A 60,948-nucleotide genomic window follows, 5' to 3' on the forward strand; every position below is an offset into this window, starting at 1 on the left:
GCACAGGGCTCTTTTTTCAGTTATACAAGATGAAACCACAGGGATATAAATGTCGCTGCCTCTTTGAGAGCATTAATGAAAATAAACCCATTTAATAGTTTGCAGATGCCGTTTCTGTAAACCTAAAAAAAGCAGGGAATAAATATTTCTTCACTAAATATCTATATGTATATATATATTTGAAAACATTCGCTCCTAATCTTAGGGCCCCTCCTTCACCGTGCTCTTGGCAGCTTACACAGCTTGTCAGTCAACGCTGAAGCCTCACCAAGATGAGATACAAATTGCACCCACAGAGGGGTAGCAGGACGAAGGGATTATTGTAATCTAAGCTCCCTCTCGCCCTTTCTATTTGTACATTTCAATTACTTGTAACAAGATCCACGATGGATTTTTTTTTTTCTTCTGCATGTCTGTGTTTCGGAAATTTTTGTAAGGTTTTTGTAAAAACAACTCTTGTGAAATAATGGAGGAATAAATATTTTACTGAGTAGAGACGTGTCCGCGCACATGATGGGGACGTGGCTTTTTCCTCGCTGGCCACTGTAGTTTCCCCACCTGCCCTGGACAGGCAGCACGGGCAGGGGACTGACTGCCCTGTGCAAAGGGACGAGAGCCATGATCTGGCCACCTTCGCCTTGCATGATGGTGGCATCTCACAGCTTCTCCCTGAGACCTGGATTTCATTGCAGGCTCCCAAACAGCAAATGGTCGATGTGCCCCGGGAGAGGGGCAGGAACAAGGGGGGAGCCCATCAAGGCCCCATGGAGCTGGGACAGGGCAGAGGGACCACACTCCTGCAGCAGAGCTGCTGGGCTTCCCTCTGGCTTGGGGACCCTCGAGCTGATGCCTGGAGATAGTGGAAAGTCAAGGGACACAGAAAACAGCCTAACAAAGGTCCCTGCATAGCAGCTAATTGCAGGGTCTTGCCAGATCCATCTTATTTCATTTTGGGATAATGAGTGTGGGCTATTGAGGAAGGGGTGTCAGGGAAGAGGGCACAGTTTGCTTTTCCCCTTCAAAGTCCCACTGGGAGCAGCAGAGCTTACAGGGTTCACACCAGTCAGCTTGTGAATTCCCCACAAAGCAGCAGCTCACATTAACGCTGGCCACAGTTCACACCCATGACCTTGGGAGCAGTGCCCCCATTTCCCCCCAGCAGCAAGGGAATGGGCTGAGATGGGATGCAGCCAGGAGCAGGCAGCAGAGCCCCTTGCTGCTAGGTTATCAGGTCAAATCCGGTGTTGTAAATGGGGGTGGAAACCTGTAAACACTAATTGATGCTCCACAGACATTAGGGATGAGCATCTGTTACAGATGTCCTGTCCTCCTGGGACGAGAGCTCATCAATGGTCCCAGCAGAGACCACCAGAAAGTTACCGCACAGTCCTGGGAGCTGGAAACAGGCAATGTGGAGGTCTGGACCTGCTCAGAGAATTGGAGGCACTGGGGAAATAAATGGATTGTGTCTTACACCATACACCATCACTGCGGGCACATCCAGGCACGCAGACAGATGCTGCTCTGTCAAGCACAAAGACTTGGTAATGGCTGGGCAGCACAAGCACTGGGACCCCAAATCAGCACCAAATCCAGCTCTTCCAGGCTCCATCCTGTGCACCAAGGAGGGCATTAACCTGGTAAGCTGCAGGCTGGGCACTGATGGGGCACACAGGCAGAGAGCCAGGCTGAGGGGGGTGAGAAAGTATGGGACCTGAAGGGCAGCCCAGCCTCGCTGGGGCTTGGCAGAGCCTCGCAGTTGAGTGGATTTGCAAGAAGCCGGGATCAGTACAGGATGCTGTGAGCAGGATGGCTCCCGGGGAGAGCCCCAGACCAGCCCGCTGCAGGGGAGCGTGCACACAGGGACCAGAGCAGCACATGGCTCCCTGGGGGTTTTCTCCTCCAGGTCTACAGAAATTGAGCGGAGATGCAGCAAGGAGAATAGTCAGATTCTGCACAGACAACTAGCTAAAAGATAAGAAACAAATGGGTAGGAATAAACCATCAGCTCTTAGATTGCAGAGTGCTTCCCAGGGAGCAAAGGCCCACAGGTGCAGAGTAGGCACAGCACACCCAAAAGCATGGGGAAGCAGTGGTCAGGCAAAGGTGGTACCAAATAGTCCGGGGCAGCCACAGCCAAAAAGAGCTCCAGGAGCTCACTGTGCTGAGCTATAAAGCAGCAGAGATAATGCAATGCCAAGAGGTGTGAAGATGTGCCGAGGGGAAACTGCCCAGCACACACTCGGACTGAAAAGCAGTGAGTCAAGCGGTAGGAATTGGTAGGAAAGGATTAGAAAACAAGGCAGAAAGTGTCCTCATGGCTGTCGTAGAAACCCACAGCACAAAAAGCATGAAATCCATCACCCCAAGGTACTGTGGAGATCAAAGGTATAAAGCATATTCAGAGAGGGTTAGAAAGTTGATGGTAGGTGGGTCTGTGTCGATGCAACGTGGCAGAGACTCAACTGCCTGTGCAGCAAACTGCTGCCCTGCTGACTTCCAGGAGTGGGGAGGGCTGCGTGGAGAAGGGGCACCCTGGGTTTGCCTTGTTTCTTTTACCTGCCCTAATCTGCTGAATTGCAGCAGATTCCCCTCAAGCCAGCTCCCATGGTATTGCTGACGGGATGCCTGTGTCACCTCCGCCCCCCCAAGCCACCCCCAATCCCTCCCGTGCAGCCGGGAAACCGCAGCGCTCTCCCACACACCCAGAGGAGCTCAGCTCCACAAGAGCCCACAGGACCAGCTCCCTCCCAGCAGCAACCCCTGTGTCCCCCATCACCAGTGGCCTTTGTGACCCATGGACCCCATGGGACTGCAAGGTTGAGGAAGGAGCCCTACAGCAACGCATCCCAGCTTTCCTCAGAGGGGAACAAGGCTCATCCCATTTCATCCCAGCACTTCAGTGCAGCACCCAGTAGAAGGGGAGCAAGTCCCCGTGTTGGACATCACCCCAAGCCCACTAACTGCCTGAGCTTTCTTGTCTTCCCACCCTGCTTCCAATTCTAGGAGAGGAAAACCAAGGGGTGGCCACACAATGAAAGGCTTGAAAGGAGCATGAATCCTCCACAGGGCAGCCACAGAGCTCCTTGTGCCATCCCGGGGGCAGCGGGCAACTCCATGGACAGACACAGAGATCTTATCCCAGCACCTGCAGCCGTGCTGGTGCCCAGAACCCCGCCTGGCTGCTGGGACTCAGGGCACCCCACACACAACTTACAGGCCTGATCTGTGGGATGGGCAGCACACAAAGCCATACCAGCCCACTCCAGCAGTCACAGTCCCACACACCAGCAGCTTAACCATCCCTGTCATACCGCCCCACTACTGCTTTGTAACCACTTATTTATTCATTCAATAAATGACTTGTAGATCAGTAAGGTCATTTGTTCAACCTCCTGCCTAGCCCCAGGCAGAGAATATCACCCAAGCAGCATCCTCATGTCCTGAGCATGTGGCCAACGCAGAGCATCCCTTTGGGGCAGGGCATCCAGCCCCAAGTCAAAAGACCCTTGGAAGCAAAGACCTTGCAGATCGCAGGGCAGATTCTTCCAGTGACTCATTACTGTTAACTGTTGGAAATATGTCACTTATTTCCTGCCTGAACTGTCCCAGCTTCAGTTCAGCTCCCGCTAGAGCAGAAGGTCTCAACCCATGGTCTGTTGGCTCCCAGGAGCTGATGGACTACTTCTGAGGGGTCTGCAAAGCAGGAGACAGACATGCATGGAGAGCTGCAGCTCACCTGGCAGGGTCTGCACTCCACAGGGGAGGAATATGCCGGAGGAAAGGCTGCCAATGAAGAGGAGCTCAAAGGCATTGTGCTACCTCCCCTCCCCTTCCAGCACAGGGGGAATTTTTCCTCCTAGGAAGCAGTCTGTCATGGACACATCCATCACCAGAACTGATTTCTGCAGGAGAGCTGGTCTGTCTCCATACACCACAACTTCAGGCCAGGGCGGCGGAGGAAGGTTGCAAAAACGTTATTTGCAAATTGTGTTTCCTTCCTCAAAGCAGTTGGGTTTTGACCAGCTGACTCCCAAAAGGCAAGTCTCAGCTGATGGGAGGACCACCCTGTACCCCCTTTCCTTGTTTCTGACCCCACAGCCTGACACTCATGCATGGCTTTCGAACCGACGAAAAGTTGAAGTTTGCCCCTGCAATATTTTAATGAGAATAATTTTGTATTGTCATCAGCACTGGCTGCCACGGCAGCGAGACAAAACAGAGCTCACATTTTCCAGCTCGCAGGGATGCCAGCCTGGTTATCCATATCCAGAACGAATTGTACAGACATCTAGTGGTTACAGCATCCTCCTCTCCCGCTACCCTTGCGCCGAACCCTTCTCCCTCTGGTGGCAACGGGAAGGTCCGGGGACCCTCCAGGTCCTGCTGACACCACCTGCAAGCTGCAGAAATGTGCGTACGTACGACCGCAACATCTCATCTCCCGGCAGAGGAGCCCCTCCCATCCTGGGGGATGCGATGGTCACCCCAAACTCTGCGCTTCACTTGGAGGATCTCCTCCCTGCAGCTGATGTTTTGCTCACTGCTGCTTCTTTCCAAACTCCAAAAGGAGGTCACCTAAGGCAGCAGAGAAGCTTTCCAGAAGCTGGAGGGTAGCTCTCCGCTGGGGGTGTAACACTCTGTAACAATTTGGGAAGGAGGGAGGAAGCAAAGGTTCCCTTTGTAGTGGGCGTTACAGAGTCAAGGAAGAGTTATTGCATGCAAGGAAAAATTACTGCATGCAGACGCCCAGCGTGGCCGGGAGCGAGGCAGAGCATCGCATCCGCCTGCTCCGGAGAGGCTGATGGGCACAGGAGCCACCATGAGCCTCCTCCTCCTCAACCCAATCCCCAAGAAATGGCACTCAGCATCCCTCCCTCCACCCCAAACACCTCAAGCCCGCCCCGGGGCTTCTCCACAGCTCCCTGGCCAGCCAGCACCCGGGTTGGGGTCTCCGTGGGCGAGGGCCGGGCCCGGGGAGCGGGGTCCCCCCGCCGTGGGTGCTCGCAGCCACACGAGGGTGCTGCAGCCCCACGCAGCGCAGCCCGCGGGAGCCCAGCGGGGTCAGGGGTGCGGAGCGAAGCCCCCCACGGTGCTGCTCTGCTCCACACCCCTCCCCACACCGGGCCAGGGACCCCCCCGCTCCCTCTTCCCTGCTTGGAGCTGGGGCTGGCACCTGCATGGCACCCACGTCGCAAACAAGGGACATCTCGCAGCTCGGCTCCAGAGCCAGGTAGGAAAAAAACCAGTGGATAAAGTTTTCTTGTGCCAGCTTCACTCTTGTGTATGCCAGAGAGGAGCAGGGAAACACCATTATCTTTTCCAGGGGACCAACTTCTGGGGTGTCCATACCAGTAGAGCTGCCTCTTCTCGCTCTCCCTTCAAGCCAAGGGAATCCCAATTCCTCAAGAGGAATAATGGGGTTTGCACGGCAAAACCCTACAGCACAAGATGGAAGAGCCCCATATCTGCTAGAGGAAATGGGAGATTTGGGGAGGGCAGAGTAGGCAGTGACCTGTGGCACAGGAGAGATGCTCAAGGGGGGATCTTTGTCCCAGACCCCACAAGGAGGAGGAAGGCCTGGATGAACAGGAGAGAGCCAGGAAGTGGCACAGGCAGCTAAGGAAGGGGGAAGCCCAAAGCTCAGGGGTAGGAGGGATCCTGAGGCTGAACTGGCTGGAAGTGTGTGGGAGTGGAAGTGGCTTGTGCTGGGTGCCTGCTTGCTTTTCCCCCACCTCCAGACACCTTGGGCTCAGCAGGGCGGAGGGAAGACACATACTGGCAGTGTAGATCACATTCAAATATTTAAGCACCAAACTCCGTTGTTCTGCAGGTGGGCTTCACAGTGTTACCATTTCAGCTTTAAGCCAGGCGTGAAAACCAAATTGTTGGCACATACAATGCACACACCAAAACCCAGAGACTGGTAGATGCAGCCACCGTTCCTGCTCTCCTGGAGCTGGAGGAGACCCTAGGCATATCCTTCCCCCTGCACCAATGCTGGAGTGGGAATCTGGGAGCCCTGGCTTTAGCATATTATCTGGCAAAAGGCAGGGGATGCTTTAGCTCATCAGTGGTCCCACATGCAGCAAACACCACTGGCTGTGCGAGGGGAGAGCCAGCAGCTCCGATTGCCTCGGTCCTGGGAGAGCCCGGATGGGGCTCGGGCTGACCAGGCAGCCAAGAGCCGGCCTCTGTCCTGCCTCCCACAAACCTCCGCAGCATTTCAAAATAAGCGCAATGGTTGGGCCTCTCTGAAGTTTGCCTTGTGGGCTTTTTCTGTTTGTTTTTTTGGAGCCAGGAGAGTTCACATTCCCAAGCTTTTCCCTGCAGCCAATACAGCAGGATTTATTTTTTTTTAATAAAAAAGAAGAAAGCAGAGCTCTGCACGTAACCTCAGCTTCCCTGAGCAGGGCATCAGCCCCAGGCACCGAACAAGCAGTTTAGAAGAGGCTGAAGGATCTGGCAGATCTGGGGGCTGGGAGGGTTCTGTGGGCCCATTTCTTCCTTTCCATGCCAAAATCTCAGTCCCAGCTACATCTCTAACCACAGCAGCATGTATTGGAGAGAGTCCATTTTATAAAGCTGCTGCCTTTCTTATTTGAAAGCAGAGAGCATGAGGGAAAGAAAAAACTACCAAGTGGAGCCATTTTGTCCATCTCAACCAGTAACACAGACACCAGTGGTGCAGCACCTCCTAAACACCAACAGTTTAAGAAAATAGGGGAAAACAGGGGAAATGAGGCATTTGCTTCCCAGCAACTTACCAGGAAAAAGAGGGGGGGCTGTTGAGCTTGAAAAATACAGGCAGCTCCTTTGCAATTCATAAGCACAGAAATGACAGCAACCACATCTTACCTGAACTTCTCCAGCCCTCCAGGATTTAAGCACCAGCTTGGCTCCACAGGCAAGAAGCACCTGGCAGAGCACAGGCAGGGCATGATGAAAGCTTGCTGGGACAAAGCATCTCATACCAGTAGCCTGCTTTGGGGGAGCTGGGATGGAGGAGGTTTGGGTGAACACCCAGCTTTGCAGCAACCTGCTACTCTGTGAAGGAAAACTAAACAGAGCTGCTTTGCAGGCTGCAGCTCTGCTGAATTTAAAGGATCAGCACAAATAGTGCACACCTGGCAAAGAGCTTCCTCTGCAGGGCAGGTGAGTCCAGAGGAAAGGGACATCTGTTTAGGAGTCCCAGGGCACTCCAGGCTCACAGTGGGGTTTAGCAAAGCGCTTTGCAGCTGGGGAGCCATCCTGCTCAGGCTGGACCCAGCTGCTACCCAGCTGCATCTGGTGCTCCCGAAGGAAGGATGTATCAGAGCACAATGATTTGTTTTTATTGGGAATATTTGCTTCCTGCCGCCAGGATGCATGTGCAGCAGCAGCGAAATGTACAGGGGTTCGAGACCTTGTGCACCATGTGAGGCAGAAAAGGCTTGTTAAGAGGGGTATGTATTACCCAGACATCTGCTGAGGCTGTGTAAATGAGAAGTGGCCAAAAGCAAACAGCCGAACCTGCAGTCCTGCCCACCTTCCACACGCGGTGGGCCCTGCGTCTCCCCGCGGGAGAGCAGAGCCCTCCGCTCCAAGCCGCACCGAACTGCTCAGCCTAAGGCCACGTCTGCACTGGGGTCAGGAGTTACTGGTATGGAAGCTGCTACCCAAGCTGGGCAAGAGCTCTGAGCACCAGTCTGAGCTGGTGTTTCACCCCGTGCTTTGTGCACGCAGGCGCTCAGTGAGGTCTCAGTAAGAGCCTCCAAGAACAGCGGCGTTAAGGGAACAGCTGTAGTGCTTAGGACAGGGGGAAGGGGAATTTATTTGCTTCTCATTCGGGTTTCCCCCTGTGATCTTAGCAAAACTCTGTGTTACCCTCAGAGGAGGGAGGAGGCACTGAACAGCAGAGGCTTCCTCCTGCCTCATCCTCCATAGGGGTGCTCCATTGCGTGCTGCTGTTGTGTAGACCGGCCCATGGCACTTCGGGACAGCTGCATGGCAGAGGAGCTGACGAGGGTTTCTCATCCTGCAATACCCTGGTCCCAGCCTCTCCTCTCCAACACGACAGCTTTCAGGCGATACCGCAGAGCAGCTTTATTCTCCCACAAGGCAGTTCAAAGCCACTCTGCTCATTTCCAGAGCTTTCTGCAAACACCAGCTAATCCAGGCTGCGCACGGCTCCACAGCAGTGGACAGCAGGAAACAGCTGAAAGAAAACACCCCCAAAGCGGTCACGGCACATTCCCCAAATAGCAACGGCCATTCTGCGGCCAGAGAAAGGCTACAAACAGAGGGGGAGAAATGCAGTCCGCTGCCCTGGGAGCGTTTTCAGGCATCAGTGGCACGTGAACACAGATACCGCCCTTGGGAGAAAGCTCTGTCTGCGAACTGCAAACCCCCTGTTTTGTGTGAGCATCTCAGTCTTTTCAGAAGGCCCAGAGCTTTGTGTCTGGCTCTCTATGGGATAAGCGATTTCTGCCGGCTGCACCAGGCATGTCCCTCTGCATCTTGCCATGGCAAGACCGAGATGGAAAAGCCACGGCTGCTGCTGGCCCGGAGCTGCCGAATGCTGGCCGCGGGGCGTCCTTGCTGGGACAGGCAGGCTCCTGCCTGCAGCGAGGTTCCCCAGCTGCATCCCATGGCGTGAGACGAGGTCGTGCTGGGAGCACTGAACACTTCAGTGGCTTCACAATGTCACCCCAGATTTCGACTTCCACATTACGCTGCCTGGCAGGCACCTGCCTCCTGTCCTCCTCCTCAGGGGAGAGGGAATCTAAGGGACACCCCCCCCCCCAGACCCGCATGGCTGGGCAGGAGGACGGTGGCTGTTTGATAACCCCCCCTCTGCTACCACCCACGTCTGCTGACCAAGCGACTTCATGGGACCCTCATGATTTTCCCTTCCTGATTCATGGGGTATTCGTGACCAAGGGGAAAGGGCACATCTTCCCCTTCACAGTTCCAAATGCAGTTGGGTCAGAAAACCTTCTTTCCTTCAGTGAACCCCTTCCTTGAGGGGTAGTCCGTGTGCTTTCCCCCTCCCGCCTTTAGCAGGCGTGGGAGAAACCTGCCTCTGCATCCCCTTCCTGCTCCACGGGCAGATGTGCCCCTTCTTTCTGGTGACTTCCCTGCCCAATTTCAATAGCACGGGGACTTTATCAAGGCTGCACTGAGCATCCTTGGGGCGCAGGTGGCCTCCACGTGCCCACACACACACGCGCACACTCACACTCACACACGCACCACCTGGCCCAGGCGGGGAAACCAGCAGAGCGCAGGACGAGGGGGTTTGGACGATCGGTCTCACTGGGCATTACCAGTACGGGGTGGTGGCAAGGAGGATCTGCAGAGCCATGGAGAAGCAGGGCAGCTGTGCCACGCTGTAGGCCACGGAGCGCGTGGGCGCCTTCAGCTTCAGGAGGTAAGCGATGGTGTGGACAATGCGCCCCACGCAGAAGATGAAGAAGTGGATCCTGGCCACTGCGGGACTGGGATCCAGCAGAGAGTAGATGGCTCCAAGGAAGAGGAAGGGAAAGATGTTCTCCATGTCGTTGCGGTGGGCCCTGAAAAGGGAGATAAGGTTGCTCCTTCGCACCAGGCTTCCCTGCTGTCTCCCATCCCTTCTAGCCAGGGAGCCCATCCCTGGATGCTGCTGGCCCTCTCCTCCATTGGATGGGGCAGACGCAGCCCCCAAAAGAATCAGATTCCCCCCCTACACACAAAGGCAGCAGGATTTCACAGCCGGTGTCTCTCCCTTGGGATGCTGCGCTCTCGAAGCTTGCCCTCCGTGACTGGGACGCCTTTGCCATGACAGATGACAGCTCAAGAGTTCGAGCTTTTAAATAAACAACGCAAAACAGAGACCTCGTGTAGCTGCAAAAAGCTCAAAGCTGATGCGGCGCCAGCACGGCACAGCCCCAGATGTGGCCACGTTACACAATAATGAGGTGGTTTCCAGAGGAGAAATCCCAGGATGGGAGGGTTCCTGGCTTCACCCCTCTCTGTAAGTGCATCCAAAGGGGTCTGGGGAGGAATGCCCCAAGCACCCCCTGCACCCCTGCGCCATGCCAGCATCACCTGCTTAATCGCACCATAGTCAGGCTGGAGGGACCGCTGTGGCCATGTGATGACACATTGACACTGATGGTGCCAAACCCTGTGCTCCATCTGAACACGCTCCTGCCTGGGTGTCACAGCATCACCTGCCACCACCCCCCCCACACCGCTACCAAAACAGGAGTGGATCGTGCCATGAGCATAGGCTGGGTCCCTCCTCCCCGAGGTACCATCCTTCAAGGGAGCAAAACCAGTCCCCAAGCAGCGAGGCTGTACTCGCCCTCCCACCGACTCCGCCTCTCCTTCTTTTGTTCCCTCGGGATGAAAAAGCTGCTTTCTGCAGCACAGAGCCCCATCCGCATGCTTCAATGGGGGGACTCTCAGGTTGTGCCCTGGTCGGTGGGGACAGATCTGGGCTGGAGAGTGACCCAGGCATGAGGCTCAGTTGCTTTTTCACCATATGTCTGGAGGTTTGAGAGGCAGAGATGAAGCCTTGATGAGAGCTGTCCTTCATTCCCCATTCCTGTGCCCTGGGATGTTTGAATGTTCACAAAGCCAAGAGAAAATTTTAAAGCAATTTCTTCCCTGAAGCAAAGGCCAAGATGCCTGTGCTGCTCTTCTGTGCAAGCTGAGAAGTGGCCGTGAAGTTTTAGGACGGTCAGTCACAGCCCATTAGTCCAGACACAGGCTGGGATAGACCTGGCTGAAAACTGACTTTGGAAAAGAAAGAGGTGTGTTTTAAGCTCTGTCTCCTGCCCCTGGGGTCAGGTCTATGGAGCAGGAGACATACCTGCATCCGCCTTGGCAACAGCCCCACCAAACACACCAATTTCCTCAAGCCAAGGTTTGCCAAAAGCTTCTCCACCAGAAATTTTCAACACCAAGTGCCCAGGTTTTTTGGAGGGTGACTGCTCCCAGGCAGGATCGGCCTCTGAGCAGGGAGATGGAGCAGGAGCTGCAGGGAAGGGCTCTGGTCACCCGGCTTGCCCCGACATCCTCCCCCTTGCTGTGAAGCCTGTGGACGGGGACGTGAGCAGAGGCCCTGGGTTCAGTAGCTGGTTCCCCTCACGTCACACAAAATGACCTGTGTACTGAATGCCGGCCACTGCCAGCACCCCTCGCTGCGCCCTTCCCACACCAGAGCCCAGGCCGGGCACCGGCTCAGCAGGGCCAGGGCACCTGCGGGTAAATGTTGCACCTGAGCTGTTCCCAGCCCTGGCTTTGCTGAAGCATGAAGGGGATGCACAGGCTGTTGTACCCAGAAAAGAGCTACCCTGAGGGCTTTCAGCAGCCCATTATCCCCATAACAGGCACTAGGGCAAGGAGCTTTCTCCCGCCTGCTCTTTCCACCTCCACAGGGAGCAGTCCATAGCTTAAGGGCCATGTCCCCAAGCAAGGCGGGGATGAACATGGCAAGGAGCCTGCTGGAAACCCTATTTCAGCTGCTCTCGGGGTGCGATTTTGGGACAGCATGGAGGAATTGGCTTAGAAAAGACACTAAAACAAGTCCTGCTGTTGTGGCAGTAATGCCAGGAGGACTCAGTGGGGATGAGCTGATCGGAGCCCGGACATGAAGGAGACATATTCCCTGCCAAACCCGGGAGCGAGGTGGGGAGCTGTGGGAAGCCCTCTGCTCCTGGCCAGATGGTCCCTGGGCAGAGCCAGCCCCTTCCCAGACACGAGGACGAGCTGCCGCCCATCTGCTCACAGCCCCTTCCCTTCCCAGCCCAGGGCCCTGCTTGCCTTCCCGAGCCAGCATCACCCCTGCGGGTGCCACCACAAAACCCTCCCGCAGCCCAGCCAGGACCGCAGCGATGAGCACAGTTTGCTTCTGGTGTCAGCCATGCCGGGAGAGGCCAGCTGCCGGGCACCCGCTGCCTCTCCCCTGTGAGAGGCTGAAAGAGTTAACGTCTCAAACATTGTGGTGGGACAAGTTATGGTCTGCATAGAGACAAGTTACGGTCTGCACAGAGACAAGTTAAGGTCTGCATGGTGACAAAATGGGGTCTGCATAGCACCACAGGTGAGAAGGCGAAGCCAGAGGCGAGTGGGAGGATGCACAGTTCCTCCTTCTGATGGCCGAAGGCCATGCGGAGTTCATTTGAGGAAGGGGCTCACGACCACCCAAAAGACCCCTCACGACCATCCCTGCCCCCAGTGGCGCCTGCACGGAAGATGAAGAATGTTCTGGAACAAGCCTCAAGGGGGGTGATACTAGTGGCGGGGACTGGCCTATGAAAGACACAACTCCGAGGAGCCACGTGCGCACCCACCATCGAAGGGCTCCACGCTGCTGCTGCTCCAGACCAGCCTCTCCCACCCAGGGCCGGCGCTGCCCACTGCCGGAGGATTGCCACGTTTACCATCGACATCGCGGGATCTGAGGGTGGTGATATCTCTCTCTCTCTCCCGCCCTTTTTCTTTTCTTCTGTTTCCTTTCCTAAGTATTTCAATTAGAACCCATGTTGACTATCGTTGCACTTTCCTGGTTCGGGTTGCCTACTGTTACGCTTCCCAAGTTCAGGTGGTTGTTTTGCCATCAGTAAAGTGTGTAATCGATCGTTGGGTGTCATTTCACCTTAATTTAGCCCAAGGGAATTGCAGAACCTCCACGATCCTCTCTGGCCAGCCCAGTTTGGATCGTGACAGCCCCATGGTGGCCCTGTCTGAACAAGCCCCCAAGGACTCGGAAGTTCAGCAGGACAAACAGAAGGCAAAGTTCAGAAGGACGAACAGAAGAACGGGGAGGAGAAAGGAATGAAAAGAGCTGAGACGCAGCCAGGGGCCTCTCTAGGAGGCAAGGGGGAAACCTCCCTCCCGCCTGCCGCTTGCCCTGCCCAGACCTCAGCAGCCCAGCCGTGGTTGTGCTCCCATCCCGACAACACCTGAGAAGAAAATCTGGTATCACCCTTGTTCAGGGGAAACACCTTGGGTTTAATTTGTCTTCCCCAGAGCTATGAACAGATCAGCCAGGACTGACCCTGAGTGCTTTAACTGCACAAGTCACGCCCCGGACTTCCCCAGGTCTTTGCTGCAGCTCCGGTTATTTATTTTTATGGAAGTTTGTCTTTTCTGACTAATCAAAAGAGGATTATTATTATTATTACTACTATTATTTTCTTTTTCCTAGCAAGGGAACAGCTTGTTTCCCCTCCTCCTCCCTCTGGAAGCCTGGGGATTAAATGGCACTGGGTATTTTTTAAAGGAAATCTTCAGGCGGCAAGAGGTGAGCCGCGCAGTCCCCCACCCACAGCAGAGCTGGCGGCCAAGGGCTCAGTGACAGCAGGGCACAGCTCCAGCCCCTTTTCCTGCATGTCACTAGCCCGTGCAGCGATCCAGCCCAACACTTGGGGCACCTCCTGGGTCAGCGGGACGGCAAAGCAAGCCCGGGGCTGAATACGTGATACAGGGTTTGCCCAGTTAGGGAGACAAAAGTTATTGCTGTTGTGTCCAGCCTCTTCTCAGATCCCCAAATGGGGCAGCATACAGCACTGGGACCAGTCACGCAGCTCCCAGTCATGGACCAGTTGTACTGTCCAAGCTGTCCGGGGATCTGGGGTGGTTCAGGGTCCCTTTGGACCTTGGGTATGGTGTGGGTACGGGACAAGTCCTTGGGGGCTTACAGGACTTTGAACATCTAGGAAGGAGTTCAGTTGTGTCAGGGTCAGACCCCAAACCCGGGTCCTTGCACATGTCCTTGCTTCAGTGCACACCATGCTGCCATTAAATATTAAGCTGTCCCAGAGTACAGGGTCCTGCAGCCAGGACATTCAACCCACCTGCTCCAGGCATTCAACCCACCTAGGTAATTACGTAATTAATGAGCCCTTTAGCTTCCCACTGCCTCTTTGCTAGCAGCTACCAGGGATCGCCCTGCGGCACAGGAGGATTGCCAGCACCGCTGAGTACTCGCCTGCGGCACCGCTCCACGTCGGGGTCCTCACGGTAGTACTGCAGCCCCCCGTTGCGCAGCGCGTCCTCCGGGTTTGCAAACGCCTGCAAGACAGAGTCCCCATGACTTATGTGCTCATAATGTTTTCAGGAACTTTACAGGTGGAAGCTTTGCCCCCAGTCTTTATGACCGGTGGGGATTTCTTCCCGCCCGCGGAGACCTTTCAGCCCCAGTTTCTCACCACCTTTCACAAACACCAGAGTAACTGCACTTCCATGTGCACAGTCCTGGGGGTTAAACCCTGCACCTCCTGACGGCTTTTTCTTACCCTCTGAAAAACCCAACTCTTCCCACCGAGCAGGTCCCAAACTGGGGACTTCAAGGGAGCTCCGGCCTGATCACAGTCCACTTCTCCCAGTGAAACCCATTTAAAGGAGACTTTGCCAACCACCAAATGAGATCACTCTGGCACAGAGCTTGCAGACACTTAATGCAGCATCCAAAAGATAACCAGGACTGACAGATTAGTTGATTAGTTGACCTACCGAGAAAGAATATTCCCTGGCTGGCTTTTTGGCAGTGATACCATGTGACTGAAACCAGCCCTGGGGAAATTGGATCCTACACTAATGAACTTACAAATAAAAATGATTTATACGAGCTCCCCACCTATGCTCAGAAGCTGTTCCTCAGGGACCTGGTTACACGCGACAGCTTCACTTTGCAGCCTGGAAAGGACCCCGGCGTTTTCTTTAATAACGTTAAAAGCCCTGACTGTTCCCATTCAGAAACACAAGGGGAGAAGCCAAATCATCCATTACAATGATGCTACAGCACGAGAGTATCTATCTTTGTATTTTATTTGAGAGCAGAAATCTCTCCCTCCCACTCCACTGATGCAGTTGGAAACTTCTCAAATACTTTAAAACAGATTTTACAGAGAGCCGAGTATTGCCACGAGTTCAATTTGGGTTGCGGGCGATAAAACGTCCAGTTAAGCCCATCTCCTGATGGCAGCTAGAGCTCCCAGTCCTCCCTGTCTTTCCCCCGTGACCAAGAACCATTTCCTCCAGCTATTGTTTTTATTCCCAATGACTTTCTGCTCTCCTGGAGCATTCACATAGCAACTCAGCCTCCACAAGCAGGAAAGCTTTCTGCTACATTAAAAAAAAAAAAAAAAAAAAAAAAAGACCATTGCAATGATTTGTTCTTAAACCCTTTTTTCCCCCCCTCCTTTTTTTCCAGACACAGCAAATTAACTGTAAACAGTCTCTTTCCAGAAGCAGCTCACCTGCATGGCATTTTAAATCTGAAATTACTATTTAGATTAGGATTCAGAAATTATAAACATCAAGTTACAGATGGTAGAAACAAACACATAGAGCCAAAGAGAAGCAAGATATTTATCTGCCGCAGCTATGAAACATGCTTTGCTTTCAACTTAAGTCAAAGAAAACTCAACTTGCTTCAGGAAAATTTTGTCAGCCTTTGCAGGAATAGAAAAAGAAAGAACAAACACTGAAATCCAAGGAAAAAGCCAGAAAGGAAGAAAAAGGTGAAGGAAATTGGAACTTACCTTCTTTCTGAGTCTCACTTGTCCCGTAATGATGGCAATGACATACATTTTTAATATCAAGATCGTGCTGTAGAACGTAAATGACATAAACACTGTGTTTTCCATCATTTTGGGGGAAGGTGCCGCTCGGTCGCCTGCAGCACTCACAGCCAGCGGCGATCTTGCTTGGGCTGCGGGAGGGCTCTGTGGGAGAGGGGGCAGGAACAGCCACGTTTAAAGACAACAGAAGTCACCGCTGTTTCTTCAGCAAAAGCCCACAGCCCCCATAGACCCCTTCGGGCCGGACAGGAGTAAATGATGCGGCAGAGCTGCCCGTAAGCGAACCCCAGATGGGGACACAGAGCAGGCTGTCCACACTGCTCCCTGCCTCAGGCTGCTTCTGCTCCTCACTCCCTGCTACCACCAGCTCCGCGGGGATGCGATGCCCCAAGCTGGGATACAGCCCCCTCGACTGTGCGGGCCACAGTAAGGCTCAGCCTGGCCACAGCTCAACCTCTTGCCTCCCTAAAACAGCCACAAGCCCCCTGCCCCACCTCCCCTCTTGGCTGTGCCCAGTGGGACAGAGCTGCACAGAGCATCCCTCGCCCAGCCAGGCGCTGCTCACCCAGGGACACGAGCTGACCAGCCCTGGGAAGAAGGAGGAGTTAAGAAGAAGGTAGGCACCTACCTCAGCTGCATCCAGGCTTGTGCTCCTGCGCTCCCTCCGTGCCCCGATCCCACGGCCCACCCCTCCGTGGCAGCACTCCCAGTACTCCCCAGTCCCGCCCAGTGCAGGCTCAGCGCTCCCGTGGCAGAGGCAGCCAGCCCTCCCCTACACAGCCACCTGCCGAGGGATGGGACACAAGGGACAGAACCGTCCCTTGCCCCACCAGCGCCCATCACCCTGGCGCCTGGGCTGCCCCTGTACCCCCCCGGCTGGAAGGGGAACTCCTGGAGTGACCAGCCTGGGAGAACAACCAAGCGAGTCACGGACCGCAAAGCCCCAAACCTGCAAATAGAAATAAACACCAGCCTGCCCAGCCCCAAAGACAGCTCGTCCTGGCTTTCTCCAAGACGGTGGATCAGGGCAGTTGGGTGTAATTTTGTCCTTGGTCCAGAAAGTGGCATTTGAATTTGGCGCTGGCTTTTCCCCAGCCTTCAAACACCGGTGAAGAAAGAGTGGGATCCAAGCCTCTGCAGGCAGCTGGGCTGATCTTCCAGTGCAAACCTTTAACTCCTTCTTCCCCAGCCCTGGCCCAGTGCTGGCAGCAGCAAACCTCCGGTGAGCCGGCAGCATGGGGGCTGATAGGAGCTCTCCAAGTTTATTAGTGTTGAAGGGGTGGATCTGGGGCTTGGTTCTTTTGCACAGAAAAAAAAAAAAAAAAAGACTTATTTCAGGAAAATGGAAACTTTCGGAGATTGAGTGGAAAATGAATGCTTTGAGGATGCAAGTGCTTTTTTAATTAACTGACATGTTGGAATAAAAAAAAAATTGTTTCAAGCCACAAAAACCAATGAATGGAGTACAACGGTTTGTCACTTACAAAATCATCTATCGAAGTGTTAGTGCCTCTAGTTTTGTTCTTTAGGGCTTTTGAACTTTTTAACTGCCATTGAGAGAAACTAATCCTGTCCTTTCCAAGAGGGTCCAGAGTAACCCAAGAGGAGCATTGCACTCGGCCCAGGAGCAGGCTCCGGTCCTGTCGCTACAGACCCTGTTGCACAAGGACAGGTTTGTCCTCAGCAATGGGACGCTGGTGGCACCCTGCTCCCCGGGGAGAATGGGCTACAGGAGCCTTTTTCCTGGGGTGCTGGTGTGAATTTAAGGCAGCCTCGTGCTCTGGGCACAGCGGCCCTGGGCCCAGGCAATACAGAAGCACCATCAATGCGAACATAAATCAGGTTGTGTGGGCAGATCCAGAAGGTCGGCTCCTGCTCAGGGAGCAAGACAAGAAGGAGAACAGTCACCTCTCCGTCTGGGCAGCGTTATCCCACCAGCCCTGAGCAGCAGCCAAGGGATGCCACAGGCCAGCCCCTGCCTCTGCCCCTGCAGAAGGGAGGGTTATACCATTGCTTGTATTCCCAGCAAATGGTCAGCGCAGAGTCACACCAGGGCAGCTTTCCAGCCACAATCGTTGCGGAAGAGGTTTTGCTCCTGCCACGCTCAGCTCAGACACAAGCTGCATGCTCCAGCCATCCCAGCCAAGGGCTGAGCTCTTCCTGTGCCCATCCAGAGATGACATCCTTCCTTCCACCCCGGCCTGCCCAGCTCCAGACCCCTGCGCTGCTCCCAGCCTGGCAGGGCAGGGCTCAGAGCCAGAAAGACCCTTCAAGCACACCATCTCCCTCCCTGCACAGAAATTTGCAAATTCTTTGCATTTGCCTCTGAATCTCCCTCTCCACGGCTGTTCTGCCCTGATGCTGCACACCAAAAGATGCCACACCACTCATTGCAATGCACTGGCTCAGCCCCATGACATCCGAGTGTGCAGAGAGCCTTTGAAAACCCCAGACACTTGGTTTCAAGAGAGAGATACTTACAGCTGGTCACCACCACCCCGATACCAGGGCGGTTACAGAACAAGTCCCAGCACAACCCAGTGTGGAGCTCCGCAGCCTGGCAGTGAATGCCTCCCACTGGCCGCCTTCCTGGGGGTGGGAATGGGGACACCAGGACATGCAGCAGCCATGTGGATTCAAACACTGTGGTAAGGGCTGGGGTGTTCCCCCTGGACCCTAGCCCTGTGCTGCCACCAAACTGCATCCAACCCCGCTCACGTCTCCCTGGAGCTTGGCAGAGTATTATAAACACCATTATGCCAAGCATAAGCAGTTGATGGCAAAGCCACATCCCAAACACTGCTCCCTCCCATCTCGCCTCTCAAAAGCTGATAGGGAACAAACCCATAGCAGAGAAGACCTTGGTGCCCAAGGACTGGGGTGATGCAAGGGCCAGACCAGCCCTGTAGCAGGGGTGAGATTTTCTCCAGCAGCCCCTTCCCCTGGGACTAGGGCAGGCAGCCAGACCCTTCACCAACACATCACACCCGCCATGGAGCCGCTCCAGTTTTTACCAGCTGAGGATCCAGCCTGCAGGCTCTTTGGCAGTGAGACTTTTTTCCTTCATGCACCTTCTTCCCCTCCTGAGGTAGCCAGCATGCCTCACTGAGCAGCAGGAATACGCACAAGCTTGGTACCTCCTGCAGACAAGCCAGGACTTCTCCTGCTAGCCAGACAGTCTTCCTCCTCCTCAGCATTATTCAAGCACTGGCAGGAAGCCCTGGACAATTTGCACCAGCAGCTGGCACAAATTTAAATTGAATGGAGTGATCAAGAAGCATAGTTTGTTTAGGCATAAGCCCCTGGGGCAGACCTGGGCGTGGGTGTTGTATGTGCTGGGTGGGCTCCACGATGTATGAAAACAGTGTGGGCAAAGAAAGTTGTTTTTTCCACGTGTTTATGCATTTCAGACACTTTCACTGTTACACTGAGTTGAAACCTAGTGGGGAAGGCCAATGTCTGTTGGCACGGCACCTATGTGGATAGGGACAAGAGGCGGAAGCTGCCTGTGAAGGAACATTAGTTCCTGGGATCCCAGCTCCTGCTTGATCTCTCAAGTTTAGGGGTCTCGTGCCGTGTAGGACACATCCACTGCACAGTTGCACCTTCCTGGCTTTCCTAACCCAAGGCAACACAGCTGCCAGGAGTATGTTCAACTATCCCATTAATCTGGGCGGAAGCAGGCTGTCAATATTAATGGTTTGATCCTCCTCCACAAATCACATCCTGCTAGGACAGAGTCATTGCTTGAACAGGACGAGGTCAGTATGTCTTTAAACTACAAGCTGTGCCTTAAAGCCTTTAGCACAAGAAGTCTCAGCCCAGGACAAGACCTACCCAAAACCAACACTGCTAGCAAAAAAACACTGTATTTTTTTTGAGAAATGGTTAATAAGAAGCTTTGAAATATTTAGTCATCAGGTTAGGCTGACCCCAGGATCTGTGGGGAAAAGATGGAGGGTTTTGCTGGAGGAGGGACTGAACAGCAGGCAGAAAGAATGAAAATTTCATGGGAGGTGCTTGAGAAAAGTACTTAAAAATAGACCCCTCTAATAACAATCCTGCTTTGGAAAGATTATGGAATAAAAATCACCCTCAGTTCCCACACGGGTTGTTATTTATTTGACCAGCTGAATTACACTACAGTATTATAACTACATGTTTTTCCACTGTTGCTATGCTGGGGAATTTCCTGGTGGCAGCTACATGAGAGGGTTGGTTGTGTAATAAATCCTTGTCAATGGAGCACAGGCACGTATGCCGGGGTGGCACAGCCTGGGCTTCAACTTGATCTCAAAGGGCAGCAGATACTTTGGGCAATTACAGCTCAGATTACCCAAAATTTTCCCAAACGAGCAATTACATCCCACAGGTTGGCCAGGCAAAGAGCCCGAGGGGACCGCTCCAGCCTGGAGGAGACAGGCAGGCAGGTGGCACTTCTCCAGCATGCTCCCATGTGCTGGTGAGGAAGGTGCAGAACCCAGCTGGGATCTTGCCTGCCTAGGGCCCAGCAGCTCAGCCTATGGCTCCAAGCAGCACCGAGCCACATTCCCGGCTTGTTCTGATGCTGCTGTGAGCACCGGTGCCCTTCTTCCCTGCCATTTCTTCCTGCTTCTCCCAACACAAAGCCTCGGAGCCTGCAGACATGCCCTGCTGCAGTGATCACTTGCCCTTGGCTGTACCCAGCCCTGGGAAATCCTGCTGCCCACGGGATGTTGTGCTGGCTCATCAAACACAGCTATGTTTTCAAGTAAAGGCATGAGCAGTTTAGCTATTTATTAAAGAGAAAAGCGCTCCACCTGCATTTACTCCTTAGCCTGCACAAAAGGTTGTATCACCGTGACGCACCTTCTCCCCTAGATGAATGAAATGCTGCTGCTTCACCTGCAGCTCCCCATGCCTCAGCTCCTGGGCTCCTCACTGCTCTTTGCAGTGTGCAGGACAGCAGAAGATACTGCAAAGTCACCAGCAGTGAAACCACCAGCATTAGCATCTCCTGAAACAAATGGGATGCTTCAGTCTTTGGCAAACTCAAGGCAGATTTTGTCTGGTTTGCATTTCAAGGTGACTGTACTGGCTGGAGCTATCTGAGAGGCCTCAGGCATGAGGAATGTAGGATCAGACTCTCCCAAATAGTCCTTCACACTCAGAAGACCAGATGCCTGCAGCAGGAGAAAGCCAGCAGGAGAGGCCCCAGGGAAGGGGCAGGCGTGCGGTGGCTCCGGGTCTCAGGCAAAGAGGAGCAGAGGAAGCTGCTGTTCCTCAGCCAGCCCCGGGACAGGGATCAGGCCCAGGGCCAAGTGAGAGACAGTGGCATGTCCTCCTGCCTTCTCCTTCCAGCTCCATCCACCATCCCTTCCTGCCTGCTCCCAGGCTGCTGCCGTGCTCTCAACCCCTCTCCTGCCCCAAACTGTCATCCCCACCCTGGCTGCAGGGGAGACACTATGTCCCCTGCTGCTGTGACAGCAAGGAGACACTGGAATAGAGGCCATCAGGCTGTGAGCATGTGGGAGGCAGATTATTTTCTCTCATTCTGAGCCTCACATGGATTCATGCCTGGGCTTTCTCTTAAGGGAAAGAATTCCTTGGCTACACTGCTCTGTGCCTTCAGGGATGCAACCCAGCTGGGAGAGGGGCTGAGGGAAGTTATTCCTCCTTTCCCCTGTTTTCTCCCTCTGACCCAGCTGGTTTAAAAGCTGGCATTAGGCAGAGCTGCACCTGCTGCTGCTGCCACAGGCAAAGGTGGGAGACAGGGGCTTGGGTGTGCGGGAAGGCAGCATCTCTCTCACTTAGCCACACCACAGCAACTCGTGATGTGTTTCTCTTCCCAAGAACCAGATCCCATCAGCTGTAAACAACAGGCAAAAACCACTTATGTTGCTGCCCAAAAAGAGGGAGTTTCCCCGCCAGGCTAGAAGAGAAGAGAAACAAATCCTGCTGCCAAAAAATTTCAGAATTGGGAAACGTTTCCTAGGCTTCAAGCATTTGCAAAACTACAAAGTAAATACAGATTCCCTGGTGGGATGCTCTTGAGCAAGAGCAAAGGTAAAGGATGCTGCACGGTCCTGTCTCCACATGCTGCGTTATTGAGAAATGGGAATCAGGGCGTGTTTTACAGCCTTAAGAGCACTGGCTCACTAACAGGCTGGGAGGGAAAGCAGATGTGGTCCCAGATTTCATCCTTATGGAGACCTGACGTTCAACAACAGATGAGCAGCTTCACGGAGAAAAGTAGAAAACAAACCAAGAGAGCCTTTCCCTCTGCAGTACCTGACCAAGAACTGTGATCTCCTGCTGTGCTGATCTGCAGGGCTCTGCTCGCCCTCAGAAGCACAATGGGGTGCCCAGCTTAAGAACAGGGTCCTTTTTTGGCAGGTGGGGACCTCTTAACTCCTGGGCTGTTAACCCTGCCCTGAAACCCAGAAAGAACAGCAGGCTTCAAAGCTTGCCCATTTTAAAGGCTTTTAAGTCCCATTTTCAACAGAAAGGCATTTTCAAGTTGTCACAGAGGCATGGAAACGTAGGACAAGAGGGAATGGAAAGGTCAGCGCTTCATTGCCTGTCCCTCACCCCAGCCAAGAGTGGCTACACCATCCTGGCGAGACTGACTAAGGAGTGCCTTCCTTCATGGCCCTGTCATAGAGCTTCACCAACCACAAAGCTTTCCAAAACAGAGCTTATTTTTAAAACCGTGAGTTCTCTGTGTCCCCTCAATCACCCCTAGACTAAACAGCAGCAATTCCTCCCACCCTTCCTTATAGGTCATCTTTTCTAAATCTCTTTATCACACTTGCTGATCTCCTAAATGCTCTCACTTCTCAGAGCAAGGTCCTTGGCAGTAGGAGGGTGGCTGGGCTTCCTAGAGCAGCAGACCAAGGGCCTCCTTCTCACAAAACCTGACTCGGGCAGAAGTCAGAGCTTCTCGGCAGTTTGAGGTTTTTTGAGTCATTTGTCAGCCCATAGCTATGTTCCAGATGCATGTTAAAACTTTCCCTTTCTTTTCCCTACAGTGGGTGATGCACAACATGCCTTTCAGGCTTGCTTCAGCATCTCAGCAGCCAGGAGAAAGGTGGTCCAGGTCTCAACTCTGACGTTATTTATGAACACCCCCCACATGCAATGCTAAAAACACCCTCCCCCATAACCAGCCTGGAAAGCAGGGAGTAATTTAGCTGCATTATTTACAGCCCCCATTGCCTGGAAGCCTTTTATTGCGTTGTTGTCTCAACTGCCCTCTTGCTCACAGTAGTGGGAGCACTCACAGAGCATGACCCAGGCTGGAGTCACATCCTGAGGCAGCAGAGCAGGGGATAAGAAGGGAATGAAGGTCACAGGCCCCTGCCTGGACATCAGAGCAGGGATTACATACCCTGTGTAGTACAGCATCCACTGCACTTCCAAGTTAAAAACAGTCAGTGCATATTTCCCAAACCCACAGTGAGGAAAGGAAAAGGAATATAAGACCATAGAACCTCTCAGAGTGGTTCCCTAACTTTATCAAGACCAGAATTTGGCCTGAATGATGCAAGGAAGTAGAGAAACCTCTGCATGCTACTCCACAGGCAGTGATGCTTGGACGAACTATCCTAAGATTTCTTCCCCTCCTGAATGATCCATTGGCAGGACTCCAGGAACGTGCCTGGGTCTCATACTCTGATTACTCTCCTGACTTGCAAGCTATGTCCTTGCATCCATGATGTGCGCCCAGAAATCTGATCCGCCCCGTGTTTATCCAGCCCTGACTGCTCTACTTAGCCCTCCACGAGGAGATACGTGCTCACTACAAATATTTACAAAGCAGCAGAATGCCTCTGTCTAGCACAGCACGTTTCTGTTGACAGTGCCACCAACTCAGCCAAAACTGAACAAGAAGTGCTCCCCTACCAGCAGGAGAGAAGCTGGATCCAAGTGGGAAGGCAGCTGCGGAAAGGGTGTAGGGACAGGAGGCCATGGGATGCTACGGACACATTAGCAGGGCTAGAGCTGTCCCACAAGGAGAGTTAGGCAACAGAAAGGGGTAGGGAGCTGCGCTGCACCATACCACGCTGGGGGAAGTTTGCGTGCATGTTCGCTGGTGGAAGGGAGCTGCTGCTCTGCAACAGGAGCAGGGAGCTTGCTGGGTTGTACCAGCCCTGAGGCTCACTGTGGTTTCAAGGTAGTACAAGCCCCTGTCGTAGGCAGAAATGGACTGGGGCTCTCTGGCCCCATATATCCTGGTTCATCCAGTCTTCAGAAGTCAGAGATTAACTTAAACTCTGAATCACAAGGTTTAATTCGCCTTCTCGCAAATTTGTCGTCATACCTGACGGCAATGCTTGATAATTACATGCCTCAAGTCACTGTCCAAACTGCTACAATTAAATTGCTTCCTGGGACAATAAGTTCCATAATGAAACACAATTTAAATTAAGATGATGATAATAATAATAAACTTTTTATAGGATCTCCTTCCCCTCTTATTCATGTCACAGAGAGACATGGTGGGGTTAGGAAGAACAGCAGTTCTTGCTCAGCTTTGTCTAGCGTACTCCTCCTTCAATACATGTCTGTGAAATCATCTCTTACTCAGCTTTACCACAGTCCCATTCGCTTTCATCTCTCTTCAAAGGAGATTCCTCCATGCTTTTGATTATCCCGGTCATACTTTCTTGTTTCCCTCCAATGCTGAAGCAAGCAGCTGACCAGCACATGACTGCCAACTCATTTCACCCCTTGCACTCCAACTATCCTTCAGCTTCCCAATAGCTCATTTTTCTTCTAAATGCCACGAGGCCTCACTGAGGGGTCTAGGATGACTCCACACCGAGTTATTTAGTACTCTGGAGGGGTTACTCCCAAATGGAAGGAATTCCAACTATGTTCTTACAGAAGACAGATCTGGGACACTACACAGCCATCCAGCAATAGATCTGGCTTGCTCATCTCCGTTCCTTCAGGGCCTTTCTGTATCCTCCAGCGCTGTCTCCTCACTCGCTATGCTATTAGCATGGACCTAACATTGTTCTTTGTAGAGCACGTCCATTCTCCTGTTTTCAACTCATTCCAGCTCACTGTTGGCCACAGGGTTCCCACCTCTCAAACACACATTTTAACGATAGCTGGAAACTGAAGTCTTGCACACAATATTTTATTTTAGCAGAGTATGTTTTTCGTCCTGTGTCTATCTCCTGGAAAAAGAACCTAACATTTTCAGATCCCTTCCTGACCCTCCACCCTTATTTAATATTGATGAATCTGTATGGGAATGATACTTTCCAGGTCATTCAGAGGAAGATGTGAGGCATAAATTAACAGGTCCTTATAAAGCACTTCAGCTGGACACTGCAGAAATGAAAGAATTAAATACCTCTCAGTTGGTCCTGCTTAAGTAGAGACACATTTATGAACACAGCGACCTAGTGACAACTGCTCATTGATCTGTTTTCAGTGTGTCACTTGTCCCGCCACAGGAACAAATAACAGACATGCCTCCTCCAGTGCACAGGAGGAAGAACATGTACATCACCGGACAAGTCTGGGAGCTGGAGCGAGGGGACTGGGAAAGCCACCCAGTGTGCTTGATGGTGCTTACCACGAAAGGATGAGAGCAGAGCTGGTGGCTACAGCCTTTCTGTGAGATTTACCTGCCCAAGAGGTGTTTCATGTCCAACCTACAGAACCACCAGAAAGAGCTCCTGTATGGTGTGATGCTTTTGCCCTCGCACTGCAGCACTCAAGTCAGTTGAGTAAATGGACCTCAGTAAGTGTCTGTTTGCAGTCACTCAAGTTCATGCTCCTAAGCTATAAGATCCTCCCCAAACTCTCAGTACATGTAGATAATTCTAAAATTTACTCCTGGATTTTATTTTTTCTCTTTCAGTAACACAAATCAACCAATCCAGAAAGAACCTAGAAAAAAACCAAGATGAAATTTTGTTTCTATCAGCTGAACAGAGTGGTTGAGTGAATTCATTTTGCATCGAGCTAGTGCGGAGTCAAAGTTACACCTGCAGTACAGGAGTGACCAGCATGGGTAGGGCAGAGCTCTACCCTGGGTGTAAAGGACAAACACAGGCATGCTTTAGAGAACACAGTCCTCCCTAGAAAATGGGCCCAAGACTGTCAACTCCAAAAGGCCACATGCAACAGGAGCACCCCAGGCCCTACAAAGCCATTTTTCTCCAGCTGGCTGCTTAAGTCCGCTATTGTTTAGCGGAAACAGCTGCACAATAGCTTGTCATCTCAGGGTTTCACTCTGCATAGGAGTCCTGGTCTAAGAGATGCTACCCTGGGTGATTTCTTCACAATTGTTCTCAGCACCAGAGGCAGAAGAGACAGCACACAGGTCAGAGATGGACTGGAAAGCTCCCGACGGCAAGTCACCAAACAGGAGAGACGCCTTGGCTGTCCTGCGATGACAGCGTGATGTCCAAACCGCAGAGACAGGCAGACCTGGTGCAATTTCCAGGAAGCCTCCTCACTGTGGTCTCCAGAGAAATCACCACATTCCTCCTTGCTCAGGAGACCTCACCGCTGGTGCCAATGTTTTCTGGCTGCTGGCGCCTGTTGTTCTCTGGTTACAGATTGCCTCTGAGGCTCTCCGACAAACCAGGAGCCCAAAGATGCACTGCTGTCCTTTAGTCTTCACTGGCAAACTGCCTGGTGCTCTTCTCTTGCCTTGCAACCAGCTGGTAAGTACTGAGCCCAGCTCCATAACCTCCACAACCCTCCAAGGGGGGCCAGACCTGGCCTGTCTGAACAAATGGGGAAATTATTACAGCAGCAAATTGCTGCTTTCTCCTGGTGAACCTCCTTGTTCCTCAATGCCAACTGCTAAAGCTGATTAAAACCAGGCAGAGGTCTTTATTCAAGCATGAGTTGGATACAGAGGAACAGGAATAAGAGAGGCGCCAGTCAGAACAGCTGCTTTGCAAGACTAATTTTAGTGACCTGTATTTACAGCTCTTCCACAGGAGATGGGTGAAAGAGCAGGGTGTTTAGTTTTGCAAACCCCAAGCCAAACACAGCCTCTGATTCTAGTCCAACCCAAAACCTATTGAGAACTTTTAAATCCTCTTTCACCTAAGGGTCCCAAAGCATTGGATGGTGATGTCTGCTTAATAACACCACCACCTTATGTACTTTGGATGAAATACAAGCCACTCGCCACATCAGAGCCCATGACTGGAGTGAGGGCACAGCATTAGTCATGCCCTATAATCCTCTTCCTGGAGCAATCCTCCCCTGCCATGTAAGCACAGTGTTTTCTTATTGCATCAAGTTCAAGTTTCATCCCTTTCACACAGCTTTTATCCCTAAATTATTATTTGCAACAGAATTCAAGTTTTAAGATAGAATATGGGCTAAAGTTTTCCTATTATTTCTTGTTCTCTCAATGAGAGCTATTGCTACACACAAGAGACAGGCTCACGCAAGAGCTACTCCACTCTGTCTGCTTCCAAGCCAGCCTGGAGAACAAAACAAGAAAGCAAGTCCCAGACCCAGCCTAGAGCCCAGTCAAAGCCAAACAGGAACAGTCTCCAGTTTCAGATTCTGGGCTCAATTTTAAAAAGAAGGGAAAAAAACAAAGGCAGGATTGAGGCGGGTGAAATCCAACTCTCACAGCATCCCCATCCTACCAGTGAGGAACCACAAGATTTAATTCTCTTTCTTGCAAATTTGTTGTCATACATGATGGTAATGCTTGATAATTACACGCATCAAGTCCACTGTCAAAACTGTTACAAATAAATTACTTCCTGGGACAATAAGTTCCATAATGAAACACAATTTAAATAAAGATGATGATAATAATAATAATAAAATTTTTTTATGGGATCTCCTTCCCCTCTTGTTCATGTCAGGGAGAGACATATGGCGGGTTAGGAAGAACAGATGATGTGACTTACCTGATGTTGCTTGGAGCTGGGTGACAGCACCTTGGCTTGACCCCTGGAGTCCAACTGCAGTCCCCAGATCTAATCACTAAACCACAGAGGATGTCTGCACCAGGAGTGTTTAGTTTACAAGTCAAAACAGAGCCTAAATGCCAGCATGCAAGTGCAACCGGATAGCCCGTCCACTGGGTCTATCACTACCACTTCATACATTATTCATCTCCATCTTGCACAACACAGGCCTTGAAATCAGAACCCAGAGGCAATTAGGCAGGAGCAGAGCCAGCTCTGTGGCAGTGAGGGGTGAAAAGGCGAGGCTGGTAAAACACAGGACCCGCACCCTCCTTTGCTTTCCTCAGTTCCTTCCCTGAGGGTGCCTCTCTCAGCTGCCAGCCCAGGTGGATTTGCACGGTCCATAGGTGGCTGCTGCTTATTTGCACCCGGCTTTGGGTGGCACTGTTAGACCCTGAGCTGCTGTATCCTCTTGCCCTGCAACAGCAGACACCCAAGCCAGCACATAAAACAAGCACCTGAGCCCCAGTGTCCTTACAGCACCTGGTACTTAAACTCTTAACAGCTATTTTGTTCAAGCTATACCTTAACCTCTTCACTGCTGGCACCAAAACCTACATGAGCTTGGAGCGTGTCTATGCCATAAACATCCATTTTAGAAATAGACACCTATTAAGATCACCCAGCTACAGATTAAAAAACTGTTCTCCTCAAAGCCTGTCACTGTGGCAGTCTTGGCATCTCCTGTTCATCCGAACAGAAACCTCTCATTTTTTCCAAAGCCAAAGGGAGGCTTAAATACCTCCTCTGCCCTACCCTTCACTCCTATCCCTACCAGGTAACACAACCTGTGTAGCTCCACCTACTGAAAACCACTTGATATAGAATAGAATCATAGAATCATAGAATCATAGAATCATTTAGGTTGGAAAAGACCTTTAAGATCATCCAGTCCAACCATTAACCTACACTACCAAGTCCACACTAAACCAATCAAGGGTAGACTACACTAAACCATGTCCCAAAGTGCCACATCTACCCGTTTTTTGAACACTTCCAGGGATGGGGACTCCACCACCTCTCTGGGCAGCCTGTTCCAATGCTTGACTACCCTTTCCGTGAAGAAATTTTTCCTAATTTCCAACCTAAACCTCCCTTGGCGCAGTTTGAGCCCATTTCCTCTCGTCCTATCGCTAACTACGTGGGAGAAGAGACCAACACCCACCTCACTACAACCTCCTTTCAGGTAGTTGTAGAGAGCAATAAGGTCTCCCCTCAGCCTCCTCTTCTCTAGGCTAAACAATCCCAGTTCCCACAGCCACTCCTCAGAAAGCCTGTGCTCTAGAGCCTTCACCAGATATATCAGATTAAAAATCACATTTGTCTCCCTCTGCAGAGACTGTCAGCATTCACCACGGCCAAAGGGCATCGGCAGCATTGATAAACCTTGCTTGACCCTCAGCTGCTGTATGTTGCTCTGGGTAGGTGCTGTACTAGCGTAGACCAGGTAAAGCTCTGGTCTGGACCACCATTGCATCCAAACACTTACAGTCCTTAGGGTCCTTAGGGCTGGTTATTCATTCTGCTTGTACAGCGCAGTGAGACTCTGGTCTCCGACCGCAATACGGGCTCAGGCAAAAGGTCTTTAAGGTTGGGCATCTGGAGGGGAAATCCTTTTCTCTTGTTGTAGGGAAGAACCTCTCAATTGCATTTTCTAGAGACAGCAACCAGAACAAAGAAAAAAAAATCCTGCTGGTACATCAGAACTTTACAAGGGTTCAGACATGATCAAAGGAATTATTTTGCATGGGCAGATTTATTTAGACAGGTATATGATGTTCCACTTCACCCAAATCCCAAGCTCATCCATACCTTTCCTTGTTGGACTGTCCCTCTTCACACAGCACAGCAGCACACATTGACCCAAGGGACTCTGTGATTTTGTACCCTAAACAAGGATTTTTAAGCCTGCCCAAAGCAAATCATGGCTCAAGCTCTTAAGTAAAGATTTCAAAGACAGAACAGAACTGCTAAACCCTTTCCTATGAACTACCATGTTAAGAACTTTCATCGTCTGCAAACCTCAATTTTCCTACCTGCAAGAGAAGGATGACAGTCTCTTGACTCCCTGGATTGCTAGGATTAGACAATGTTTGTTCAACATTAATGTAGATTTTGGTGTTATTGCTACTGTCACATTATAGAAAGGTCAACGAACACATTCCAGTGAGTCAGAGCCTTTCCACAGTGTTAGCGTACTCCTCAGAGCTTAGCCAGGCTCTGTATTTGGATAAAGCCCACCACAATCCCACCCTTAAAAGATCCCAATGTACGTCAGAGTGGCAGCCCTTTCCTGTCACTGTCTCATCTCTATGTTTAGAATAAGGAGCACTTGGAAGATGATGCTGAAATTGAAGCAGGGAAAGAAAACAAACCCAAACCACACATAGAGGGAGTGTAGGGGGGAGGCGGGAAAGGTTAAAATAAACCAAACTCTCCTCAGAAAAACTCTGAGCATTAGAGAGCATCTAGCCAGAGTCAGGAGGCAGGGAGAGAAGATATGTGTTTAAGTAGAAATGAAACCGAACATGGGGAAAAATGAGTTCCCACTTCTTCTTCTCCAGTTAGAAACCTTCAGTGAGAACCTCTTGCCAGGCCAGCACCTCATGTAAAACAGCAGTCATGTTACCAAACCTCCTTCATAAAGCACTTGAAAATATTGAGGACCTTATACATTCTCCAACAAAAATACAGACTTTTTCTGGGAAAAGCATTGATTCATTGACCCTACAATTCTTACCTGGAAACCTCTTGCACTCCATGAACTCAAGGCAGGGCTGCAACACCAATTCCTAGCACCCTGTCCCCTGGCTGGAGACATTATGTTTCTTGGCTCTCCAGCCAACCGTGAGGTATGCTGCCTCGTGATCAGAAAGCCACGCTAACCAGCCATATCCCAAATTCTCTAGGCTCTCTGCCATGGAGTTGCGAGCCCAAAGTCCTGAGAATGCTGACTTTAAACCAACAATGTACAAATCAAACTGTGGGTGGGTGACAGAAAATTTCAATGCACGGAAAGCAGAGTAAGGCAAGGCAAAGCTTTTATCTCAGACTTTCTTCTCTCCTCATCATTGGTGTTAAGTACTCCATCTCTGCACCCCTTATTTATCCCTTTGCAACACACCCACCCCATCTCCACTACCTCCCCTATCACAATAGCTTTAGCACTCCGAATCACTCACTGCAAACACCTCCTATCCTCCAGCTTATACCACTGCTCCCCAAATCCGTACCTTCCCTCTTCCCGTAGTCCCCCCCGCCATGTCCTTATCCCTTCCACACCCTCACCTTCCCACCACACCACTTCCACCACTGATCAACATCACAAACCACAGATACCCCAAGCCAACTATTGCACACCAAACACTTTTTGAAAGTTCTCTGCTACAAATTTTCAGTACCCTCAGCTTGGGGCAGCTGATTCAAGATGACCCACTGCTCGCTGACCACCTCCCCCCCCATGCTGATTGGGAGGGCAGTGTGAATACAGGACAGGATGTCAATTCTGTGCCCAGGGCACAGGAGGGCATTGAGATGGAAGAACAACGTGCTCATCAGCACAACACAACAGGCAACAAGACATTGCACTGTTGACTGTGTGTTGCCGGGTCTGTGCTCCACTTGGAGCTTCCAGACAGCTGTTCAAGGAAATTGCCATCAATGTCAGCCTCACCACCACTATTAGACATCTCATCCATGTCCGGGCCCAGCTTGAACCCATTTAACTTGTAAGGGATAATGAGATAACAGCATGACATGTTGCAGCTGAAGGTTATTTAAACACCCATCTGGTACCTGTTATGCAGCATACATCCTATTGTTGTATAGGAAATATATGCCACCTCCCTCCCACATGGAAAGGAGATCTATAGATGTGTCCCATGCTACCCCTTCTTTTTGCATAGATAAGGTAATTCTCCTTCTCTGTGTTGTTTCTAGCATATCACTTTGCCTTTCCTGTCTGTGTTTTGGGAGATGCAGTCTTTTCCAAGCTGGTGAGACCTTGTGAAAGGACACAGGACCACAACAAAAAATTTACTAGGGACATCTAATTGCCCCCTTCACACATCAGTCAGAAGAGGCTCCACGCCATCCAGGTTTGAAAGGGTGGACCATAAACTGTGCAACTGATTAATTCTTTACAAGACACAACTTGGCACTACACTTTATTCCAGAGACATTTGGGGTAACAGTCCATTCCAGTGTTCATGGGACCACACTCCATTTCTGCAGAGGAACGGTGAAATATCTGCTGAAGCCTGTGAGGTGAGCAACGCAAACTGCTTGCACCTTTAATTCAGAGGTACAGACAGGAAAATCTGCAGATCCCAGCTATACAGCCTCATTTATTTATTCAAACTCTCCATCTTCCTTTGTAGGATGACTTTGGCTGTTCTCGGTCCCCTGCTGAAATTGCCTACAAGGCTCTTGCTCTCTGTGAACCCTCAGCAGCCATGAAGGCAGGTTGTGTGTTATCCCAAGAAATCACGTTTCATAACACAAGTGGTCAGCTCTGCAGATGTATACTCCTCTCTCCTGTTTTTCTCAGGCACGACTCAGTTTTCTGCAAAAGTTGTTCTACCCTGTAAATCCTGGACTAAAACCTTTGTCTGACACCCCATCTAGTGTTCAGCACAGACAAATGCAGAGGACTGGAAAATTCCCAGCATTTTTTTCAGTGGTATTAAACCACCCTTGTAAAACTATCATTTGAGTCATCTCCAAGAGAGCTCTGACAGAGCCCAGACAACATGGAAACCTGCATATGCCACTGCCAATTCCTTCCTCTGGTCTCTATGCAGCCTACGGGTGTCCTAATGGAGAGATGGCAGCCAGAAAGCCGAGTAAGCCCTGCTCCTCAGGTGTTAGCTCCTTGGCAGCCAACCCTGGGGCTTTGAGGACACCCCTCTGCACATGAGTCATCTGGGCAAACTACCTTGGAATTACGAGCCAAGAGTCTAAGCTGTGCCCACCTCAAGACTTGACGGCAGCTGACAGGGAGGACTCTCGCAAACCAGGGAACAACGGGGCTTCCTGGGTGCTCAGCAGTCGGCAGCACAGGGCACTCATTTCAAGAGAGATGTCAAATCTTGAGCATGTATTCTAGCATGTATTCTGAATACTAAATTATGCTGCTCAGTGTTTTACCAATGAGATTTTAAAAATAAAATGAGAATTACTTAAAAGTGCTTTTCACATTTTTTTCATTTAGGAAAAAAAAAAGTTTGCTGAGAAAATGAAAGCTGTTTCAGTGTCTGTCCTTCCCCTTTGCAAACACACTTCTTTGGTGGTGGTGGTGGTGGAGGTCATGAAGTCATCAGGACAAAATATCTGCATTGAGAACTTGGTTTTCAAAAAGCAGCTTTCTGACATGTTCTATCCTGTGAGTTGCAGAGCTCCAGCCACTGCTACAGAAATCTTTGGGCTCTGCGATGCTAGGTGCACAACCCAGTCTGAACTAAGCCCAAAACAAGCATCTCTATGTTCTTGGTTAATCACCAGACCAATTAGCACCTTGGTTAAGATGCAGTGAGGTTCCAGTCCCGCTCCCCTCAGAGCTGGGATTGTTCTGATGAAACTCTCACTCCACCCATGCAGCAACACCCTGCTCACAACACTTTCAGTTCTCAGGGAGCAGTGTGATAAGTCTGTTAACTCATTAACACCTCCAGCTTACAGGAGACTTGGCTTCCATCCTCTTGAACAGCCTCAGGCCTCACGCTCCAGGAAGTTATTCTGCAAAGTCTGTTTTGCTTTCTTTTCCTGCTGAGCCAGGCTGACTTTCAGTTCCCACCATGAAGCTTCTGAATGCTGCTGTATTCTTTATTCTTGTGCCCACTTTGATGCCGGCTTTGGACCCTCTCAGCACTTCAATCTTCATGGGCGGTGCTGCTGTCGCTTGGCAGCTCCTCTGCCCTCACTCCTGGCTCAGGTGCAGTCTCTTGGAATGCTGCAATATGAAGGACTCACTGAATTTATCAGGTAAGGAAGTGGCAAGGGCACCCTGAGCCAAGTTGTCAGTGGGACCAGCTGACGGTCCTTCCCAGGGTGGTGAGGGCTTCCTTTTTAAGGCCAGCCACCTTTGGGGTGGTTGTAGAAAGATAAGAGTTACTGCCCACAGTGGCTCTAGAAGGCAAGGGCTGTACTAACCTAATACTGTTTATCCCACAAGTGATCATGTACCCTGCTTCTCATGGCAGTACTGAAGTATTTTCCTTGCTGGTGTCTTTGCTTATATTGGCAGAAACAGGTAAAATTCTGGAGGTGAATTCAAGGCTAATGAAATAATCCCAAGTCTTCAGATGGACACCCCAGTGGTATCCCACACCCCAGTCGGTGGTTGCCTGTAATACTTGTCAAATGAGTAACAAGTAGTGGTAGGTCTAGATTCAAAACATGCTGGTTCATTTCCCTGAGATAAGCAGGCTGTCAGTCCTCAATGAAAAGGGAAGAAAGGGTTGTTTCACGCTGCCTGTGGGGAACTAGTGCATGGTCTGAAAAAGAGCTTATGCAACCTTTTAACCATAAACTCTTGATTCTGCCACCTGGAAACCCCGCTTCCCTTTGTCACGGGATTACAAATATTGCTTCTTTTCAGAGCTGAGAAGCAGATTTCAAAGCAAATCCTCAACTGTTGGAGACCTGTGTGGCTCCAGGTATTTCAATATATCACTTCCTACTAGCTCTGGATTTGGCTGCTTACAAACAGTTACTGTTTTCTAGTACTTTAGCCACCGAAACACCAGTTGTGGTAATTTTTTAAGAGAACTTGATACAGCAACAGAAGCACATTTTTGAATCATAGAATTGTTTAGGTTGGAAAAGACCTTTAAGATCATCCAGTCCAACCATTAACCTAACATTACAAAGTCTACCACTAAACCAATTAAGGGGAGAGTAGCAATTTCATGTTTCCTGGCTTGGTGGCTGGATTAGTTTTAACGAAAGTAAAAAATAGGAATCATTAAGATTGGAAAGGATGTCTAAGATCATCAGTCCAACCATCAACCCAACACCCCCATGCCCACTAAACCATGTCCCAAAGTGCCATGTCTACCCATTTTTTGAACACTTCCAAGGATGGGGACTCCACCACCTCTCTGGGCAGCCTGTTCCAATACTTCACCACTCTTTCTGTGAAGAAATTTTTCCTAATATCCAATCTAAATCTCCCATGGTGCAGCTTGAGCCCATTTCCTCTCGTCCTATCGCTAACTACGTGGGAGAAGAGACCAACACCCACCTCACTACAACCTCCTTTCAGGCAGTTGTAGAAAGCGATAAGGTCTCCCCTCAGCCTCCTCTTCTCTAGGCTAAACAACCCCAGTTCCCTCAGCCGCTCCTCATAAGCCCTGTGCTCCAGACCCTTCACCAGCTTTGTTGCCCTTCTCTGCACACGCTCCAGCACCTCAATGTCCTTCTTGTATTGAGGGGCCCAAAACTGGACACAGTATTCCAGGTGCAGCCTCATCAGTGTCGAGTACAGGGGGACGATCACCTCCCTGCTCCTGCTGGCCACACTATTCCTGATACAAGCCAGGATGCTGTTGGCCTTCTTGGCCACCTGGGCACACTGCTGGCTCATGTTCAGCCGGCTGTCAACCAACACCCCCAGGTCCTTTTCAGCCAGGCAGCTTTCCAGCCACTCTTCCCCAAGCCTGTAGCATTGCATTGTTCTATAAATGCAAGGTATGCTAGATGCCACAAAAAGAGTTAAAGCAAATTTAGCATATGCAGTGAACAAGTCTCTGCAAATACCTGAGATCCCATCCCAGGACTTTATAGAAGACGGTAGCCACAATACCACTGGGACTCCTGCCTATCTCATACAAACTGCTTGTTTCCAATAAATGCCATCGAGACTCTGATTCATGAGTCTGCTCCTCAGCTGGATTCTCTGCTGATTCACAATCTTGTCATGGCCGGAGGGCAGCAAACTCTTGTTCTCCCTGATGGTCATTCAGCTGCAAGCTAAAAAAAAAAAAGGGAGGAGTAATATGGCATTTTCTGACTCTTCTCTCCCCTCATTTCTTCAGCTATGAAGATGGATTTGGAGCAAAAAGTCTTTGGCCAGCATCTTGCTATCCAGATAGTTCTGAAAGCTCTGAGCGCAAATTCGTACTTCAAACAGCCCAGGAAGCCCCTGGTGATGTCCTTCCATGGCTGGACTGGAACAGGAAAATCATTTGTCAGCAGTATCATTGCAGAGAACCTCTATCAGCTTAATATACCACGAAGGCGGTTTGTGCACCACTTCAGCACAATACTGCATTTCCCACACCTTTCACATGTCCATCTCTATAAGGTACTTCCAGCTTTATCTCACTTTCTTCAATTTATCTGCAATTGTGAGAGCAAATCCCAGGTAATTTTTCCTCTTCTCACAGGAGCAGCTGCAGAATTGGATTCGGGGCAATGTCAGTGCCTGTCCAAGGTCCCTTTTTATCTTCTCTGAAATGGATCAGATGCCGCATGGCCTGATAGACTCTATCATGCCATTCCTTGGCTACCGTGAAGAGATTGGTGGTGTTTATTATGGCAAGGCGATATTCCTCTTTCTGAAGTAAGGAAAGCCAAAGGCGAAAAGGGAATTACAGTCCCACAGAATCTGCAGAGAAAAAGGGAGTAACAATTGCTGATAGGTTTGTAGCTGACTGCAGCATGGCTGAGCAGCTCAAGGTCCCTTGCTGTCTGTCTTTACAGCATGTTGTCAATGAACATGTCCAGCCATCATGTCAGCCAGATCTGAGCTATTCAACACTATAAAGAGAAGTGAGCTGTCCCAGGGCTGAAAAGACTCCCGTTCCTCAAGTGAATGGGAAATGGACAAGTGTCTGTGGTGGCTTCCAAAAGTACTGGAGATGCTACTTCCACAGTGGTCAGTAAATATATTTTCTCCAGCTTTATAACACCACTGTTAGGCAGAAAGCTCTTTATCAATGATCTGGATGAGGGGATTGAGTGTGCTCTCAGCAAGTTTGCAGGTGACACCAAACTGGGTGGGAGTGTCTATCTGCTGGATGGTAGGACGGCCCTGCAGAGGGACCTGGACAGGCTGGACCGATGGGCCGAGGCCAGCTGTATGAGGTCTAACAAGGCCAAGTGCCGGGTCCCGCACTTCGGTCACAACAACCCCATGCAACACTACAGGCTTGGGGAAGAGTGGCTGGAAAGCTGCCCAGTGGAAAAGGACCTGGGGGTGTTGGTCGACAGCCGGCTGAACATGAGCCAGCAGTGTGCCCAGGTGGCCAAGAAGGCCAACAGCATCCTGGCTTGTATCAGGAATAGTGTGGCCAGCAGGAGCAGGGAGGTGATTGTGCCCCTGTATTCGGCACTGATGAGGCCGCACCTGGAATACTGTGTCCAGTTTTGGGCCCCTCAGTACAAGAAGGACATTGAGGTGCTGGAGCGTGTGCAGAGAAGGGCAACAAAGCTGGTGAAGGGTCTGGAGCACAGGGCTTATGAGGAGCGGCTGAGGGAACTGGGGTTGTTTAGCCTAGAGAAGAGGAGGCTGAGGGGAGACCTTATCGCTTTCTACAACTGCCTGAAAGGAGGCTGTAGTGAGGTGGGTGTTGGTCTCTTCTCCCACGTAGTTAGCGATAGGATGAGAGGAAATGGGCTCAAGCTGTGCCAGGGGAGGTTTAGGTTGGAAATTAGGAAAAATTTCTTCACGGAAAGGGTAGTCAAGCATTGGAACAGGCTGCCCAGAGAGGTGGTGGAGTCCCCATCCCTGGAAGTGTTCAAAAAACGGGTAGATGTAGCACTCTGGGACATGGTTTAGTGTAGTCTACCCTTGATTGGTTTAGTGTGGACTTGGTAGTGTAGGTTAATGGTTGGACTGGATGATCTTAAAGGTCTTTTCCAACCTAAACGATTCTATGATTCTATGATTCTAAGACGGGTGGAACTCCCCTAGGGAGTTCTTTAGATGCAGAGAGGGGAGAACTCACCTACTGAAGGCCACTTGCATACCCAGATCAAGAGAGCACAATTCCTCCAGGTATTAATCCTGGGAAATCCCTTTGCTGAGGGTCATCCCAGCTCTTTTCACACGACATGACTGAAGCAAGTCTGGAGTCCAAGCTTTGGGCTGGTGTACCTCTCAGCTTGCCTTTACATTTAAACACGTGGACAACTACCTATTTCAGCTTGAGGCAGCAATTACCACAGTGAGTAGCAGCTTGTCAGAGAGCCTCTCAGTAACCCCTGGCAGTATGACCAATCCCCCTGCTCTGCTGCAATGACAAACGCAGTAGTTCAAGCCACTGTGCCATCCCATCAGACAGTGCTGTCATTTGGGAGATAGTGTGGTCCTTGTCACTTCCCATCTCTGGGCAACACCCACATGTAGGGACATGTCACCTCCACTCCAGTGCAGATTCACACAGAGTGACTTAAACTACTGCCTAGATCTGAGCAATAAAGATGGCAAAGATCTAATGAGCCAGTGAATCTCTTTCCTAACAGCAATGCAGGTGGAGATAAGATAACAGAGATTGCTTTTGATTATTGGAGAAGGCTAAAGACAAGAGAAGAGATTCCTGTGAAGAAGCTCCAGTCTCTGCTCTCAGAGGAAATTTTCAGGAACAGAAACAGTGAGTACCTCTGGGCTCAGGGCTCAGTCCCAGGACTGCTGATGTCTTCTGCAAAATGATCCATGAAGCATGCAGCAACACACTGGCCTCCACAGCACTCTGATGGTAAAAGCTCCCTATTCTCTCTTCCAGGTGGTTTCTTTCACAGTCAACTGATCCAGAAGAACCTGATTGACTATTTCATCCCTTTCCTTCCTCTCGAATATAAGCATGTGAGAGAGTGTGTCCGGGAGGAGCTGCGCATGCAAGGACATCCTGAGGATGAAGACCTCATCACAGAGATTGCCTTGGCAATGATTGACTACCCCAGTGAAGAAAGACTCTACTCCAGCAAAGGCTGCAAGACTGTAGCCTCCAGAGTGACTCTGAGCACCTAGGCACTACAAGGCCAAATGCCACGTCTTCTGGTTACAAGACCACAGCAGATGGAAGAACCAACAACTGCCTTTCCTCTCCCTGCAGCTCAATCTACACACTCTTCCTTGATGGGATTCAGGCTGTCCCCTACCAGAGGCACCTTTTGTAGAGCTCTTGAATAAACACACAGGACATGGCAACAATTGTGGTACAGAGTAAGCAGAAGAGGGACATACATAGGTGATGAGGTTTGCTCTCCTTGCCACAGAAACACTCCCAAATGAGTATTTTGAAGAGCGAGATCTCCCACTTTTGTGGCAAGACTGTTTGCACCTTAAGTCCTAGCGTTGCCCTAATTAATAAAATCTATTAATAAATAACATTCTCAGAATCAGTCTGTTTCATACTGGCTGTCACCTGCGTATCTGACAGAAATCACACAGGAGATCAGCACCACTGTTCCTGCTTTACAGCATGGACAAAGGAGGAGACTGAATTTTCCAGATTGTCCAGCAGTGTCCTGGTTCAGCAGCCCATCCGCACAGCACTGCGGTTACCCCATCCTGGCCAAACTGTGTTGGGGAATGCCGTGCGCCTGTGCTTGCCGATCGGTAAATGGAAAGGACGCAGAAAAGCCCTCCTTATCGCCACACCGTGTCCCCACACCATTTCTCCTGCAGGCTGCGGGCAGCTCCTCCGCGGTTTGCTTGGTCCAATGCAACCACCCATGCTTGATGGTGTCCTCCTGACCATGGTGCTGGCATGTCAGCCCCCGCCGCCGGTGGGGAAAGAGGGAGAGGAGGCTCACGGTTGCGGCATGGGATGGGAAGCAGCATTTGATCTTCGAGATCCTTTCCAACCTTAATGATTCCTAGTTTTTACTTTCATTAAAAATAATCCAGCCACCAAGCCAGGAAACATGAAATTGCTACTCTACCCTTAACTGGTTTAGTGGTGGACTTGGTAGTGTTAGGCTAATGGTTGGACTGGATGATCTTAAAGGTCTTTTCCAACCTAAACGATTCTATGATTCTACGATCCTATGATCCGCGCTGCTGCGCCGCAGGAAAACCCCGCGCGGCGCAGGGGAGGGACGGCGGCAGAAGATGGGGCCTGGGTCGCTCTGAGGGAAGCGAGGGCGCCCAGCTCGCCCCGAGGCGATGGAGGCGGCGAGGACGCCCCGAGCCTCCCCTGCGCCTCTCCACCTCTCTCCCCGAGGCTGCTAATGCCGTCACGCAGCGCCCCAAGCGTCATCCCCTCCCACCGGGACGTCACGGCCCGCTGACATCATCAGGCAGGGCAGCGAATACCGTCCGTGCCCTTCACAAAGATGGCGGCGGCGGCTACGGGGGGGGCGGTGGCTACGGGCGGGGCGGGGCGGGGCGGGGCTTTGGCCACCGGCAGCCGGCGGCGGGCGGCAGCGGGTCCGGGCGCGGAGCCACCATGCTGCGGGCGGCCGGGCTGCTCTGGCTGCTGCTGCCGGGGCTGGCGGCGCTGGAGCCGCTCAGCGTGGGCCTGGCCATCGGCGTCGCCTCGGCCCTCACCGGCTACCTGTCCTACCCCAGCTTCTACTGCAGCTACGTGGAGTGCTGCCCCAGCGCCGAGAAACCCCTGAACGCTACCGGTACGGCGGGCGCGGGCGGGTGCCGGGCCGCGCTGGGCTCCCCAACCCTGCCCCGGGGCTCGGCCGGTAACCGGTCACTGCCCGGGGCAGCTCCCGCTGTGCCTGGCGCTGGCCGTGCCGAGCCGAGCCCCGTGCCTGGCAGTGGCCGCACTGAGCTCGCCCGGTGTGTGGCCGGTGACCGGCACCCATGGGTGGCCATGCTGAGCTCACCCAGTGTGTGGCACCCATTGGTGACCCTGCCAAGCTCGCCCGGTGTGTGGCTGGTGACCGGCACCCATGGGTGGCCATGCTGAGCTCATCCAGTGTGTGGCACCCATTGGTGACCCTGCCAAGCTGGCCTGGTGCGTGGCCGGTGACCCGCACCCCTTGGTGGCCCTGTGAGAGCTCTCCCTCTCCCCGCAGAGCTGAAGGTGCAGCTGGACGCCAAGCTCTTCGGGCAGCACCTGGCCAAGGACGTGGTGCTGAAGGCGGTGATGGGCTTCAGCAACAACCCCAGCCCCAAGAAGCCGTTGACGCTCTCGCTCCATGGCTGGGCCGGCACCGGCAAGAACTTCCTCAGCCAGATCCTGGCGGAGCACGTCCACCCCGCTGGCCTGCGCAGCAAGTTTGTCCATCTCTTCCTGGCCACCCTGCACTTCCCCTACAACGACCAAGTCAGTGTCTACAAGGTGAGGAGGGACACAAGGTACTCGGTTACCCCAGCTCCCTAAACCCGCTAGTGTGGGGGTTTGGCTGTGTGTGGTGCACAAGTCCCCCAGATACCTGACAGGTACAGCTGGGTGTTTCCAAAGTTGGTGCTCAGGAGAGATGGAGGAGGAAATGTGTTCTGAAAGGCACCAAAATGCTAGGAAATTGAAAGTGAGAGTAATTTCCTTGTGCTGTCCTCTCACTGATGCCATCTGCCGATTCCTGCGGTGCTTGCCATTAAGAAGGAATTCCGTCATTAAAACCGCGCTTACTGGTTGGCTGGGATGGAGGTAACTTTCTCTGTGGCAGCGCCTGTGGTGCCGTGTTTTGCATTTGTGGCTAAATCAGTGTAGATGTTTTGCATTTGTGGCTAAATCGGTGTTGATAATGCACCAGTGTTTTGGCTGCTCCTGAACGGTGCTTGCACAGCCTCAAAACTTGCTTTTTTCCCCCCACTCATAGCGAGCGGGCTGGGGTGGGCAAGAGATTGGGAGGAGACACAGCCAGGACAGCTGGGATATTCCGTACCATATGGTGTTATGCTTAGCAATAAAAACTGGGGTAGAAGAAGGAAAAAGTGGGGGTGTGGGCTTCCAAGGTGGGTGTTGCTCTAACGCTGGCTGGGTGGTGGCCTGCATGTGTCAGGGGTATGAGTGATTCCCTTTGCTTATTTTTTTTCCCTCTTTCCATCACCTATCAAACTGTCTTGATCTTGACCTTATTATCTATTAATATCTATTAATAATTAATATCTATTAATTTTCTCACTTTTATTCTTTGTCCTCTCTCCCCCATCATGCTGGGGTCCTTGGCTGCTGGCCAGGTCAACCCACCGTGGACTATACAATGAGAAAATGTAGCCTGCATGAGAGATTTTTCAAGAGACTTCATTCCTTGACATTGCAGAATTCTGATATTCATGTTTTAATGTTTGAAGGCACCCAAAACTGATGTTCTGATAGATGTGGTTTCTGTATGAAAGAGGAAACACTGATTTTTTTTTTTTTTTTTAAACAAACAAAAAGAAGCTTTCTCTTCTCCAAGACTTCCCATCTCAGCCTGGTTTTCATGCCTTATCCATACACCCAGCAGAAAGAATGACAAAGTCTCTCATCTGCGAGCAGGAAAAGAATTCACATTTAAATTCAGTGTTACATTGTAAGGGATCAGTCACAGTGTTTATGGTCCTGTCTTCAGGAAAAAGTATAACCAGTGAGTGTGTGATGCTGACATTTGAAAGGGTGTCCCTGGAGACTGTCACATACAAATATTTTGCAGTACATCCCCAAGAGACCTAGTTTTTTTGGTGGTTTTCAACCTCTTGTTCCAGGAACAACTGCAGAACTGGATTCGGGGCAATGTTAGTGCCTGTCCCCGCGCTGTCTTCATTTTTGATGAGATGGATAAAATGCACCCGGGTCTCATTGATGCCATCAAGCCGTTCTTAGACTATTACGAGCAGGTTGATGGGGTGTCCTACACAAAAGCCATCTTCATCTTCCTCAGGTTTGTAGCACATACTTCAGTCATTTTGAGATACTGAGATAAATCTGTGTTTATGATGATAATGATGTTCCTACAGGACCTCACTCAAAGAACAGCAAAAGCTCTGGAGCGAAGACCCTCTCTGTAAAGACAGGGGAGCACTGTGAGCTCTTGCGTGGCCTGTGGCTGTAGCAGAGCAGGTCTGATGCTGTGCAGCAGACCACCGCAGCGTGCTGAGCTCACGAGCCTGGCCCAAAGCACAGGTCGTATGAGAGTTCACATTTGGGGGAAGTTCTCTGGGATGGGTGCACCGTGTACTGGGTCTGGCTGGGATGGACTTAACTGTCTTCACAGCAGCTGTTTTGGTGCTGTGTTTTGGATTTGTGGCTAAAACAGTGTTGATAACACACCAGTGTTTTGGCTGTTTCTGGGTGGCGCTTGCAAAGCCTCAAGGCTTTCTCCTTTTCCCACACTGCCCCCAGCGAGTAGGCTGGGGTGGGCAAGGGGGTGGGAGGGGACACAGCTGGGACAGATGACCTGAACTGGCCAGGGGAATATTCAGTACCATGTAATGTCATGCTCAGCAACAAAAACTGGGGGTAGAGAAAGAAGGGGGGGTGTTCAGCTTCCGAGGTGACGGTTCTTCAGAGACTGCCTGGGCATTGGTCTGACTGGGGGCGTTGTGAGTGATTTCCTTAGCCTTCCTTGGGTTTTTTTTTCCTCCTCTTTTCATTACCTATTAAATGTCTTTATCTTGACCCGCAAGTCTTCTCACTTTTGTTCTTCCTATTTTCTCCTTCCATCCTGCTGAGGCGGGAGAGAGTAAGCAAGTGGCTGTGAAGGTGCTTGGCTGCTGGCCGGGGTCAACTCACCACACACTGATGGCTATTTAAAGAACTGGACACTTTCCCTAAATTTTGGCTTACAGGTTTCTGGTTTGGTGATTGTTGTGGTTTAACCTGGCAGGCAGCTAAACACCATGCAGCCATTCGCTCACTCTCCCCTCCCCAGAGTGGGATGGGGGAGACAATCGGGGAAAAAAAAAAAGTAAAATTCATGGGTTGAGATAAAGACAGTTTAATAGGACAGAAAAGGAAGGGAAAATAACAATATACAAAATAAGTGATGCATGATGCAATTGCTCACCACCCGCTGGCCGATACCCAGCCAGTTCCTGAGCAGTGGTTCTCTGTCCCCTAGCCCCCCAGTTTCTATACTGAGCATGATACCATATGGTATGGAATGGCCCTTTGGCCAGTTTGGGTCAGCTGGCCTGGCTGTACCCCCTCCCAGCTTCTTGTGCACCTGGCAGAGCACAGGAAGCTGAAAAGTCCTTGACTAGCATAAGCAGTACTTAGCAACAACCAAAACAGCAGTGTGTTATCAGCATTATTCTCATACTAAATCCAAAACACAGCACTATGCCAGCTACTAGGAAGAAAATGAACTCTGTCCCAGCCAAAACCAGGACAGTGATTTGTCTGACAAAGAAGATTAGCAATACGCGTAACCGGCTAAAAAAGAAATTCTGGTTCAGTTGTGTCTGTATTCACCACTGTACATTTTTTCTTTTATGAATAGCAATGCAGGTGGTGACTTAATTAATAAAGCAGCGCTTGACTTCTGGACAAGCGGAAAGCGCAGGGAAGAGATTCAGCTGAAAGACCTGGAGCCCATGCTATCTGTAGGAGCCTTCAATAACAAGAATAGTAAGTCACTTTCCTCAGAAAATGGGAAATTCCTTTTACTTCATAACACAGGGTTCATCTCTTGACCGTGCCCTGCTTTTCCCTTTCCCTCAACTCCTCCAGGTGGACTGTGGCACAGCAGCCTCATCGCCAGGAACCTCATCGACTACTTTGTCCCCTTCCTGCCCCTGGAGCACAAGCACGTGCAGATGTGCGTCAGGGCTGAAATGATAGCCCGTGGCTATGCTGTCAATGAGAAGGTTGTTCAAGCAGTGGCTGATGAGATGACATTCTTCCCAAAGGAGCAGAAAATCTACTCTGATAAAGGCTGCAAGACTGTACAGGCCAAGCTGGATATTCACGAAGACATTGCAATGAGACATATGAAAGCCAAGGGCTGATTACCCATCAGGTCTCCAAAGCACTTTCAGAGCTTTTGGAAATCTGTGTATTTGCACTTAAGCTTTTTTACTGTTGCAGGGAGTATGGTGAAAATACTGAAAATACTGTGTAGGCTTTTTAACTTTTTTTTTTTTTTTTTAAACTTTACATCCCGCTGTTCATCTCTGAACTGGCTGGTATTTGAATGGTGCCCCCTTTATTTTTCTTTTAACCTGTAGAGAATTTCTGAGCGTGACACATATATAGCACCGGATACAGCCTCTCCTGCTTTATTCTTCCAAGCGCTGGGATTTTTAAGTATTTAATTCCTTTTTCTACAAAAACTAGACTAGAGCAAAGGAGAACAGAGGAATTCTTCCAGGCAGTCATATTCCCTTCCTTGTACATGGTCTTGTTCATGGGCTCATGAAATGCAGGGATGTGTGGTGCGTTCAGGACTATGATACTGTCTGCAAGGGTGAATACCTTGATGCATTGCAGTAAGACGATGGTACGGTGGAAGGCTTCCTGTCCTTCACAGCAGATCGATGCTGTTGTGGCTTCTACAGATGAGCGTTAGCTATTCAGGGACAGAAGGGCATGGTTATAGTTTATGTCTGAGCTGTGGCATCCTATCACATCTCCTGCTACAGTAACATGGAAAGTCATGATGAGCTCGGGGAAATCTGTTACTAAATAGTAGGGGGCGGGGAGTAACTGCTTGCCCCTCTGCTTCTCTGGGGGAAAAGAAATTGTAAAAGAAACTTTGTATTCTTCTAACTAAGGGGACTAAGTGAATTTGTGTGGTAACTCCAGGTGTTCTTAAGCAGACGGACCCATCTGAGGGATCTGACTGTTACTACATACTAGGGCAGTCTCCTGTTCCTAATCAGAAAAATCTCTCATGAGGATTTGACTGTTACAGCTTGTCAGGTTAATCTGCATGTGGGTTCCTGGGCCTGAAGTCTGCAGGATCTTTAGTAGTCCCTCCCAGCTGCACCCAGCAGCCTAGGAGAAGGTAATGCTACGCTCAGCTTGCTTGGAAGACACTTTATGGCAAAGTTATTTTTAATAGTGTATTTTTATACTGAAGGGTAAGCAACTCTCTTCTTCCTAGAGAGCCACAGAGAAGGGAGTATGGGAAATGGGAGCACTTGACAACAACCGTGTACCTCACTAGATAAGTGTGTTTTATAGTAGCTTTTAACATTAAAGAATGTTTGTGCAAGGGTGAGTGATGAGTTAGGAAGCTGGGAAAGATGATTTAACCTTCACCCACTTGGTAAGGCTGGCTTTAAAACTCTGTTGCAAGCTTTAACTCTTTCATCATCCACCACTTGTGGCTCAGCTACTGTAGTGCAAGATGGAAGTGCCTGTCACTTGATTGATTGTAGCGTGTTTTTTAAACTGGTATGTGGGATTGGGCTATTTTTGTGCTGCAGCATCTACTCCCTCACTTGTACTTAAACTTGCTTGAAGATATGATGCAAAACTTACAGGTCTCAACACTATTATGTTAATTCAAATTACAACAGAGAGCTTAGCATTGATGTTAAGCTCTAAATTAAAAGTGTCAATTGCCTTTTACAACCCCATGTGGAATTTGTCAAATGTTGGCAAACTGTTCATGCTGATGTAATCTCCAGAGCCAAATGCTGGCTAGCCATTAACCTTGGGACATTGGACTGTTGCTTTTCATGTATAATGTTTTGCCTTTTAACTGGCTTATTCATAGGTTTAAATAGTGCATCCAGTTTCAGTTACTCCAAATACAAAATACTTGTGCAATTTCAAAACACTAAATCTTACTACTATACTGTAGTTGAATAAATCTCAAGTCACTTTTTGCTCTTGGTTTAATAATTTTCAGCTATAGGAAAGTACTAGTTTATGCAGTTCTCAACCAGCTGCACTGCAGCTTTCTATTCAGCTTCCTTTATTCTTGAAAATTTGTTTATAACAATAGATAAGCAGATTAAGTAGTGTGTTGATATTAAAACACATTGAGTCATCCAACAGCACAGTAAGGCATTCAGCAATTAAATACAGCTGAGTAGAAACAAACACCTCTGGAAAAGCCTTAAAGTCTCTGCCTCATAGTTATTAACAGATATCTCCTACCATACTGCCAGGCACTGCAGGACAAATAAGCCTCAGGTAGCTTGTTTAACTATTCCTCCTCTCTGTGCTGTATCTGGAATGCTGTCACTCAAGGCAGCTCTTCACCTCTCTTCTAGCTGGCAAACGCATGATGGGCTTTAATTGTATCTCCGTGGCCAGAGCCTCTGCAGCCTCTCTAGTACTGCAAAAAAAGCCAGTGCGTAAATAACAGCCTAATTCAAGTGAGGTACAGCTGTTGGCAACATCTCCCACCTCACTGAACAGTCAGTTGTTCACACTGCTGTGAACCACGTGTTGTGCTCTAACGATGCACAAGGAAACTCATTACGGAGCATATATGGGAAGCATAAGCTGTCTTGTTCATCAGGACTTTGCACTATATGCCCACGCCGCTCTGTACACACGACAGCGCGGCTGTTTGGCCCAGGGTGTCAGGCAGATGGATCTCTAGGGGCAGGCTGCCTCTTTCCATCAAAAGCAGCACTTAATACATCGCTGTATTTTAACCATAGCCTCTAATTTTATGAGCACAGTATGAAATCTTGGAACATTCCCTGCAGAAGGAGGTTGAATTAAAGTAGCAGTTGCTTGTACTGGACTTTGGTAAGAACAAACAAAATTCAGTCTCAGCCACTGCTCAGCTATTCTCACCTGGCCAATGGACTGTTTCTCTGGGGAATGAGACCTTTCCCCCAATTTGACATTTTCCTTTAAGTCGTCTGATCCAGTTTCAAGTGGCCTATTAAGAATAATGGCCAAAGTTGCCCAGTCACAGCAAGAAAGGCAGAGTGAGGATCTCAGCTTTGAAACCATGCAGTCTAGAGGGGAGGAATAACGATAGGATCAGAAGGATCAAATCTGGCAGTGATTTCAGGCACACACATTTCTCTCACCCAGATGAAGAGATGCCCCTAGCCAGGTCTGTTGTTTCCAAGAACAGGAGACATTAAACAGAGGCAGTCTCCACCCTTTGACCATCATTTCTACATCCCCTCAAAGAAGCTTCTATCCACCCTAAGCCATCTAGGGCCATGATATAATGACATGCTTGCTACCAACGTACGTCAAATGCTAGTGTTGATGCTGCAATGGCACACAAAGCAGAACTAAGGGTGTATTAATGGTGGAAGAGCCACAGTACTGCTTGGTTGAACTGTTTCTTTTGATGAGAAGGTATCAGATGGTAGTAAAAGTTTTACCATTTTCACATCTGTTTTTTCCCCATTAGCCAGCCATTTGCTATCACCAGGAGGTCAAAGAAACAGATAAATACCCACATTCAAAGCACTCATTTGCTGAAAAATACTGGGACTGATAACTTGTATATTACACAACTCCAGAACTGGACAGCTGAAGTCTTACAGGCCCATTTTTTCCCCTTGTAGAGCAAACGTCAAGATGCTGCCACTGAAAACGTGGGTGGCTCCAATCAGAGCCTGCAGGGTGTTCAGTCAGTGGTACCACAGTGGGAGGAGGAGACAGGAAGCAGGGTTTTAACTAGTCTCTAGAAGACAAGTTCATCCTTATGATACTGTTGAGCACATATATATCTAGAAAGGCTGCCTCTACAAAAAATGTGTGAGTGTAATTAGTACCGATGGTCTAGAAGTATAGTTTCCACTCAAAACTTCATTTGTTTCCCTTTCACCAGGTAGCAAAGAGTCACATCTCCTCCTCGTATCTAGTCCCTTTGAACTCAAGAAGGGAGATACCTGTATTCAAGCACAGCTGAACACTTCAGCCAGAAACACAGTATGCTCTTCCTCAACACGTAGTAAGTTTGTGCAAAATTAACATCAAGTCACTTAATGCAAAGAACACCAGAAGGTAACTAAGAAAATACATTTCCGATGAGAAAAGTTTATTTTTAATAGAAACTGGAGCGAAAAAAAGCCTCTGCAGTGCTGACATTCAGAAACAAGTCTTAACGCTCTTCGCAGTAACTTCAGTTGACACATTTCACTTTTTTTTTTTTTTTTTCAAATGCTTTTGGATCTCTCTTCATCCCTGCCTCAAAGGCATACAGTATTGCAAGATGAAAAAGGGAAAACCCCGCAAGTTGGCCCCTGAATTCTACGTGTAGGTGAAGAGGAGAAACCTCTTTTCTATTTCCTTGGTGTAAAATTTAACCTGTACATGTTTCCCATTAAGTTACATCCTTTCCATGAAGCTGACTCACCAGTCAGAAAGTACCCTTTTCTCCCTCCTGAGATCACTCCTGGGAGAGCATGCTGTAGGCAACTTTATACATAAAAAAATAGGAACCAACTACACTAATGTGGCAGTCAAGGATTTTAACTCACTTCCTTGTAATACTAAGTCCACCCTCTGAACACTATTCACACCAAAGAGTTTCATATTCTTGATTTGACATGCAGGAGACCAAGTTATACCACTGTTTTGAGAAAGACAATGGTACTGCGTGATGTTGGATAGAAGACTCTGGATTTTTTTAATTATAGAATCCCCCCTTATCTTTACTGGAGCCAAGCTGTTCCAGGAGAAAAGACACATATCCTACTTTTAATGCAGTTATAGGAATATTCCCACATAAGTCCAATGAAGGCTTTCACAGATACAGGAACTTTGATAAAATTCTCAATGTTGTCTAGAGATCATCCACATCAAACCAAAATCCAATTAAAATTAGGTCATAGTCTCAGTCCTTCTATACATGCCAACAGTCTGCCAAATGGTTCTGACAATCGACACACGATCCGAGAGGAGTCTTTGGCACTGTCAGACACAGACCCCCTCATTCACAACACAGTTTGTTCTTACCTTGACAACACAAGGGTGAAGTACTTGGGAGCCGTGACTAGTGGCAGAATAAAAATGCAGAGGCACCGCCACTTAGTTACACACCAGTTAAAAGATAATGTTCCTTTCTTTAAAAAGTGCTTAAAAATGAAATGTCGCAGGTTCTTCATGTTGTGATTAATTTAAATTTGCTTCTTTCCAGGTTGTAGCAATAAAGCATTAGAAGTCATAGTAATAATCCAGCTTTGCATCCACAGTTTTACACCCTTTATCTGAATAAATTCTCTCCTCTCTGGGGAAGTAGGTCATCTCGTCAGCTATTCTGGTTAAAATGTCTTCATCCACAGCATAGCCACGTGATTCAATCTCAACCCTGACGCACATTTTCACATGTTTGTATTCCAGAGGCAGGAAGGGAACAAAGTAGTCAATGAGATTTCTATCAATCAAGGTGCTGTGCCAAAATCCACCTACAAAGGGAAAGAGAAGGCGTTTGTTACTGCTTGTCTAGATAAACACTACCATGGGTTGAATGGGAGCAAGAGGCATATCATAGACCTCTGCTACATACCAGTAAGAATTCACCTGTTTTTTTAGGGTCCTATAATACACAAGTAATTCCAAATACAAGCCCCTTCTCATGGTACTTTGCATAAAGTTTTGGACAGACACATAAGATGTGGTCCATTGGAGCTGAAGGAATGAATTCTGACTGAATTAATTTAAGCCTTGCTCCCCAGGTGCTAGTTTCATACCTTCCCCGCTCTGACCTAGAGAAGAACAGATTTTCTCTCTCTTACCAGCTCTCCTAGACCAGCTTTCTTGCTCCTTTTTTTGGAGCTTGCATCCAACCTTTTTAAAAAGTACCATAAGTCTGTTTCCAATGCTAATTTTAGAGCATAATTACGTTAAAACCCCTTTTCACCAGAAGTCTTGTGCAAGGAAACCCAGGAAGCACTGGACTGCCCACAGCAGGGCTGGCACGTCAGCTGGTTGCTCCTAAACAGCTGCCTGAAGGGTTTTAACAGACTGAGCAAGACAGGCTAAGTGGGTTGGGGGGCCAATGAAGTGGTTTCCCCATAATAAAACATTTTATTGGTTAAAGATTCTTCAGCTACTGCAATACCTAGCCTTACTGTCAGGATTTCTGTTTCCTTTCCCTTTAGCCCATTAGTATGTCAATAAATGCACAGAGTAGACTTCCCCCAACATAAGCATCCAACAGACAGCAAACATAGTGGTAGCTAAGGTGCACACAGAGCTCCTTAACCTTCATTTCATCTCAAGAGCCAACTGTAGGCCCCAAAACTGCCTCGTGGCTCCTTGCTAGCTAAAAACTAGAGGCCACATCAAATAGAAACTATAGCTGTAAAAATGCAGCTAAATGCAGCCCATCCATTTTGTGGAACTTTTACCACTTCAAAAGCAATCACAGTTTCACTCACTATTTTTGTTATTGAAGACAGACACAGACAGTGCATTTTGTATATCTGTGAGCTGTATATCTTCCCTTGTCCTCCCGTTTCTCCAGAAATCTAGTGCCACCTCTGTTATCGTTTCAGCTCCTGCATTGCTAAGTAAAGAGAAAACAAAGAGTGTAGCTGGAAGTAGTTTTAAAAGGCATTGAGTGTACAGAACAGCAAACCTGAGAAGCCACTTCTTACCTAAGGAATATGAAGATGGCTTGTCGGTAAGACACCCCATCCAGAAGCTCGTAGTAGTCCAGGAATGGCTTGATGGAGTCAATGAGTCCTGCATGCATTTTATCCATTTCGTCAAATATGAAGAGTGATCTGGGACAGATGCTCACATTTCCCCGAATCCACGACTGCAACTGGTCCTGAGTGGCATAAAAAGAAAAGATGCTGAAAGAGTTTGTGTTGATAAGACAGAAAATAGCACTTCTGCTTATTGACCTTTGCCCTGAAAGAGTCATTTCAGTTGTGTCATTTTAATAGCTTTGGCTTCTTGACTAAAACACAGTTAAAAGCTGTAAATAAAACTTTAACAAAATCTCATTCTGGTTCTGAAAAATTTTCAGACACCAAGAGACAGGATGGGACAAGGAAGAAATCTTCTCGTGAGAAAGATATTCCTGTAAACATAGCAAAAATGAAAGTGCGCAGTAGGACAAATGATGGGTACCCACCAAGGAACAGCAACACAAAGCAAAGCCCTGACAAGTAAGATGATTACTTTTGACAGCACTTTAGTCTAAACATCCTTAGGTGTCAAAGCTACCAGCGGTATTAAATTTGCTACCTGAGCAGCACCAGTGAGAAATTGCACCTGCAGTCACTGGCAGAAGTAGAAACAGAATTCAATTCTCAGCCTGTGTTTTAATCATTCAGAAGTTAAATGAAAACAATTACAAGCCCTTCTTAAAACACAATATTGCTCAGAAGGGCTAACGCTTTATTGTATTTAAAGATTCTCTCACGTGTTGCATTTTTCTCTCACTTAAGTGTTACATTTAAGATCAATAATGAAGTAATTGGGGGAAAAAAAGGGTTGATCTGCTGGCAGATAAATGAGAAGTAACTGTTCTGACCATTTGCAATGATTCATCATTTTTTTATATTCACTGTTTACTCAGTCCCTGAACTGCAGGGGCAGCACAGGAAGGTGGCATTGGGCGTATTTGTGGAAAAGAAGCAATAGTTCCTCCTGCTGCCTTACGCAGCAAGTTTCCCAAGCGTATTCACCTTGAAACAAAAGCAGAAAAGGACCCATTTTATTTTAAAACAGCTCAGTTGCAAGAAAAGAAAAAGTAAGCTGTAAAAGAAGAAACAGATATTTCCTCCATTTAGAAGTCAGGTTTGTAGACCATCCCATTCCCATTTTTAATGTATACAAACCAAATATAAACATTCAGTACTACAAAAGACAGTGGTACTCATTCAAACTCTGCTGTTAACAAAGTTAGTTAGAAAAAAAAAAACCCCACAAACCAGAAAACACGCGTCTGAACTACCGCTCCACATGATATCCACCTGCCTACAGAACTGTGCTGACGCTTAGCAAACTGGCAGAACAATTCCAAATACATTTATCTGTACCTTTCTGACAACACAATATTTTGTGATTTTGTTTTACAACTCGGAAATGGATACATAGAAAAACTAAATAACCTGTTCAGTGTGCAGTAAAATTGAAAATACATCCATGCCTTGGAGAGCAAGCTTCAGCTTACCATGGTACCTGACAGACTTGGAGGTCACTGGGTGGTTCCTCACAGTCATGAACGATTAGTTTTTTTGCAGTGCCCACCAGCGTATCACCTAACTACAGAAACCTGCTGAATCACACTTATCCTTAAATCAGTCACATCTCTAAGCAAAGCGTAGAACGAAAATAACCATATCATTCTGCCCTAAAGAGAGGCTCAAAACACATGCAAAAAACTTTACATTCACGGGAAAACCAGTCCTGATGGATGTTAGGATTTACCCCGCTCCATACAGAAGATTCCAAAACTGGCACAGGCTACATTTTACTGCATAAAGTAACACCCAGAGATTCTAGTACCGATCATGCCATAACATTTATAATTCAATACAGCAGTCACTGCAACATAGCTGTGCCCCACCGCCACGGGTTCCACCACAGACTCCTACCTTGTAGAGATTGATGCTGTGAGCGTGAGGAAAGTGCAAAGTTGCCACGAACTGATGGACATATTTACTCTGCAGACCTCTTTTATAAATGCTTTCGGCGACTATCTTACTGACAAAGTTTTTGCCTGTTCCAGTCCATCCGTGCAAGGAAAGGGCAAGAGGTTTTTTGGTCTTGGTGTTGTTCAAGAAGCCCTTCACAGCCTTTACAACCACCTTGTTCACCAGGTGCTGCCCGAACAGCTTCCTGTCCAGGTTCTCCTGCAGACCTAGACAAAGAGACCACACTGTCAACAGCGAGGAGGGAGACGGGCACGGGGTCCTGCCGGCTTCTGCCTCCTTCCAGGAGGGTCCAGCACCCACCCCGGCGGGAAGGCTGCCAGGCCCAGGCCGCGGGCAAAGGGCCGGCCGAGCTGGAGCAGCCCTACGGCCCGGGGAGGCCCCACGGGGAGGCCCCACGGGGAGGCCCCACGGGGAGGCCCCACGGGCCCTGCCCCGCTCCCGAGGCCTCTGCACCCCCCAGCGCCCTCCTGCCACCCCTGCAATATCCCCTCAGCGCGCCCCGGCCCCCAGCACCCCCCCAGCCCGCCCCGGCCCCGCACCGGCGGCGACGCGCTGGTCGTGCCGCCGGAGACAGCACTCCCTGAAGTAGCAGTAGAGGCGCGGGTAGGAGATGAAGCCGGTAAGGGCCGAGGCGGCGGCGCCCGCGATCGCCAGCCCCAGGCTGATGGGCTCTACGGCGCTCGCTGGCCTGAGGACCGGCAGCAGCGGCAGCAGCGCCAGCCCCAAGGCCACCCGCAGCGGGCCCCGCCGCAGCTTCATTGCCCACCCGGCCCTGCCGCCGGCCCGCCGCTCCGCCGCCGGCCCCGCCCCGTAACGCCACTTCCGCCGCCGCCGCCATCTTGGGTGAGGGCAGAGGCGGGGTTGGCGCTGAGGGCGGCCGCCATGTTGGATGGGCGCCCGCAATAGCTAAATGGCGGCCTCGTGTGGTGCACTTGATCAAGTACTGCGCTCGCATGTTAAGAGTAGCAGTGCTGTGTTCGCAGGTGTTCAAGGGAGATGCCACCCCAGACCTGTATGGGGTCACAGGCTCGGAGACAAACTCGCACATTTACCTGGCCCAGAGGCTTTTCCCCTTTTCTGGGAAAAAAGTAAAATCTGGGCCTATCCCCCACCCCTCCCTGGAGTTTCCACTCCTGCCAGGACACAGACATCTGCACAGCTGCTGGCTATCGTTACCACCAGCACCCGGAAACCATTGGGGTGTATCCCAGAAAGAAAAACGTCATTTACGATCACTTAAAAACACTTTTATTATTTTCAAATTCCAAATCTTAGCTCAAAGCTCCCACACATCACCTCTCCTGGGAAGACGTGGCTGACACCAGCTGCAGGGCCTCCGGCTTCTTCACCAGCTGCCATGTTGACCCAGTCCTAAGAGCTGAAAATGAGATTTTCCTCCAATCCAACAGTTACAACCTGATCCAGTTTTCTTCTTTGCAGCTAAAATAAAATGCAGTGAACTGCTACAGAAGTAAGTCTACAGTGGGAAAAAGATACAAAACGACACGGCACGCGATATTAAAATCCCCGGCGCTGCGTGTCTGCTGTCGTTGCTTGTGCTGACAACAGACCCAGCGAGGCAGCGCCAGGCACAGCCAACGCAGCGGTTTCTCCCGGAGCACTTGCAAGCCAGGCTGAGGAGCAGCAGCACTAAACACACTGCTGCAGCACCTCAGCCTTACACACACTGCACAGCAAAGGCCCTTGGGAACAAACGAGAAGTCTCTTACAAAGTTACATTCAAGCAAACCAGCTTTAAACCTTCCCTTTATATTTACAAGGCAAACAGCACTGCTGCTTTTAAAGGATCTCTTTTTTTTTGGTATTTTTTAAGAGGGTGAAAGAATCTGTAAAAGCAAGTTTGTTTTCTCACTAAAAAATGCCAACCATGAAAGCTCATGTTCTTATAAAAGAAGTTTTATAACCAAAAATAAACTATATACAAGATTTTACCGACCAAAGAGTTCACAATCACCTGCAAACTGATTCACTACAAGATCACAAGAAAAGCTTTGTAGGTAACACCAGCATGTTAAGGCAGTGACTCTCCCCAACTCTGTTTCAGGTCATTGACACAAAATCTTTTATTAGTGGAAAATAAGAACTGCAAAGGCTTCGGTCCACGTTCATCAGTATCGCCTATTCATCTTCTTGAATTTCTCATAGTGATAATCATCTGTTGCTTTTTCATTGAGTGGACGTTTGCGGTTTGGAGGAGACCCTTCAAAAGAAAGAGAAGGAAATATTATTTCCTGTCCTTTCATCCTCTTGAATTTCTCATAGTGATAATCATCTGTTGCTTTTTCATTGGCTGGACGTTTGCGATTTGGAGGAGATCCTTCAAAAGAAAGAGAAGGGAATATTATTTTCCTGTCTTTTCACCGGAGACATTTCCTTAACTCCACCACTTCCCTTACACAGCCCCTTGCTACGTGAAAGATTATTGCTTTAGCTGTCAATGCTCCCCAACCTTGCACCCCTTGCTATTCCAGCTTTCATCAAACCCTTGTCAGCCAGCTTTAGCAACACGTTTCAGTTGTGACCTTTGGTACTCCACCCTTGGGCATCTCTAAAGACATCCTCCATCCAGAATGCTTCGTGCGTGATATAGTAGGGGTACATCAAGTGCAATAGCCTCTCGTGGACTTAGATCGCTCCTTTTCCCCACTATCGCAGGGCTCCCGCAGAAGAGGATGTAAGAAGAGCTAGATGATTTCTCTGTCCAAGACCCCTGAAGAGTTTCAGTGTCTCTCCTTATGACAGTTCAGATTAGGAACTTACGCTCAGGTTCTGGCCTCTCTGTATCCCCCACCCTCAGTGGACGGGGCTTTGGCTCTTCTTTGTTCCTTCGCACTGGTGCATTTAGCTCCTCATGATAAACTGAAAGAAGGAAAACATCAGATAAGGAGTGTCATCTGGAGCAGTGTTATTCGGATGGACATTATTTCTATGGCATTTGTTATAACTGATCTTTAGCAGAAACAACAGAACCCCAGAAAAGCATTCTTGTAATTGGTTTCTATGGATCATCAATACACGCAAGATGGGAGACAGCAAATTTCAGTAGCACTATTTCATCAGAAGTGGCCCAAAGACTCTTCATTTCCTTCAGAACACACAAATCTGACTCCAAATCACCCCTGTAAGCATGATTAGACACAGCAGAAGGCTGCCTTTCCTCCAGATGGCTGCGGTATGAGAGGCTCTCCCGGAAATTAATTCCCACCTCCTGTCTAGTAAGGTCTATGTTTGCTTGACCACCTGTCTGCTTTGGCAGCCTGCAAAATGGATTCTGTCAATTATAAAGGATCATTTATAATCACAGACAAGGCAGGCATTTCCAAGCACATGCTCAAGACATAACTTAAAGAAAAAGTCTTGAAATTTATGAGGCAGTGTCAGCTGGGAGTCCAAGAGCAGAAAAGTCAAGCCATGAGTAATACATCCCTCTGCTTGCTGACGGATGGAAGAAAAAGATCAAGCCAGATGAGGTCTGTATAAGCATCCCAGAAAAAGGAATCAGACAGCTACTTGTGCTGATACATGAACTAATTTCTCCTGCATCAGACTCTGTCCCAACTGACTGCTTTTCTTCAGCAGAGGAGAGGGTCACACCTGGGTCAGGAGAGCTACGTGAGACTTACATCTGTTGTGCTGGACATAGTTAACAGCCATGTTGGTGGGAACAAAGGAAGTTTCGCTATCTTTCTTTTTGTTCTGCTGCTCCGCCAGCAGCTTGGCCTTGGCCTCTTCAGTTGAGATGATGTTTTTTATTTTTGCGCTAGAAGAAAAACAAAGAAAAAAATATTCATATTTAAAAAGGGTAGTAGGCATAGAAGTGCTAAGTGGATGGGCTTTGGGGACAGTAATAGCAAAGCTATGGTATTTGATGTGTTTTTTGAGAGAGGAGGCAGTGCTATAGGAACAGATGCTTTGTTTCAAAGGCAAAAGGGAAGCTTGCATCTTTAGTGCATCCTCTTTTAGTGCAGGGCATAAACTGATCCTCCAGAAAGCTGCTAGATTCAGGTCACAAAAATTAAGAGCCTTTTCCCAGAAGTCATACGATGGAGCTGCATCGGAGCCGTATCACTGTGTAGAACATGCTGTGCTAGATAGACACCACGCTAATCTAGAACAAGGCTCAGTTGCATCACAGAGCCAAACTGGGGCTGTATAATCCAGCCACACCACTGCTCTGCCAATCAACAGTTGCTCATCCTGGCAATTCAGGCCATAACCAACAGAACTGTGAACCACATACTCAATTCCCAGGTCCACTTCAGGAATGCCGCTCAGCATCTGGTTGGACAGCATCTCCTCAGTCTTTTTGGCAGAGGAAACACGGATGTTCTCTGGCAGCTCGTACAGAGAGTCCTCGGCATTCTTAAGCTTCACCTTCTGCTCCTCGTTCTCCACAATTCCCTTTCTCTTCTTCAGCTCAGTCTCAATGTACTTCATCCTAAACAGCAGCACACAAGGGACACACAGTATTTAATTATGTTTTCTGTACGCTGTCCCAGCACTGCTGAGCACAGCTGCATCACCGTCCCGATAGCTGGGAGAGAGGAATGAATAATCTCTCCAAAAGAACTCAGCTAACATCAACTGCAAGAAGCAATTATCCAAGAAATGATCGGATCCTCCAAGCTCTTCCACAACCAGCAGGGAAGGCTCCCACTGGTATTTAATGCCAAGCTAGCTGGCTGGCACCTCCCATCTTTGTCCATGAAAAAGCATTCTAAAGTCTGGCAGCCAGAAGGTGAAAGAGCAAGTGAAAGTTTCAGTGAGAACTGGGAAGATGTTCTGGGACTACTCACCATCCAAGACAGAAAAAAAAATTGTGAGGGGCCACCAAACCCCGAATTCAACAACCCAGACAAAACGCAACACAACTTACATGTCAGCATCTTCATCCCGCCTGTTGGTTTCAGCTGAGAAGGAAGTTCCCAAGTTTAGATCTTCCTCTTCATTAATCCTAAATGGAAACCACAATGTTTACAGATTTGGGGTTTCTTTTGGTTTGGTTTTTTTTTTTTTTTTTTGTTGGTTGGTTGGGTTTTTTTAAACTAATTTGACAAGTTAGGATAACAGTAACTGGCCAAACTGCATTATGTTAAACTCTTCAAAGCAACACAACATCTGGTTACTTCATTACTAGCTCTCATATAATATTAGTCCAGGGAGAGATCTTCAGAGCTCATATGCACCCACCTGTCCTTGCCTCTTTCTTTCAGCTTCTTCATGTCCACCATTCCCCCAGATTTTATCTTAAATGGGTCATCCTGTGAAATAAGAAATAATGAGAAACCCTGAAGCTTCTCTCTAGTTTAATGCTAGTCTTCGAAATCTGGATAAAACCACAGAAAACATTTAAGTATTGAGCTATGACATCAGTCCTACCCCAGGCCAGACTCCTGCAGTGATCGGCTGGACCACACTGAGGTTTTCACATCACTACATCTTAGAGCCAAGGTGATGAAAAGTGTCTAGCACTTACCACAAGCGTTGCTTCTTCTTGCAACTTCTCTCCCACAAGCAGAGCTACAGCGCTAGTCAAGCAGATAAAGAAAGTAAATAAAATTCAGTGGAAGGAAACATATTACCAACAATACTGCATTTCTTTATCCCTCTCTAAATCTGGCAGATGGTCTCACACACTGCATTAACACCAAACTGTCAATCTTCCTAGTCTCTCCACATGGATAGAGGAACTCTTACTGTTTTGGGGAGATGAGAAGTCAAGGCAGATTTTAGTGCCTTACAGTGAGTCACCAAAATAAGGAACAAAATTCACTGCTGGTGCACATTTCAACTAGCTCATCAGCTAATCAATGGCACTAGATGAGAGGGGAATTAGGATGGAGGAGGTGTGAAAGTATCTGATTCAAACCATGTGTGCAGTACAAAAGGAATTTGTTGAAAATACATTTCACGGTAAATCCCAATCTTAATCTTTTTCTTCATGGCTGGGATACAGAACAGACTTTGCACACTGTAAACTGACACTGTGCACCTGTACCAAACTCCCCCTCTTTTCCATCCTCAGGCTTTAACGTAGAAACTCCTCTATCAAGGACACAGTTTTGGCACTATCCGACATGTAATGGTTTCTACCGAAAGGAGGCACGTGACAAGAGAGAAATTTACTGTTACATTACACTGCCGGAGAAAACACAACTTCACGCCCTTGGTGCTACATCCCTTACCTCACCCCATTGGGTCGCTTTCTGAGGCTCTGAACTTCTTTGGCTTCCTCAACTTTTAACCTGAAGAAAAAACGTTTGACTTAATACTCGATGCTTTGGTTTTAGTTAATTAATTTAATTTTCTGCAGTTAACACTGAATCTTCTAGACAGACTTTGCCCTAAACTTCTGCATAGCAGCGTCCACTTTTCTGGTCACAGATGAGATAGATATTTTCTATTTTACTTTATTTAAGCAATTCCATTTATTTAAGCAATGAGAAAAAAACCCACATGGCATCTGCTAGACATGTTCCTTCAACATGTCTTCAAGGATCACTGGTTTTAGTCCATTAAGATCTCCAGACAATATTCTCCACAAAGTAAAACAGAGGGTCACTAAGTTAGATGCATTAATGCGGGGCACCTTTACTCCTTCAACAATTGACACATTGACACTAGCGAATAAAATAATACAGTCGCTTCTCAGAAGGGGGAACTAACGAAGCACTCAATTTACAGCAAAATTAGCAGCAGCTCTCAAGTGAACGGTTGTCAAGATGCATCAGCGCACGAGTGACTCAGAAGAAAGTTTATGGTAAATTTGAATATCAAGTCTATCTCTAGACTGACACGCGTTCTGAATTTCTTCAGGTATTTGGACTTGTCCTAATTACGCACATCTTTCAATATCTGCCATGAACTACACGTCGCAAAACACTTTTCAGAGACACAATAACAAGAAAGATCTTGCTTAGAACGCGAGGACCTGGAGACAAAACGGGCCCTCTGCCAGTGCCAATTCCCAAAAGGCAGGAGTGGAAGAGAAGTAAATGTCAGAAACCGCAAGGCCGGCCAGAGGGCAGGTGCCGCGCAGCGAGGAGCTGCCTGGCTCCGCCGAGCCCCAGCGCTGCTCTCGCTGCCCCCCGGCCGTCCGCAGCCCGGCTCCGCGGGCCGCCCCGCCGCCGCAGCCCGGAGGAAGGGAGGCGAGAAGCCTCCCCGGACCCGACCTCCCCCTCCCCAGGGCGGCCGCGGCTGCCGGCGGGCTGGGACAGCCCCGCTACCCCCGCCGGGCCGAGCCAACCTCCCCGCCGCCCGCCCGGCCCCGTACCCGGCTGGCGAGCCCCCCATCGCCGCGGCCGAAGGCTCCGCTCTGGCGGCTGCGGCCGGACGCGACGCGGAGGTGCAGGGTATGACAGCGGGACGTCACAATGGGAGACGACGTAACCCAGCAACGCGGCGGCGTTGACGATATAACGGTGTGACGCGACGAGGCCGTGATGTGACGCAACGCCGGCAGCGGTACGTGACGATATGACGGCACGACGGGATGGCGTGACGCACCCGGACACAGCACCGCTGGGCAAGCGCAGCCCCGGGGTCCCGTCCCCGACCGCCGCAGGGCCGGGCGCGCCCGTACGCCTCGGGACCGCTGGGCCCAGCCGGGCGCAGCCGCGCTCGCTGCCGGCTCCCGACCCACCTGACCTCCTCAGCGACCTGCTCGTCCTCCTCCTCCTCCTCGGAGTCCTCCCTCCGCCGGCGGAACGACTTCTGGGCCGGCATGGCGCCGGCTGCTGCGCCGCGGAACGGCCGCCACACCGCGCTCCCCCCGGCACACACCCCAACTCCGCGCCGGGCGCGTCGCGCCGCGATGACGCCACAGCCCCGCGACGAAGCCGGGCGGTGCCGCCCTTCCGCCAGCACCGCGGCCGGGCAAGGAGCCGCGGGCCCCGCTCCCGCCTGTCCTGGCAAGCGGCGCCTCCTCCCGCCCTCGCTCCGCCGTTTGGGCTGAGACCCCCTCCGTGCCCTCCTCCGCCGCTCATCCCACCCCCGCATGCACCCCGGGGTTTATTTTCGAAGCTGCCTGCCTCCCGCCAGCCCTGCGGCG

At 49.7% G+C, this 60,948-nt stretch overlaps 5 protein-coding genes across 8 annotated transcripts; 2 read left to right on the forward strand and 3 right to left on the reverse strand.

Annotated features, from left to right (window-relative positions):
* Positions 1 to 9,304: 9,304 nt before the first annotated feature.
* PTGES (prostaglandin E synthase) lies at positions 9,305 to 15,623 on the reverse strand. Its single transcript, XM_009493165.2, has 3 exons — positions 15,516 to 15,623; positions 13,961 to 14,043; positions 9,305 to 9,554 (listed from the first exon to the last, which is right to left on the reverse strand). The coding sequence occupies exons 1-3, from the start codon at positions 15,621 to 15,623 to the stop codon at positions 9,305 to 9,307; spliced, it is 441 nt and encodes a 146-aa protein (XP_009491440.1).
* Positions 15,624 to 33,297: 17,674 nt separating this feature from the next.
* LOC104038714 (torsin-1A-like) lies at positions 33,298 to 38,474 on the forward strand. The gene is made up of 5 exons (XM_075716509.1): positions 33,298 to 33,484; positions 35,539 to 35,807; positions 35,890 to 36,065; positions 37,970 to 38,097; positions 38,230 to 38,474. Exons 1-5 carry the CDS (start codon positions 33,298 to 33,300, stop codon positions 38,472 to 38,474), a joined length of 1,005 nt encoding a protein of 334 aa, XP_075572624.1.
* Positions 38,475 to 39,897: 1,423 nt separating this feature from the next.
* On the forward strand, positions 39,898 to 44,386 carry LOC104024347 (torsin-1B). Its single transcript, XM_075716075.1, has 5 exons — positions 39,898 to 40,078; positions 40,481 to 40,746; positions 42,096 to 42,271; positions 43,832 to 43,959; positions 44,062 to 44,386. The coding sequence occupies exons 1-5, from the start codon at positions 39,898 to 39,900 to the stop codon at positions 44,337 to 44,339; spliced, it is 1,029 nt and encodes a 342-aa protein (XP_075572190.1). The 3' UTR covers positions 44,340 to 44,386.
* Positions 44,387 to 44,472: 86 nt separating this feature from the next.
* Positions 44,473 to 53,651, reverse strand: LOC104025457 (torsin-1A). Of its 3 annotated transcripts, XR_012831281.1 has the most exons (7): positions 53,417 to 53,636; positions 52,818 to 53,083; positions 50,865 to 51,040; positions 50,646 to 50,773; positions 49,222 to 49,670; positions 47,092 to 47,258; positions 44,473 to 44,899 (listed from the first exon to the last, which is right to left on the reverse strand). XR_012831281.1 is itself a non-coding variant. In XM_075716074.1 (5 exons), the coding sequence occupies exons 1-5, from the start codon at positions 53,634 to 53,636 to the stop codon at positions 49,420 to 49,422; spliced, it is 1,041 nt and encodes a 346-aa protein (XP_075572189.1). In that variant the 5' UTR covers positions 53,637 to 53,651; the 3' UTR covers positions 47,926 to 49,419. The 3 variants fall into 3 exon arrangements, 1 of the variants encoding a protein (XP_075572189.1); XR_012831282.1 differs by lacking the exon at positions 47,092 to 47,258; XM_075716074.1 differs by lacking the exons at positions 44,473 to 44,899; positions 47,092 to 47,258 and having other exon boundaries at positions 47,926 to 49,670; positions 53,417 to 53,651.
* Positions 53,652 to 54,108: 457 nt separating this feature from the next.
* Positions 54,109 to 60,649, reverse strand: C9H9orf78 (chromosome 9 C9orf78 homolog). Of its 2 annotated transcripts, none has more exons than XM_075716695.1 (9): positions 60,541 to 60,649; positions 59,084 to 59,143; positions 58,375 to 58,426; positions 58,089 to 58,159; positions 57,775 to 57,852; positions 57,139 to 57,336; positions 56,522 to 56,658; positions 55,659 to 55,757; positions 54,109 to 55,098 (listed from the first exon to the last, which is right to left on the reverse strand). In XM_075716695.1, the coding sequence occupies exons 1-9, from the start codon at positions 60,621 to 60,623 to the stop codon at positions 55,007 to 55,009; spliced, it is 870 nt and encodes a 289-aa protein (XP_075572810.1). In that variant the 5' UTR covers positions 60,624 to 60,649; the 3' UTR covers positions 54,109 to 55,006. The 2 variants fall into 2 exon arrangements, with proteins under 2 accessions (XP_075572810.1, XP_075572811.1); XM_075716696.1 differs by lacking the exon at positions 60,541 to 60,649 and adding an exon at positions 60,172 to 60,200.
* Between the last annotated feature and the right edge of the window lie 299 nt (positions 60,650 to 60,948).

This window comes from Pelecanus crispus, chromosome 9, assembly GCF_030463565.1.
Source record: "Pelecanus crispus isolate bPelCri1 chromosome 9, bPelCri1.pri, whole genome shotgun sequence".
NCBI classification, from domain to species: Eukaryota; Metazoa; Chordata; class Aves; order Pelecaniformes; family Pelecanidae; genus Pelecanus; species Pelecanus crispus.

Bases quoted from the DNA above. Each gene is read 5' to 3' on its own strand.
- PTGES (XM_009493165.2), bottom strand. From the start codon at position 15,623: ATGATGGAAAACACAGTGTTTATGTCATTTACGTTCTACAGCACGATC. The intron at 14,044-15,515 runs GTAAGTTCCAAT...TCTGTCTTGCAG, and splicing joins AAGTGAGACTCAGAAAGAAG to GCGTTTGCAAACCCGGAGGA. The intron at 9,555-13,960 runs GCGAGTACTCAG...CTCCCTTTTCAG, and splicing joins GACGTGGAGCGGTGCCGCAG to GGCCCACCGCAACGACATGG.
- LOC104038714 (XM_075716509.1), top strand. From the start codon at position 33,298: ATGAAGCTTCTGAATGCTGCTGTATTCTTTATTCTTGTGCCCACTTTG. The intron at 33,485-35,538 runs GTAAGGAAGTGG...TCATTTCTTCAG, and splicing joins GGACTCACTGAATTTATCAG to CTATGAAGATGGATTTGGAG. The intron at 35,808-35,889 runs GTACTTCCAGCT...CTCTTCTCACAG, and splicing joins CACATGTCCATCTCTATAAG to GAGCAGCTGCAGAATTGGAT.
- LOC104024347 (XM_075716075.1), top strand. From the start codon at position 39,898: ATGCTGCGGGCGGCCGGGCTGCTCTGGCTGCTGCTGCCGGGGCTGGCG. The intron at 40,079-40,480 runs GTACGGCGGGCG...CTCTCCCCGCAG, and splicing joins GAAACCCCTGAACGCTACCG to AGCTGAAGGTGCAGCTGGAC. The intron at 42,272-43,831 runs GTTTGTAGCACA...TTTTATGAATAG, and splicing joins GCCATCTTCATCTTCCTCAG to CAATGCAGGTGGTGACTTAA.
- LOC104025457 (XM_075716074.1), bottom strand. From the start codon at position 53,636: ATGAAGCTGCGGCGGGGCCCGCTGCGGGTGGCCTTGGGGCTGGCGCTG. The intron at 50,774-50,864 runs GTAAGAAGTGGC...CTCTTTACTTAG, and splicing joins GCCATCTTCATATTCCTTAG to CAATGCAGGAGCTGAAACGA. The intron at 49,671-50,645 runs GTGAGTGAAACT...TTCCCTTTGTAG, and splicing joins TGTCTTCAATAACAAAAATA to GTGGATTTTGGCACAGCACC.
- C9H9orf78 (XM_075716695.1), bottom strand. From the start codon at position 60,623: ATGCCGGCCCAGAAGTCGTTCCGCCGGCGGAGGGAGGACTCCGAGGAG. The intron at 59,144-60,540 runs GTGGGTCGGGAG...TTTTTTCTTCAG, and splicing joins CAGGTCGCTGAGGAGGTCAG to GTTAAAAGTTGAGGAAGCCA. The intron at 55,758-56,521 runs GTAAGTCTCACG...TCCTTCTTTCAG, and splicing joins CTATGTCCAGCACAACAGAT to TTTATCATGAGGAGCTAAAT.